The sequence below is a fragment of the Bufo gargarizans genome, chromosome 1 (genome assembly GCF_014858855.1).
Source record: "Bufo gargarizans isolate SCDJY-AF-19 chromosome 1, ASM1485885v1, whole genome shotgun sequence".
Lineage (NCBI taxonomy): Eukaryota > Metazoa > Chordata > Amphibia > Anura > Bufonidae > Bufo > Bufo gargarizans.
In genome coordinates this window covers 352,661,767-352,722,942 of record NC_058080.1, presented here as the reverse complement: position 1 = coordinate 352,722,942, position 61,176 = coordinate 352,661,767, and the positions used below count along the sequence as shown (strand labels likewise).

General features: G+C 43.4%; 1 protein-coding gene across 2 annotated transcripts; it reads right to left on the bottom strand.

Annotated features, from left to right (window-relative positions):
- Positions 1–31,706: 31,706 nt before the first annotated feature.
- On the bottom strand, positions 31,707–56,931 carry HSH2D (hematopoietic SH2 domain containing). Of its 2 annotated transcripts, none has more exons than XM_044282881.1 (6): positions 56,829–56,931; positions 40,972–41,103; positions 37,518–37,607; positions 37,257–37,422; positions 34,563–34,829; positions 31,707–33,736 (listed from the first exon to the last, which is right to left on the bottom strand). In XM_044282881.1, the coding sequence occupies exons 2-6, from the start codon at positions 41,073–41,075 to the stop codon at positions 33,356–33,358; spliced, it is 1,008 nt and encodes a 335-aa protein (XP_044138816.1). In that variant the 5' UTR covers positions 41,076–41,103; positions 56,829–56,931; the 3' UTR covers positions 31,707–33,355. The 2 variants fall into 2 exon arrangements, with proteins under 2 accessions (XP_044138816.1, XP_044138808.1); XM_044282873.1 differs by lacking the exon at positions 56,829–56,931 and adding an exon at positions 50,883–50,939.
- Positions 56,932–61,176: the final 4,245 nt, after the last annotated feature.

Here is a 61,176-nt window from a genome sequence, read left to right as displayed (position 1 = left end):
AATTTGAAATGATTCGAGCTTTGTGACATGGTGCATTATCCTGCTGGAAGTAGCCATCAGAGGATGGGTACATGGTGGTCATGAAGGGATGGACATGGTCATAAACAATGCTCGGGTAGCCCGTGGCATTTAAACGATGGCCAATTGGCACTAAGGGGCCTAAAGTGTGCCCAGGAAACATCCCCCACACCATTACACCACCACCACCAGCCTGCACAGTGGTAACAAGGCATGATGGATACATGTTCTCATTCTGTTTACGCCAAATTCATACCATTTGAATGTCTCAACAGAAATCGAGACTCATCAGACCTGGCAACATTTTTCCAGTCTTCAACAGTCCAATTTTGGTGAGCTTGTGCAAATTGTAGCCTCTTTTTCCTATTTGTAGTGGAAATGATTGGTACCTGGTGGGGTCTTCTGCTGTTGTAGCCCACCTTTCTTTCCCATTCTGACATTCAGTTTGGAGTTCAGGAGATTGTCTTGACCAGGACCACAACCCTACATGCATTGAAGCAACTGCCATGTGATTGGTTGACTAGATAATCGCATTAATGAGAAATAGAACAGGTGTTCCTAATAATTCTTTAGGTGAGTGTATCATCGATATATCTTTGTCAGAGCACCAGGTCCGCCACCAGTCAGGGGGCAATAGTACATGATTAATCACCAAGTATAAAGATTGCACATCTAATGAGCCCATCAACCAGTTGTCTTCAAATTCCATATTCTCTATTATTCTAATGATTTGAGAAGTATCCTTCGTGTAAGAAGGCATTTTTTTAACCCTAGGTTGTAGTAGTACATCAATATACTGGGATAGATTACAAGTCAGAGACTCTATCCCTGATACAATAGGGCAGAGATCAGCAACCTTCGGCACTCCAGCTGTTGTGAAACTACAATTCCCAGCATGCTCCATTCATTTATATGGGAGTTCTGAGAAGAGAAGAGCAAGTATGCATGCTGGGAGTTGTAGTTTCACAACAGCTGGAGTGCCGGAGGTTGCCTACCCCTGCAATTAGGGTGTCCCGGTGGATTATTTATGTCCTTATGTATTTTAGGTAAAGTATAAAACACTGGTATCCGTGGGTATTTACTTAGTATAAAATTAGATTCTTATTGCTTTAAAATGCCGCCTGTTGTCCCTTCTTCGCATAAGTCGACCAATTCTTTATAGAATTGTTGGGTCAGATCCCCTGTCAATTTTCTATAAGTATCTATGTCCGACAGTTGTCTTAAACATTCAGAATTGTATTTTTCCACATCCTGTATTGATCAACCCTTATCAGCAGGGCGGATAATGATACTATTGGCTTTTTGCAGATTTTTCAATGCTGTAGTCTCTTCTTTTGTCAGATTTTGGCGTGAATATCTTGTTTTATCTTTCACCTTGCGTAGATCATTTTCCATGCAATTTTTAAAAGTAGCCATCTCCTCACTCATCTCATTCCTAGGATATTTCTTTGATGGATTTTTTAAATTTGCGTGGGTATATTGTTCTAATTGTACCGTGGGGTTAGTTTCTCTAACTATAGGGTTCTTTAAAAAGTATTTCCTTAGGCAGAGTCGTCGCATGAACTTCTCCACTCCAATAAATGTCTCAAATTTATTCAATTTTACTGTCGGGGCAAATTTTAAACCCTTATTCAATAATTGATTTTCAGTGTCTGATGAAATGAAGGAACTCAAATTTATAATAGAATTATATTGAACCTGGGGTTCAGTTATCTTTGATAATATCTGTCTCTTCCTTCTTCCCCTCCTTGTCTTCCCCTTTCTTTCTCGTATTGTCTCACTCTGAGTGGATATTTCTGATTGTGTTGATCGTGGTATTGATTGTGCTGTCTCCCTATTGGTTGTGTCCTGTATTCCTGTCTTGGGATCTGTGGTCTGTTCCTCAGATTGTAAGAGTGATCTATAGGTGTGTTCAAGTGTGTTGTTGGTGGTCTTCTCAAAGGTGATCTTTGTCTCATGCGAATCCTGTGGTGTCATGGTGTTCGATCAAAAAAATGCTCTCTTTCTTCTAAAGTTTCAAATCTATTGTGAACCGGTACATTAGAGTTCATGTGTTTATGTGTATCTATTTCCCTAGTGCAATTCTCCCTTAAAATACCGCCACCATGCTTCACCGTCTTCACAGTGTACTGTGGCTTGAATTCAGTGTTTGGGTGTCATCTGAAAAACTGTCTCCGGCCACTAGACCCAAAAAGAACAATCTTACTTTCATCAGTCCACAAAATGTCTCTTTAGGCCAGTCAATGTGCTCTTTGGCAAATTTCTTCAGCACGTCTTTTTTTCAACAGTGGGACTTTGCGGGGGCTACTTTCAGATAGCTTGGCTTCACATAGGCGTCTTCTAATTGTAACAGTACTCATAGGAAACTTTAGAACTTCTTTGATCTTTCTGGACCTGATTGTTGGCTGAGTCCTTGCCATTTTGGCTATTCTTCTATCCATTCGAATGGTAGTCTTTCGCTTTCTTCCGCATTTTTCAGGTTTTGGTTGCCATTTTAAAGCGTTTGCGATCATTTTAGCTGAGCAGCCTATCATTTTCTGCACTTCTGTATATGTTTTCCCCTCTCCAATCAACTTTTTAATCAAGGTACACTGTTTTTCTGAACAATGTCTGGAACTACCCATTTTCCTCAGAATTTCAGAGAGAAATGCACTGTAACCAGCATGTACAACATTTGCTGCCTTCCTTCCTTAAATAAGGACAATAATTGACACCTGTTTTTTAAAGAATGAATGACCTCACTAATTGAACTCCACACTGCTATTATTTTGAACATGTCCCTTTCAATTAGTGATTCAATTACACAGAATCAACAGCATTCATTTCATGACTGTTGGATCTGTTGGATTTCTATTACTCTACTACACTTGCTAGTAATTTATTTGCCATGTAGAAATATAATTTCTACCAAAAACAGTGATTGATCAGGTTTGTGATGTCGGACTGCTATTATTTTGAACACAACTGTATGTAGGAAATATTTTAAAATAAGTTGAAAACAGGATTAGGCTAATGGAGGAGAAATGGCACTTATGGTATAAAGTATTATCAGATATATTGGTATTAAAGAGTTGTGTCACTTCAGCAAGTGGCATTTATCATGTAGATAAAGTTAATAGAAGGCACTTCCTAATGTATTACGAGTGCCCATATTTCTTCCTTTGCTGGCTGGATTGATTTTTTTATCACATTACACAGTGCTCGTTTCCATGGTTTTCCACTGCTAATGGATTATGACCATTGAAATTAGCCAGCGCTGTACTCTGCCAGCTTCAGCAACCCCATAGAGAATGGATGGAGAGGCAGGGCATATGCTCTACCTGCCACTCAATCAAGGGGGATCAGTTATCCCTGATCCTGTGAATAGAGGATAACTAGAAAAGTGGACACAGTCCCTTTAACAGGCAAGTTTTTCTATTTTAGTTTGCTGCATATTTTGGGCCAGATTTTTAAGTAAATTTTTTTTTTACACCCACACCCAAAGAAAACATTTAAGGATAGGGAATGTGAAAAGGTCCAACAGCTATGACATGACAGGTGATAAGTGTCTGATTGATGGGGTCTGGCTGCTGGGACCCCCATGATCAAGGAAATGTGGTCTTAAGACCCTTGTGTACATACAGTAGATTGGTGGTAATGTAATTGAATGTGTCAGGACCCCTTTTTTCATGATCAGTGGGTGTTACAGGAGTCAGACCCCAGCAATCTGATATTTATCAATTATCCTGTAGATAGGCGATAGGTCATTATTAGTGTTGATCGAGCATGCTCGGTTGAACACCAGTTCGGCTCGAGCATTTCGATGCTCAGCACATGGTTGTATTTGGCCGAATACTGTATGTGCTCAAGTCTTCTCCCCGCACGTTTGTTGGCTGCTACGCAGCCAATAATTGTGCAGGTAAGTACTCACCATGTTGGTTACTGGCATTGCAGTGATTGGCTGGCCGGAATGCGTCATGTGATGACACGTGTTCGGCTCACTGTTAGTCAGGGAGAGCTGTGCTGAAGAAGGGAAAGATAGTGTAAGGATTGACATTTTCTTTTTTTCATTAGAAAAACTTCTCAGAGACCCAAAAGTCCTTTTATTGTTGTGTGTGGCAGCAGCAATATATATTTTTAGCGCAACCTGCGCTAAATTGCTAAAACTTTACAGACCCTAAAACTCCTTTTAAGGACTGTTGTGTGTGGCAGAAATATCTATTTTTAGCGCATCCTGCGCTAAATAGCGTGCAATAGTTAGGCAGCTGCAGACAGTGACATTATCTGACATCTCCTGTGTAACATGTGCGCATCCCAAAAATATCTGTGACATCCAGTGTACTTTTTCTGTAGGCGGTGTATGCTGTGGACAGTGACATTAGCTGCGCTACAACTCCTGTGTAACGTGTGCACATCCCAAAAATATCTGTGACATCCAGTGTACTTATTCCGTAGACGGTGTCCGCTGCGGACAGTTACATTACCTGGGGTACATCTCCTGTGTAACGTTTACACATCCAAAATACCTGTGACATTCCCTGTAATTTTTATATTAGCCGCTGCTGACACCAGCGTCAGCATCATTATCTGTACTACATCTCCTGTGTAACATGTGCGCACCACAAAAATATCTGTGAGATCCAGTGTACTTTTTCCATAGCCTGTGTCTGCTGCAGACAGTGACATTACCTGGGGCACATCTGAAATACCTGTGACCTTCCGTGTAATTTTATATTAGCCGCTGCTGACATCAGTGACATTATTTCCGGTATTTCTCCTGTGTATTAGTCGCTGCTGACATCAGCAATAGTTAGGCCGCTGCACACAGTGACATTATCTGTGCTACATCTCCTGTGTAACATGTGCGCATCCCAAAAATATCTGTGACATCCAGTGTACTTTTTCCATAGACGGTGTCCGCTGTGGACATTGACATTAGCTGCGCTACATCTCCTGTAACGTGCGCACATCCAAAAAATAGCAGTGACATTTAGTGTACTTTTTCCGTAGACGGTGTCCGCTGCGACCAGTGACATTACCTGGGGTACATCTCCTCTGTAACATTTCCACATCTAAAATACCTGTGACATTCCCTGTAATTTTATATTAGCCTCTGCTGACATAAGCAATAGTTAGATCACTGCCAACAGCGACATTATCTGCGCTACATCTTCTGTGTAACGTGTGCACATCCAAAAAATATCAGTGACATCCAGTGTACTTTTTACATAGACGGTAACAGCTGCGGACAGTGACATTACCTGGGGTACATCTCCTGTGTAACATTTCCACATGCAAAATACCTGTGACATTCCCTGTAATTTTATATTAGCCGCTGCTGACATCAGCGACATTATCTGCGGTATTTCCCCTGTGTAACTTTTCCAAGTCCAAAATACGTGTGACATACTTTCAAGCATATATAACATTTAATATGAAGAAGGCGAGAAGTAAGGGACAGGGAAGTGGCCGTGATGCTGATGGTGCAAGCAGATGTCGTGGCCCTGAGCGTGTTGAAACTGTGACTGCTGCTAGAGCACAAGCAAAATAATCATCTACGATACCTAGCTACATGTCCCAGTTTGCAGGGCGGCGCAGGACAACGCTCTCGGAGTCAGACCAGTGGGACCAGGTAGTCAGTTGGATTGCAGCAGATAATGCTTCCAGTCGGTTAAGCACCACCCTGTCTTCCACCAAGTCCAGTCTCAGTAGCCAAGAGTCTGGTCAACACAATCCTCACCCTGATCCTCCTTCCTCCCACCATGGAGAGTCTTGCCAAACAAGTGATCCCACGCTTGGATATTCCGAGGAGCTATTTTCAGCGCCATTCCTTCATTTGGGCCTCTCGACAAGCCCGTTTGAAGAGGAACATGAGATCCTGTGCCCTGATTCCCAAACTCTTGAGCATCCACAGTCACAAGAAGATGACGGTGGGGAACGGCAATTAGTGTCTCAAGAGGTTGATGATGAGGATGAGACACATTTGTCAGTAACTGAGGTTGTTGTTAGGTCAACAAATCAGGAGGATGAGCAGAGTGAGGAAGTGGAAGAGGAGGTGGTGGACGATGAAGTCACTAACCCAACCGGGGAAGGTGGCAAGCTGAGCGAGGATAGCAGTACAGAGGGGGATGGATCCGCATCACCGCAACAGGCTGGAAAAGGCAGTGGGGTGGCAAAAGGGAGAAGGCGGGCCACACCAAACAGGTTCCCTGGAGCACACCCTTGCGGAAATCTCCCTTGCCAAGGGGTAGGTTTTTTGCAGTCTGGCGCTTTTTTGAGTAAAGTGCGGACGACAAAAGAATTGTAATTTTCAACCTGTGCCATGTACAAAAATGAGCAGGGGCGTGAACACTAGCAGACCTCACCACCACCAGCATAATCCGCCACATGGCATCAAAGCACCGTAATAGGTGGGCCCTGGAAATGTTGCCAGTTGGCTGCCATCACTCGTTACACAATGCACAGCTGCCACTATTTTTCATGGTGTGCCATGCCTGCCTTACACCAGGATGTGTCCTGTAACATCACCCATGCCCTGACCAATGCAGTTACTGGTAAGGATTATATGGGGGAGAAAAAAGAACTGGGTCGCACATCCACAGTGCTTGGCTTTGACCTAAAAAGTGTACAGCCCCCCGTATTGCATGCTGTACAAGAGGCATTAGTGTACATTTTGATCAAAAGGCATAAGCCCACTCACCACGTCAAGGAAGCCTCTATTGAGTGGGACCTACTCTGACAAAAGGGCGCAGCACGGTGCGATGACAAAGCGGTGATGTCCTGGTAGGCGGCGGGACCCAGGAGTCAAAACAGCAACCATGCTGTCTGACAATGCCACCCATGGCACTGGGTCCCACCAACCCACCAGAACAGCACCACAAAAACAAAGGCCACCGCACAGTACTGCACCATGTGAACAGCTGTCTAACACAGCATGTCCATTACTATCAGGAGCTACAGGTCAATGACCACTATATGCAATCCTGTGTGATTAAAACCACCTGTGCCGAATGGGAGGAGTGCTGACGCCAGTAATAAAGAAGAAAGATTCAAATAACAATTATATGGGGGAGAAAAAAGAACTGGGTCGCACATCCACAGTGCTTGGCTTTGACCTAAAAAGTGTACAGCCCCCCGTATTGCATGCTGTACAAGAGGCATTAGTGTACATTTTGATCAAAAGGCATAAGCCCACTCACCACGTCAAGGAAGCCTCTATTGAGTGGGACCACCTTTGTCATCGCACCGTGCTGCGCCCTTTTGTCAGAGTAGGTCCCACTCAATAGAGGCTTCCTTGACGTGGTGAGTGGGCTTATGCCTTTTGATCAAAATGTACACTAATGCCTCTTGTACAGCATGCAATACGGGGGGCTGTACACTTTTTAGGTCAAAGCCAAGCACTGTGGATGTGCGACCCAGTTCTTTTTTCTCCCCCATATAATTGTTATTTGAATCTTTCTTCTTTATTACTGGCGTCAGCACTCCTCCCATTCGGCACAGGTGGTTTTAATCACACAGGATTGCATATAGTGGTCATTGACCTGTAGCTCCTGATAGTAATGGACATGCTGTGTTAGACAGCTGTTCACATGGTGCAGTACTGTGCGGTGGCCTTTGTTTTTGTGGTGCTGTTCTGGTGGGTTGGTGGGACCCAGTGCCATGGGTGGCATTGTCAGACAGCATGGTTGCTGTTTTGACTCCTGGGTCCCGCCGCCTACCAGGACATCACCGCTTTGTCATCGCACCGTGCTGCGCCCTTTTGTCAGAGTAGGTCCCACTCAATAGAGGCTTCCTTGACGTGGTGAGTGGGCTTATGCCTTTTGATCAAAATGTACACTAATGCCTCTTGTACAGCATGCAATACGGGGGGCTGTACACTTTTTAGGTCAAAGCCAAGCACTGTGGATGTGCGACCCAGTTCTTTTTTCTCCCCCATATAATTGTTATTTGAATCTTTCTTCTTTATTACTGGCGTCAGCACTCCTCCCATTCGGCACAGGTGGTTTTAATCACACAGGATTGCATATAGTGGTCATTGACCTGTAGCTCCTGATAGTAATGGACATGCTGTGTTAGACAGCTGTTCACATGGTGCAGTACTGTGCGGTGGCCTTTGTTTTTGTGGTGCTGTTCTGGTGGGTTGGTGGGACCCAGTGCCATGGGTGGCATTGTCAGACAGCATGGTTGCTGTTTTGACTCCTGGGTCCCGCCGCCTACCAGGACATCACCGCTTTGTCATCGCACCGTGCTGCGCCCTTTTGTCAGAGTAGGTCCCACTCAATAGAGGCTTCCTTGACGTGGTGAGTGGGCTTATGCCTTTTGATCAAAATGTACACTAATGCCTCTTGTACAGCATGCAATACGGGGGGCTGTACACTTTTTAGGTCAAAGCCAAGCACTGTGGATGTGCGACCCAGTTCTTTTTTCTCCCCCATATAACAGTTACTGGTAAGGTCCACATAACCACTGACACATGGACAAGTGCTTTCGGCCAGGGATGCTACATTTCCCTGATGGCACACTGGGTGAACATAGTGGAGGCCGGGAGTGAGTCATACCCTGGGATGGCACAGGTGCTACCCACGCCAAGGATTGTGGGCCCTACTTCCATCAGGGTTTCCGCCACCACCTATGTTAGTGGCTCCAACCCCCACTTCTCCTCCTCCGCCTCCTCCTCCACTTACACCTCAGAATTATCCTCTTGCAGCACCAGTCGGGCATCAGTCGGTAGCTGGAAGCAGTGTAACACTACAGTGGGGAAGCGTCAACAGGCCGTGCTTAAGCTGATCTGCTTAGGTGAAAAACAGCACAGCGTTGAGCTGTGGCTCTCGCCACTCAACCTAGAACCAGGCATGGCTGTGTCTGATAATGGCCGTAACTTGGTGGCGGCTTTGGAGCTTGGCAAGCTCACACTTATCCCATGCCTAGCCCACGTCTTCAACTTAGTGGTTCAGCGGTTTCTCAAAACCTACCCCAATTTGCCTGAGCTACTTGTGAAGGTGCGCCGCATGTGTGCCCATTTCTGAAAGTCATCGACAGCTTCCGCTGGTCTGTCAACGCTGCAGCAGCGCTTACAATTGCCAGCTCACCAACTGTTGTGTGACATGAGCACGCGCTGGAACTCGACGTTTCACATGTTGGCCAGGCTTTGTGAGCAGCAGAGGGCAGTAGTGAAATACCAGCTGCAACATGGTCGTCGCCTTTCCAGTCAGCTTCTGCTCTTCACAAGCGAGGAATGGGCATGGATGTCTGAACTCTGTGAGATTTTAAGAAACTTTGAGGAATCAACACAGATGGTGTGTGGCGATAACGCTATTATCAGCGTCACAATCGCACTTCTATGTCTACTCAAATGCTTGCTGCTCACAATTAAGGCCGGCGCTTTGCATGTTGAAGAGGTGAAAAAGGGAGAAGACTTTACACAGGGTGATATTCAGACAACCCTCAGTTCATCTTCTCAGTGCAAATTGGATGATGATGAGGAGGAGGAGGAGCAGGAGACGGTTGCCTCCGCTACAGAGGGTAGTACCTATGGAAGTTTAATTCCATCTCTTCAGCATTGATGGGCAGAAGAGGAGGAAGAGGACGAGGAGATTGAAAGTCATCCTCCTGATGATGACAGCAAAGTCTTGCCTGTTGGTACTCTGGTATATAATCCCATCTTTCTTTTCTCGTCTTCCTCCTCTTCCATCATATCAACATGCTTATTAGTCTGCCCTCGATCCTAATGTTATAGAGGGTCAGCTCACATGCAGGCCCTCGCATATAATGTTTCAGAGGGTCAGCTCACCAGCAGGCCCTCACCTACAATCTTTTAGAGGGTCATCTCACCTGAAGGCCCTCGCATGTAATGTTTTAGAGGGTCAGCTCACCAGAAGGCCCTTACCTACAATCTTTTAGATGGTCAGCTCACATGCAGGCCCTTGCATCTACAAACCGGATTCCAAAAAAGTTGGGACACTATACAAATCGTGAATAAAAACTGAATGCAATGATGTGGAGGTGCCAACTTCTAATATTTTATTCAGAATATAACATAAATCACGGAACAAAAGTTTAAACTGAGAAAATGTACCATGTTAACGGAAAAATATGTTGAATCAGAATTTTATGGTGTCAACAAATCCCCCAAAAGTTGGGACAAGGCCATTTTTACCACTGTGTGGCATCTCCCCTTCTTCTTACAAAACTCAACAGACGTCTGGGGACTGAGGAGACCAGTTTCTCAAGTTTAGAAATAGGAATCCTCTAACTGTTCAATCGTCTTGGGCCTTCTTTGTTGCACCTTCCTCTTTATGATGCGCCAAATGTTCTCTATAGGTAAAAGATCTGGACTGCAGACTGGCCATTTCAGTACCCAGATCCTTCTCCTACGCAGCGATGATGTTGTCATTGATGCAGAATGTGGTCTGGCATTATCTTGTTGAAAAATGCAGGGTCTTCCCTGAAAGAGATGACGTCTGGATGGGAGCATATGTTGTTCTAGAACCTGAATATATTTTTCTGCATTGATAGTGCCTTTCCAGACATGCAAGCTGCCCATGCCACACGCACTCATGCAACCCCATACCATCAGAGATGCAGGCTTCTGAACTGAGCGTTGATAACAACTTGGGTTGTCCTTGCCCTCTTTGGTCCGGATGACATGGCGTCCCAGATTTCCAAAAAGAACTTCGAATCGTGACTCGTCTGAACACAGAACAGTCTTCCATTTTTCCACACTCCATTTTAAATGATCCCTGGCCCAGTGAAAACGCCTGAGCTTGTGGATCTTGCTTAGAAATGGCTTCTTCTTTGCACTGTAGAGTTTCAGCTGGCAACGGCGGATGGCACGGTGGATTGTGTTCACTGACAATGGTTTCTGGAAGTATTCCTGAGCCCATTCTGTGATTTCCTTTACAGTAGCATTCCTGTTTGTGGTGCAGTGTCGTTTAAGGGCCCGGAGATCACGGGCATCCAGTATGGTTTTACGGCCTTGAGCCTTACGCACAGAGATTGTTCCAGATTCTCTGAATCTTCGGATGATGTTATGCACAGTTGATGATGATAGATGCAAAGTCTTTGCAATTTTTCGCTGGGTAACACCATTCTCATATTGCTCCACTATCTTTCTGCGCAACATTGTGGGAATTGGTGCTCCTCTACCCATCTTGGCTTCTGAGAGACACTGCCACTCTGAGAAGCTCTTTTTATACCCAATCATGTTGCCAATTGTCCTAATTAGTGTTAATTGGTCTTCCAGCTCTTCGTTATGCTCAAATTTACTTTTTCCAGCCTCTTTGAAAATTTAAATCAACGTATTTTTCCTTTAAAATGATACATTTACTTGGATTAAACGTTTGATCTGTCATCTACGTTCTATTACAAATAAAATATTGACATTTGCCATCTCCACATCATTGCATTCAGTTTTTATTCACAATTTGTTTAGTGTCCCAACTTTTTTTGGAGCCGGTTTGTAATGTTTTAGAGGGTCAGCTTACCAGCAGGCCCTCACCTGCAATCTTTTAGAGGGCAAGCTCACCTGCAGGCCCTCGCATGTAATGTTTTAGAGGGTCTGCTCACCAGCAGGCCCTCAACCATTATGTTTTACAGGGTCAGCTCACCAGCAGACCCTCACCTACAATCTTTTAAGAGGGCCAGCTCACCTGCAGGCCCTCGCATGTAATGTTTTAGAGGGTCAGCTCACCATCAGGCCCTCACCTACAATCTTTTAGAGGGTCAGCTAACCTGCAGGCCCTCGCACCTAATGTTTTAGAGGGTCAGGTCACCAGCAGGCCCTTGCATGTAATGTTTTAGAGGGTCAGCTCACCAGCAGGCCCTCAACAATAATGTTTTACAGGGTCAGCTCAACAGCAGGCCCTCACCTACAATCTTTTAGAGGGTCAGCTCACCAGCAGGCACTCGCCCATAATTTTTCCGATGCTCAGATCAGCAGCAGGCACTCACCTCTAATGTTTTAGAGAGTCAGCTCTGCAGCAGCCCCTTGCCCGTAATGTTTTTGTCACGAGGGTATCGAGAACCACGCCTGACTCCGTTATACCCGGGGTCAGGAAGTCGCAGCGGTTGGCTGCACGCTCTATTTAAGATAGGGCTGTTTTCCTTATGGTAGCTTTCTGAGTTTGCTTTGCAAACCCTTTTGGCTCACTCAGGGATCCGTAGCTCCTTCTCCTCAGCTGTTCCTTGTCCAGCACTCCCAAACCTCCTTATATTCCCCTCTCACACTTCTCTGGTTGCCAGAGATAGAGCTTCCTGCCTGGACATCTATCCTGACCCACTGGAGCTGTGTTGCTGCGTTCTCTGACTGTTGATTCAGAACGCTACCCTCCGGATCCCTGTTGGACCTTTGTGGACTGCTGTGGTCGTCCACCTGGGTGTTTGTGTTTGTCTGTATTTGTCTGTCCTCTCCCTGGTGTTTCCCTCTTAGTGCAGTGGTGCGGACTAGCGATCCCACCAGCCCGTTCACTACCTAGGGCTCATTTCAGGGAAAGCCAGGGTTTAGGCACGTGATCGCCGCACGGGTGAGGAACCCGTCTAGGGACGTCAGGGCAGTCAGGTGCCAGCCGCAAGGTGAGTTAGGGGTCACCACCTTTCCCTCTCCCTTGGGCAGGGCTTTCCCTGTTTTCCTCCCTGTGCGTGACACCGGTCATTACAGTTTTAGAGGGTCACCAGCATGCCCTTGCTCCTAATGTTTTTGAGGGTCACCAGCAGGCCATCAATCATAATTTTTCAAGTGTGTATGATGCCCTTCTTTATGTGTAATAAAGGGTGTATTGGAGTGCCGGTTCTTTGTAATTTTTGGAAGCTCTTTCACTTAGTGCATAGGCTGAAAAATTGTACCACAATGTGAATGAGGCCCTCCATTATGTGATATACAGGTTGTATCGGAGTGCCTCTTCCTTCAAATTTTTGGCAGCACTTGCACTTTATATACAAGTAAATATACAGGAAAGAATGTTTCCTAACAATTTTTCCTCCATCTAAAATCGATTTTATCTTCGGTTTGGTTTGTATTATTGTCAGTCTGTACAAGTGGTATACTACTCGGACAACATCGTTCCCAGCACTGACCTGGGAGTCCAAGATGCATCCAAGCATCCTCCCCATGCTGTTCCCGAACCATTTCAGTGGTGTTTCCCTCAAGTTCTGACCTTTTCTTATGAACTGGACACCCTCCTCTCTTCAGATCAGGGGGTGCCTGGTTTAATGCTCGGGTTCTTCCATTGACTTTCAATTTGCTCGGGTGCTCAGTAGAGCACCCCGAGCGAGCATCCTGAGGTGTTCAACCCGAGCACTTTGGTGCTCGATCAACACTAGTCATTATGGTAGGACAACCCTTTTAAATATATTGTAGATTATGTGCAATCTGAGGAGGTTAAGATTTGGCAAATTTAATGCTAGACATTTATGCATAAAGGGGTTAAAGGGTTTGTCTCACATCAGTAAATGGCATTTATCATGCAGTTAATAAAAGGTACTTACTAATGTATTGTGATACTCCATATTGCCTCCTTTCCATACATTATACACAACACGTATCCGTGGTTATTACCACCGTGTAATCCAGCAGTGGTGGCCGTGCTTACACACTATAGGGAAAGGCTGGAAGTGCGCATAGTCCAACACCTTTACCTATAGTGTGCAAGCACGGCCACCGCTGCTGGATTGCAGAGTGGTCAAAACCATGGATACGTGCTGTGTATAATCTGATGGAAAAGAGCCAATATGGACAATCGCAGTACATTAGTATGTGCCTTGTATTAACTTTATCTACATGATTAAAGTAATTTGTTGCAGGGAGAGTTGAATAGAGGACATTGGCACTTGATCCTTCCGAGCGGAGGCCGGATGGCAAATGCCTCGATGATTTAGTTCCGCGATAAACCTAGGTACGGTTTAGCTTCGCAGGGACATGCCTCTAGCACGATCGGAGGTTTGAGATTCCGGAACTGAGACAGCTTCCTCGATATCAGAAGCGTGTGACATGAGTGCAACTGTGAAGCAAGAAAAAATTAAGCCTAGCCGTGACCTTGAACTAACCAGAGCCACCCGAAGTGTGCAATGGAGTAGAAGTGAGATGGTTAATGGCTGAGAGCAGACGATAGCGGCCCACAAGACTGCGAGAGTGCGAAACTGAAGGATGTGGAAGTAAGAAATTAAAGCGAGGATAGGGAAGTGACCGGCTGTTGGGTGCACTGTTACCTGAACTGAGATTAGCTGAGACCTGGAAGAAAAACAAAAGAAACACGAATGCAAAACTAGAAGAAATTAATAGCGGGACCTGCGACGACATGTAAAACACGAGTACAGGCAGCAACGTAATGGACAGTGGAACTTGAATGAGGACCTGCCGGGCGGAGGCCCGATTGTAAAACGGGCTATGTCGCGTGGGAGAGGATAATAAGAAGCGTATCCTGGGCAATGTGGCAGGTTGACCCTAAATGAATTGTAGTATGGTCTGAGGAACGTGGCAGGCCCCCCTCCCCCCCCCTTTTTTTTTTTTATATGCGTGAGCTGGCGAGTTGGCTCTGGTCAATTTGAGCTATGTGGCCTGAGTGATGACAGGCGGTAGAGAAATTAACAAACGGAAACCTGGCCGACGCGGCAGGTTGACCCTAAGACAAATTTAGAGTACGTGGCCTGAGCAACGTGGCAGGCGGCAAAATATTAACAAACGTAACCTGGTAGCGTGGCAGGTTGACTCTGAACAATTTGAGATACGTGGCCTGAGTGACATGACAGGCGGTAGAGAAATTAACAAACGTAAACCTGGCCGACGTGGCAGGTTGACCCTAAGATGAATTGATACTACATGGCCTGGGCAACGTGGCAGGCGGCAAAACATTAACAAATGTAACCTGGTAAATACAGAAGGTACAAAAACGCAAATTTGAGCAGAAAAGCAGAGGACAGTACCTTTGACCTGGACAGAAAACAAGAGGCAAGAGAGTGTTTCGTTGAACCTGGTGAGATGACTCAAGGCCGAAACAGCTGAAAGCAATAGGCAAGGCAAAGGATAAATAGACTTTTTTTTCCGCAACTCTCTCTTTGCGGACTCTGCTTGTAGCGAGGAAAGAGAGGGATCAGATACAGCAGAAATTGTAGGTGAAATTACATGTGAGCTCCCAAACTTTTTGCTGTTGCATTGGATGTTAGGGCTCAGTATCGATGTATCTGCTCATATACTTAGACTACACTCATTCCATGACAGTTTACATAACTATTTATAAGAATCTGTGTAGCGTTTGATAGTTAATAATGATAGTATTACAGTTGTTTCTATACTTGTATTTTACTAGGGTTGCAGGAAGCCTAAGGACGCCGGGGTCACGTGGTCGGAGTGTGGGGACACGAACTCCGCTGCCGGGGAACAGGAAGCCCGGGAGGCCAGAATCGGAGCACGCGGCCCACAGGGACATACGCCTTTTTGATCACCTGGTGTTGCACTTTTTGTGATGTAAGGTGACAAAAATTGCTTTTTTGACACAGTTTTTATTTTCTTTTTTTTATGGTGTTTATCGGACGGGGTGGATCATGTGATATATTTATAGAGCCGGTCATTACGGATGCGGAGATACCTAATATGTGTGTTTTTTCTTTTTTTTTTATTATAAAATCGGGAAAAGGAGCGTTTTTTTTTTTTTTTTACCTGAAACATTTTTTATATTAAAAACACTGTATTTTGCTTTTTTTAACTTTATTTTTGACTTTAACTTTTGGGGGTCTGATCCCCTCTGCAATGCATTACAATATATCTGTATTGTAATGCATTGCCTGTTAGTGTATTAAATAGAGTAATACACTAAGGCCCCTTTCACACGGGCGAGTATTCCACGCGGATGCGATGTGTGAGTTGAACGCATTGCACCCGCACTGAATCCCGACCCATTCATTTCTATGGGGCTGTTCACATGAGCGGTGATTTTCACGCATCACTTGTGAGTTGTGTGAAAATCGCAGCATGCTCTATTTTGTGCATTTTTCACGTAACACAGGCCCCATAGAAATGAATGGGGTTGCGTGAAAATCGCAAGCATCCGCAAGCAAGTGCGGATGCAGTGCGATTTTCACGCACGGTTGCTAGGAGACGATCGGGATGGAGACCCAATCATTATTATTTTCCCTTATAACATGGTTATAAGGGAAAATAATAGCATTCTGAATGCTACAGAATGCATAGTAAAATAGCGCTGGAGTGGTTAAAAAAAAATAAAAATTATTTAACTCACCTTAATCCACTTGTTCGCGCAGCCGGCATCTCTTCTGTCTTCTTTCTTTGCTTTGTGCAGGAACAGGACCTGTGGTGACGTCACTCCGGTCATCACATGATCTTTGGTGATGGATCATGTGATGGACCATGTGATGAACGGAGTGACGTCACCACAGGTCCTGTTCCTGCACAAAGAAAGAAGACAGAAGAGATGCCGGCTGCGCGATCAAGTGGATTAAGGTGAGTTTAAAAAAAAATAATTAACCCCTCCAGCGCTTTTTTACTATGCATTCTGTATTCAGAATGCTATTATTTTCCCTTATAACCATGTTATAAGGGAAAATAATACAATCTACAGAACACCGATCCCAGACCCGAACTTCCGCGAAGAAGTTCGGGTTTGGGCATTGTAGGAAGGCGCAAGGGTCCGTCATTGACGGAAGGTACGTGTCACCGACTTTCCTGGCCTCGGTGAGATAAGAACCAGTTATTTTATGTGTCAGCCGCAGCTAGTGCTCACTGACACTGTTTTATTCTTAGTGTGGCTGAAAAGCCGATCCGGGCCGGTTCTTATTGGGAGCAGCCAAAGAGCAGGGTGGGTGGCTGTTCCCCTCGTCCAGGCCAGGTTTTGGGCTGGGGTTTAAAAGCCCAGCCAGAAGCTCAGCTGGGTGTGGTCTGTTCCTCCAAGTGAGAGTGGAGCTGTGAAGGCTCTGGGCTTCTAGGAGCTGCATGAGAGCCGCCAGCTGGAAGCCAAGCGCCCTAAAAGCCTGCTGTGGACATCCAGGTGACTTGTTTGTGTTTGGTGGACTTTGAAAAAACCACGGAGGAATTCCTGCGGTGTGAATTAACACCAGGACTCTGCCAAGTGTTTGTTTTATTTTGTTCCTTGTTGTGTGAATAAACACTGACTTTTGCTTTACAACCTTGTTTTTGCCTCTGTACTGCGTCTGCTTACCCTGCCTACCAGAGCGAATCCCCACAATTGGTGGCTTGGAGCAGGCAAGCGCAGTGAGGCTGGCGTGAACGCCGAAAATATTTTTTTCTCACGGTTGTATGTCATATATCAAACCGGCTAGATTCAAACTGGTGTCAAGAGACGAAATGGAGGCTGTTATGAAGGCCCTCGTGGAAGCTAACCTGCAGCAACGCGAGGCTAATAAGCAGCAGCAGCAGGAGACCAACCAGTTGCTGCTACAACATGTAATGGCGTTACAGTCAGCAGGAGCAACCCCAAGCTTACACGATGCCCGGAAAGCAGTACGTGCAGCGATCCCTAAAATGACCCCCGCAGACGATGTCGAGACCTACCTGGCGATGTATGAAAAAGTGGCCACCAGGGAGAAGCTGCCCCAAGACCAGTGGGCTGAGATTGTCGCTCCGTTTCTGACATCAGAGTCCCAGCGGGTGTTTTTTGACTTGCCTGACGCTCAAGCGGCCGACTACCCAAAGGTAAAGGGGGAGATCTTGGCAAGACTGGGGGTGAATGTGCTGGTCCGGGCCCAGCGGGTGCATCAGTGGGGGTTCAATCCGGCGGAGCCCGTGAGGCCCCAGTATTATGACTTGCATAACCTGTTACAAAAGTGGCTACAACCTGACGTGTTGAGCCCCACTGCTATGTTGGACCGGTTATTAGCAGACAGGTTCTGGAGGGCTCTGCCACCCCCTCTCCAGCAATGGATTGGCCAGGTCTCCCCAGGGAATGCGCTGGAGATGGTCGACCTGGTGGAGCGCTATGAGGCTACCCGGAACTTACAGGGGGGTTCTGTTGGGAGGGGGGCAGTCAGATCCCGTAACTCTCCACCCCGGACCCAACAACTGGTGCCCACCAAACCTGCCCGGGATATAGCCCCTGTGGACCCCGCTCCAATAATCTGCTGGCGGTGTCGGGAGCCAGGTCATGTTCGAGCGGACTGTCCACGTCAGGGGGAACCCATGGACACGAACTGTGGCTTCCGTCAATCATTATATGCCAGGAAACTGTGTGCAGTGGGTGCTTCGGAGTCTCTGAACCACCTATGCCAGGTTGAGGTGGGAGACACTCCAGCGGAGGCTCTGTTGGACTCAGGAAGTCTGGTGACCCTGGTAAGGGCTTCCCTGGTACGCTCCGCTGAGTACACCGGCCGTAAAGTTGGAGTCATGTGTATCCATGGGGACTTAAAAGACTATCCTACTGCTATGGTGTCTCTGTCTACGGTTTCCGGCAGGTGGATCCACGAGGTGGCTGTTGCAACCCACCTCCACTATGAACTTATAGTAGGGAGAGACTTCCCGGGTTTCACGGCACTGTGGCCGGTTCCGAGAGTGACTGATATGCATGATACAGGTGTAACCCTAGCAGAATGGCCTGGCTCAGGGGGGAGACCAGAACCCTGGGAACCTGAGTCTAAAGGTCCCGCAGTAGGGGTGACCGCCACTTTGGTGGAAGGAGGAGACAACCCCGTTGAGTGTAATGGTGGGAGACATGGAGGACTTGCCGCCGGGGCCTGAGCTGGCAGACCTCAATGTCTCCGGGGATAATTTTGGTACCGCGCAACACCGGGATCCAACCTTGTCCCGAGCCTGGGAAAATGTGCTAATAATAGATGGTGAACCACAACAACCAGGGGCAGAGTCGGTGTTCCCCCGTTTTGTGGTCCATCAGGATATGTTGTATCGGGTTAATCAGCTGCGAGGTGAATCCGTTGAACAGTTGGTGGTGCCTCAGGCTTATCGCAAACTCGTGTTAGAGTTAGCACACCAGCATGTTCTCGGGCGTCATCTGGGAATGCAGAAAACTCAGGACCGGATACTACAACGGTTTTACTGGCCCAGTGTGTTTAAAGAGGTGGATGAGTTCTGTAAGTCTTGCCCGACCTGCCAGGCAACTAGCCCCCAGCACCTTTTTCGCAGTCCCTTGGTACCCCTCCCGATCATTGAGGTACCGTTTGAGCGAATCGCTATGGACCTGGTAGGTCCTGTACCAAAGTCCGCCCGGGGACACCAGCACATCTTGGTTGTCCTTGATTACGCTACTCGGTACCCGGAGGCAGTGCCACTGCGACATACTTCTGCGAAACTTATAGCTAAAGAGCTAATGGAGATGTTCTCCCGAGTGGGGCTACCTAAAGAGGTCCTGACTGACCAGGGGACCCCTTTTATGTCCAAGGTCATGAGGGAACTCTGCAAGTTGCTGCGTATAAAACAGTTACGGACGTCCGTGTACCATCCACAAACGGATGGACTGGTGGAAAGGTTTAATAAAACTCTAAAAACCATGTTAAAAAGGGTGGTGACCAAAGATGGAAAGGATTGGGACCTTCTTCTGCCCTATCTCATGTTCGCAGTGCGAGAGGTGCCCCAGGCCTCTACTGGGTTCTCGCCCTTCGAATTGCTATATGGCAGACATCCTCGTGGCTTGTTGGACGTAGCCAAGGAGGCATGGGAACAACAACCCACTCCACATAAAAGCGTCCTGGAATATGTTACCAAGATGCAATAGCGGATAGAGACCGTTTTGCCTCTTGTCAGGGAACATATGGAGGCCGCTCAGCGAGCCCAGAGTCGGATCTATAATCGGCAGGCTCGGGTCCGGAACTTTAACCCGGGTGATCGGGTTTTGGTTCTGGTGCCGACAGTGGACAGTAAGTTCCTAGCCAGGTGGCAGGGGCCCTACGAGGTACGTGAAAAAATAGGAGAGGTAAATTACAAGGTACACCAGCCGGGGAGGCGGAAACCGGAGCAGGTTTACCATGTTAATTTGCTAAAACCTTGGAAGGATAGGGAAACCTGTACGGAAGACAGCCCGCGACCGGGCTTTCTTGGACAAGAGGTTCCGGCTCCTAAGTCTGATGCAAGGGAAGCGGTTGCCACAATAAAAATTGCTGACAGCCTCTCCCCTAAACAGGCTCAGGAAACCAGGGAGTTTGTTAGTCGGAACACGGATGTGTTCTCAGACCTCCCTGGACGCACTTCCGTAATCCAACATGATATTGTCACCGAGCCTCAGGCAAAAATCCGGTTAAAAGCATACCGAGTACCCGAGGCTCGGCGAAAAGCCATCTCGGAGGAAGTGCAACTTATGTTGCGGTTGGATGTTATCGAGGAGTCTAAAAGTGAGTGGGCCAGTCCGATAGTATTAATACCCAAGCCAGACGGGACATTGAGGTTCTGTAATGACTTCCGCAAACTTAATGAGGTGTCCAAATTTGACGCGTATCCCATGCCCCGAGTGGATGAGCTTATTGAAAAGTTGGGCCAATCCCGATATTTTTCTGTGTTGGACCTCACCAAAGGCTACTGGCAGGTACCCTTGACAGAGGCTGCCAAAGAAAAAACGGCTTTTGTCACGCCAGAGGGGCTGTATCAGTACAAGGTATTACCCTTTGGTCTACATGGTGCTCCCGCCACGTTTCAAAGGCTAATGGATATTGTACTCCGTCCACATCGTCGATACGCTTCGGCGTACCTGGACGATATCGTTGTCCATAGCACCGACTGGGAAAGTCACCTTCCTAAAGTACAGGCTGTAGTGGACTCCCTTCGAAAAGCGGGACTAACAGCTAACCCAAAGAAATGTGCAATAGGGTTAGAGGAGGCTAAATACCTTGGGTATGTCATTGGACGTGGAGTCCTTAAGCCCCAAGTGAGCAAAATAGAAGCGATACGGAATTGGCCCCGACCTGCCACCTCTAGACAAGTAAGGTCATTCCTGGGAATAGTGGGCTATTACATGAGGTTCGTTCCCCATTTTGCCACTTTAGCGGCTCCGTTGACAGGGCTTTTAAAAGGGACGGAAGTCCGTGATAGTCCGCTGGAATGACCAGGCGGAAGAGGCTTTCTCCGCTTTGAAGTCGGCCCTGTGTGGGTCCCCGGTTTTGGTGACGCCCGACTTCAAGAGGGAATTTGTGGTCCAGACTGATGCCTCCGAAGTAGGCCTCGGTGCGGTACTGTCTCAGGAAGTCAACGGGGAGGAGCATCCCGTTGTCTTCCTCAGCCGTAAGCTCACTCCAGCGGAGACCCGGTACAGTATAGTGGAGAGAGAGTGCCTGGCCATCAAGTGGGCACTCGAGTCTCTCCGCTATTATCTGTTGGGGAGGAAATTCCGTCTGGTGACCGATCACTCCCCTCTCAAGTGGATGAGCCAGGCCAAAGAGAGGAATGCTCGGGTCACCAGGTGGTTCTTGTCGCTGCAAAACTTCAAGTTCACAGTAGAACACAGGGCAGGCCGGTTACAGGGAAACGCGGATGCCCTGTCCCGAGTACACTGTCTGGCGTGTGTTCACCCCCTCAGGGTTGAACAAAGGGGGGAGGTATGTAGGAAGGCGCAAGGGTCCGTCATTGACGGAAGGTACGTGTCACCGAGGTTCCTGGCCTCGGTGAGATAAGAACCAGTTATTTTATGTGTCAGCCGCAGCTAGTGCTCACTGACACTGTTTTATTCTTAGTGTGGCTGAAAAGCCGATCCGGGCCGGTTCTTATTGGGAGCAGCCAAAGAGCAGGGTGGGTGGCTGTTCCCCTCGTCCAGGCCAGGTTTTGGGCTGGGGTTTAAAAGCCCAGCCAGAAGCTCAGCTGGGTGTGGTCTGTTCCTCCAAGTGAGAGTGGAGCTGTGAAGGCTCTGGGCTTCTAGGAGCTGCATGAGAGCCGCCAGCTGGAAGCCAAGCGCCCTAAAAGCCTGCTGTGGACATCCAGGTGACTTGTTTGTTTGAGTTTGGTGGAATTTGAAAAAACCACGGAGGAATTCCTGCGGTGTGAATTAACACCAGGACTCTGCCAAGTGTTTGTTTTATTTTGTTCCTTGTTGTGTGAATAAACACTGACTTTTGCTTTACAACCTTGTTTTTGCCTCTGTACTGCGTCCGCTTACCCTGCCTACCAGAGCGAATCCCCACAGCATCAAGCAAGCCGATTTTTCTCACGCGAGTGCAAAACGCATTACAATGTTTTTCACTTGCGCGGAAAAATCGTGCATGTTCCCGCAACGCACCCGCACCTTTTCCCTTTTAAAAGAGACCTAACAGGTTGCCTAGATGACCCAGCCTGAGGCTAAATCTTCTGGGCACCCGTAGAAGGCAGGTCCCGATGCCGTGCAAGGCATTGGGCAGCCTCTGCATGGCATCGAGCTGCCTTCTCACCCATCAGGTCCCCGCCACAGCGCAGCTCCTGCACCCGCCCGATCAGCGGGCTGTAATAGTACGGCGGTGGGCGGCAAATCACGTTCCACTGCGCTGATTGGGAAGGGGTTAAGCACCTGTTATGCTCAGTTACGCACATTTTGCATCCTTTTTTAGCCATTTCCGTCTGATGTAAAAAAAAAAAAAAAAAAGTTCTGCGCAAAGTATTTTTTTCCTTACCTTCTAAAATAATGTATCTCAGACGGAAATGGAGAAAAAAAGAAGCATAATGTGCACAAATGACCATAACGGATGCTTAAAATACAGGATCTATTTTACAGCTTTTTTCTTTTTTCCTTCTGACAGATCAGAAGAACGAAACATGAACAGTAATGTGAACGCAGGCTTGGACGGTAGTGCTATATAGTACATTATACCTTCTAATGTCACCCCTTGTGTACATGTTGTTTCATAAGCACCTCCCAGATTATCAAAAACAGTAGTAATGTGTAATGTAGATCCAATGTACCTACAGTTCATGGGTGAGGGAGGGGAGGGGCTGGGCTAGAAGATTGGAGGGACCAGGGATGGGTAGTCAGCAAAGGACCATGGGGGCCCAATTCAGATTCCTGCTATGGTGCCCAATAAATTCTGTGTACGCTCCTGCTTGTCTGTAATGCCGATAATAATAGGACAGGTTCTATAATTTTGCGGAACGGACATGTGGACATACAGACATGGAGTCATTTCTGTTATTTTAGCGGCCCCATTGAAGTTAATGGTTTCACATACAGGCCCCAATTTTTTTTTTTATGGTTCAGACACGGAAAGAAATAAGTTCTTGTGCAGGAACCCTAAGGTGGGCCCCTAGAATCGGTTACACTGGTGGGCCCTAAGTACCCCAGTCCGACATTGGCCACAGGTGTCCTCTTGAATTAAACTGTATTGCCATCCTCTGGAGGGGGCGGCAGTATTTTGTGCTGCAATATGGTATTTGGTTATGCTAGGGCAGTATTTTGCACCTACCGTTGTCCCTGCGTATGTGTGTTGCCCCGCCTTCTGTCACTTTGGACCCACCTACAACATGGGGTCACTTTTAGTTTTTTTTTCAGGGCTACATTAAGTTCCCAGTCCGCCTCTGTATTCTTCCACGTTTATTGTACACTATAAGGGCTAGTCCACATGACAGTGTGAAGCCCGTGCTTGTATTGCGGACCGCATTTGCGGATCCGCAATACACAGGTCCCTTTTCCGTGGCCATTCCGTATCACGGATGTGGACCCATTCATTTCAATGGGTCCGCATATCCGGAGATGCAGAACGGTGCAGAACGGAACCATGGAACAGAAAACTACGGAAGCACTACGGAGTGCTTTCTGAGGTTCCGTTCCGTGCTTCCGCACCGCAAAAAGATAGAGCAAATTGCGGTCCACTAAGCATAGGCACCTGCCGTGTGGCAGCCGCATAGGGATCATGGACCCATTCACTTGAATGGGTCCGCGATCCCACCATTCTGCAAAAAGATAGAGCAAGCTCAATCTGTTTGCGATGTAGAAGCACGGAACGGTCCCGTTCTGCACCTCCGGATTTGCGGACCCATTGAAATGAATGGGTCCGCATCAGTGATCCGGAATGGCCACGGGACGAGACCCGTGTATTGCGGATCCGCAAATGTGGTCCGCAATACGGGCACAGGCTTCACACAGTCGTGGGAATGAGCCCTTACTGATAATACAACCATCTGCATCTGTTATGAACGGATCCGGTTGTATTATCTTTAAAGGCAGTCTGTCACCTGTTTTTCACCAATATAACTAAGATCACTGTCCCATAGAATCTTGCATACACATCGCAAACATACCTGTGTGCACCATGTGTCTGTATTCCATGTCCAGGAAAAGCACTTCTATTCTGCTAGAAAACCAAGTGCCCAGCTCTGCTGCTGCAAGTGCCCAAAGCAAACCAGCCCGAAGAGGGGAGGACTGCTTTAGTTGCTCATATCTTGGGATTGGTAGCACTGCAGCTAGAAATATGGGCCTAGAAATTCCAACCTTTCAAACAATACCAGAATCACAGCATTATATCCACTATATCAGAAGATACAGCCCTTAGAAGTCAGGAGTAAAAGCTGTTTTTACTTTCACTTTCAGCTGGGCACTTGGGAGCGGTTTTCCAGCAGAATAGAAGTGCTTTTCCTGGACATGGAATACAGACACATGGTGCACACAGGTATGCTACGGATGTGTATGCAAAATTCTATGGGGCAGTGATCTTAGTTATATTGGTGAAAAACAGGAGACAGACTCCCTTTAACATTGCCACAACGGATCCGTCATGAACTCCATAGAAACTCAATGGGGGACGGATCCATTTTCTATTCTGTCAGAGAAAACTGATCCGTCCCTATTTACTTGCATTGTGGGTCATGACGGATCCGTTTTGCTCCACTTTTTAGAGCATTCCGTTCTGTTCAGTTACGTTTTGTCCCCATTGACAATGAATGGGGACAAAATGAAAGGGTTTTTCTCCGGTATTGAGATCCTGTCTCAATACCGGAAAATAGAAACTCTAGTGTGAAACTAGCCTAAGACAACATATGGTGCGATATTATAATTTATAACTACCGCTAGGGTCCATCAGTTAGTTTTGATTCCTGGCATTAGATATTTAATAATAATTTAATGGCACATATTTTATGTTTTTTAATTAAGTTATGTATGATTACTGTAACATCCATTTTCTTGTGAGTCAAATTTTACGTGGATTATTAGTCTGTTCATTTGGGGTATATTAAATTTATATCTTTGATCGTGCGTCCATGTCAGCAGATCTTTCATTCATTAGCTTAGAAGCTACAGCACTTGTGATCCTCATTGTTCTTCAACTATATTTATTATCATGCCTGCCAATATCTTTCATCATCTCAAGGATATTATTGCATTTATGTAGCTTTCCTGCACAGGCTCTTGTTTGATGGACCTTGTGGGATGTTAGTTAATATCATTTATATTATGAAGCTGGTAAAGAGGGGCCTCATACAGAAATCAAAGGAAGTCATTTGCCAAGACTTTCTATTTATCATACACTGACTTTGTAAAGTTGCAGCAGGAAGGGACTGGAGTGTTTTGGCAACTTTTTAAAGTGATAAATAAGGTCATAAACCAATGTAACTGCCTGACATATCACCTAAACATCTGGTAACAGGTAACTGGCCAATTAACTTAAAGCGGTTGTCCCACGAAAAATATTCTACAGTTTCAAACCAGCACCTGGATTTGAATACTTTTGTAATTCCGTGTAATAAAAAATTGAATACAGCCACCGATTCATTCAATAAAATGTATCTGTATGGCGCCACCTTCTGTTAGTTTTTTCTTATTTCTTTGACCTGCTCACTGAAATGGTCGCACATGCTCAGTCTCACCCTTCAACTGCCTCCTGAGCTGTGAAAGGCAGAGCTGAGACACGCCCCCTTATCTGCAGCAAAAATGACACTCCCCTTGAGCTGCCAGCTTGATATAAATCTAGCATAGTAATGAATGGGGAGATCTCTGGATCCATGTGAAGTGCGGGGCGGGTTATAGCTTTGTTAGTAAGAGATTGTCATGTATGAACATAGAAACATAGAATGTGTCGGCAGATAAGAACCATTTGGCCCATCTAGTCTGCCCAATATACTGAATACTATGAATATTCCCTGGCCCTATCTTATATGAAGGATAGCCTTATGCCTATCCCATGCATGCTTGAACTCCTTCACTGTATTTGCAGCTACCACTTCTGCACGAAGGCTATGCCATGCATCCACTACTCTCTCAGTAAAGTAATACTTCCTTATATTACTTTTAAACCTTTGCCCCTCTAATTTAAAACTATGTCCTCTTGTAGCAGTTTTTCTTCTTTAAAATATTCTCTCCTCTTTTACCTTGTTGATTCCCTTTATGTATTTAAAAGTTTCTATCATATCCCTTCTGTCTCGTCTTTCTTCAAAGCTACACATGTTAAGGTCCTTTCATCTTTCCTGGTAAGTTTTATCCTGCAATCCGAGTACTAGTTTAGTAGCTCTTCTCTGAACTCTCTCCAAAGTATCAATATCCTTCTGGAGATATGGTCTCCAGTACTGAGCACAATACTCCAAATGAGGTCTCACTAGTGCTCTGTAGAGCGGCATGAGCACCTCCCTCTTTCTACTGGTAATGCCTCTCCCTATACACACAAGCATTCTGCTAGCATTTCCTGCTGCTCTATGACATTGTCTGCCTACCTTTAAGTCTTCTGAAATAATGACCCCTAAATCCCTCTCCTCAGATACTGAGGTTAGGACTGTATCACTGATTTTATATTCTGCTATTGGGTTTTTATGCCCCAGGTGCATTATCTTGCACTTATCAACATTAAATTTTAGTTGCCAGATTTTTGACCATTCCTCTAGTTTTCCTAAATCCTTTTCCATTTGGTGTATCCCTCCAGGAACATCAACCCTGTTACAAATCTTTGTGTCATCAGCAAACAGACACACCTTACCATCGAGGCCTTCTGCAATTTCACTGATAAAGATATTAAACAATATGGGTCCCAGAACAGATCCCTGAGGTACCCCACTGGTAACAAGACCATGGTCTGAATATACTCCATTGACTACGACCCTCTGTTGTCTGTCCCTCAGCCACTGCCTAATCCATTTAACAATATGGGAGTCCAAGCTCAAAGACTGCAATGTATTGATAAGCCTTCTATGTGGGACAGTATCAAAAGACTTACTAAAGTCTAGATAAGAGATGTCTACTGCACCTCCGCTATCTATTATTTTAGTCACCCAATCAAAAAAATCAATAAGATTAGTTTGACATGATCTCCCTGAAGTAAACCCATGCTGTTTTTCATCTTTCAATCCATGGGATTTTAGATGTTCCACAATCCTTTCCTCAAGTATGGTTTCTATTAATTTCCCCACTATTGATGTCAGACTTACTGGCCTATAGTTGCCTGATTCCTCCCTACTACCTTTCTTGTGAATGGGCACAACAATTGCTAGTTCACCGCTAAGCTCTTTTAATAGCTTTGGGTGTATCCCATCAGGCCCCTGTGACTTATTTGCATTAATTTTAGACAGCTAACTTAGAACCTCTTCCTCTGTAAAGACACATGCATCAAAAGATTCATTAGTCTTTCTTCCTAACTGAGGTCCTTTTCCTTTGTAAAAACTGAACAGAAGTATTCATTGAGGCAATCAGCTAGTTCTTTATCTTCTTCCATATACCTTCCTTCTTTTGTTTTTAATTTGGCAATTCCTTGTTTTAGTTTCCTTTTTTCATTTATGTATCTGAAGAATGTCTTATTGTCTTTTTTCACTGAGCTAATTTCTCTTCTGCCTGTGCTTTAGAAGCTCTTATAACTTGTTTGGCCTCTCTCTGCCTAATCTTATAAATTTGCCTGTCATCCTCATTTTATTTTATTTTTATAATTACTAAATGCTATCTTTTTGTTTTTAATGATTTTGGCCACTTCTGCTGAGTACCACAGTGGTCTCTTCCTTTTTTTGCTTTTACTGACAAGCCTAATGCAATTATCTGTTGCCTTCAATAGTGCCACTTTTAAGTAGTCCCATTTCTCCTGGACTCCATTGAAACTGTTCCAATCTGATAGGGACTCATATACCACTAATCAAATTTTAGAAAAGTCAGTTTTTCTAAAATCTAGAACTTCTTTTTTTGTGTGGTATGACTCAGTCACTGTACTTATAGTAAGGGTCCATTCACGCGTCCGTAACATGTTTTGCAGATCCACGGATCCACAAAACACGGACACAGCAATTTGCATTCTGCATTTTGCAGACCGCACATTGCCGGCACTAATAGAATATGCCTATTCTTGTCCACAATTGCGGGAACGGAAATGTGGATCTGGAAGTGCGGGTCCGCATTTCCAGAGCCGGGCCGCACATTATGCGGCCCCTTAGAAATTAATGGGTCCGCAATTCCGTTCCGCAAAATGCGGAACGAAATTGTGGACATGTGAATGGGGCCTTAACCACACTGACTGGTGATCACTAGATCCCAAGCTTTTCCCTACAGTAATATCAGATACCAAATTCCCATTTATGAATAGTAAATCTAAAATGGTTTTCTTCCGGCTTGGCTCCTCTACTACTTGCTGTAGAGATAATCCCAGGAGGGAATTTTGAATATCGGTACTCCTGGCAGAACTAGCTATTTTGGTTGTCCAGTTTACATCAGGAAGATTAAAGTCTCCCATAATGATAACTTCCCCCTTCAATGTCATTTTAGCTATTTCCTCAACTAGTAGATCATCTAATTCTTTGACTTGGCTAGGTGGTTTATATATCACACGAGTTACCTTACGATTATCAAGCTGCAACATAACCCAAACTGACTCTAAATTGGTCTCGCTAACTAGTATTAAATTAGATTTTATGCTATCTTTAACATACAGGGTCACCCTTCCCCCTTTCTTGCCTTCTCGGTCTTTCCTAAATAGAGAGAACCCTGGTATTGTTATATCCCAGTCATTACTTCCATTGAACCATGTCTCAGTAACAGCCACTAAATCTATATTCTCAGATGCCATTATAGACTCAAGTTCATTGATCTTAATCCCTAAACTGCGAACATTTGTAGACAAAGACTCTGAGATTTTCGTTTCTTAACCTATGTGCTACTGGCATCTTTTGGCATTGTTCCGGGGAGCAGTCGGACTGCTGGATTATCACTCTTTTGCCCCCTTTCCTAGTTTAAATGCTCCTTAGCAAATACTTTGAACTGTCCAATGAGGATATTCGTTCCCTTGAGAGAAAGATGTAAACCATCTTTCTTGTACAGTTCTTTTCCATTCTAACGAGAGCTAACATGAGACACAAAGCCAAAACCTTGGTTCAGACACCATTCACTAAGCCATACATTAAATAGTTTAATGCGCATTTTCCTGTCATGCTGAAGGTTATGCACAGGCAAAACTTCAGAGAATGAAACAGTCGATGCAACCTCCCGTATATCATTACCAAGTGTGTGAAAAGCTTCCTTCACCTTTGAAACCTCATTGCAAGCCAGATCAAATGTCCCAAGATGGACAATAACATCCACCTCCCTTTTCTGCTTTGTACTATATGAGGTCTGATTTACATTTTTTACATTCGTCATGGGATAACCCCTTTAAGACAAAAAGTAGGGCAAGCACAAAAACTTCATAAATAGAATCGATGTGTCAAAGTCAATATTTAAGTAAAAAAATTAAACAAATCTACTTTGATAAATCAGGGCCACAGTTTCTGCTCAGTACAAATCCAAGAAGACACTGGAAAAAACACTGGGCATATTTGTATTGCTGGGCTCACACAATGCATTTTGTTCAAACGTGTACCTTGTTTTTCTCACAGACTGTTTTCTCACAGCCTCTGTGTTTTCCAAATGCAGAGGAAAATGCATTTTAAAAACCACAAGTGATTTACCAAGGAGTTACAGTGCATGAGCTCCCAGCTATGTCTATGTGGCAGATTGGCCACAATAGAAAACTGATCCGCCCCCCCATTGGCTTTCAATGGAGTTCATGACGGATCCGTCTTGGGTATGTTACACATAATACAACCGGATCCGTTCATAACGGATGCATTTTTGCGGAAACCTGCTGGATCCAGCAAAGACGGTAATTTGAAAGTAGCCTTAGACACACTGTAGGTATTTTAGATAAAACTTCATTAATAACAGTACAAATGGTATAAGATTCAACTTATACTTTATTCAAAATTAAGTTAAACTACAGCAATACCAAAAGAAGGACAAAACCCCTGAGAAAGCAGCTGATGCATTATGGATGGTTGTCTGTCCTTAGTGAGACATAATAAAAGTTATGTTCTCTATTAGTCCTGTATATGTTATGTGACCACAATACAGTTAGAACCATAATGGGGAGATGGGATCACAGCAGTAGAAATACATCACATATGTTTAGACCACAGCTGCAGTACCGCATGTATATAAAATAGAAACCTATTTTGATATATGACTAATACAATATGTATTGATATTGAATAATGATACAAAGTTATATAAGTTACATAAATTAAAATTAAAGACTTCTTGTGGAAAAGGGTTGGGGGCCATGAACTGAAACACCTCTCGCTACAGAACCTATAGAATCAACATAGTGCTACAATAATATATGAAATGTGTGCAGAGGAAAGGCGAGAACTTCAAGCTAATGCCTCCATCAAATTACAAAATTCAACCTTCAGCAGTATTCTGCTTTATTGCAGCAGAGATAGTGGGAACATCTAAATTGAGACTTAATCCATAATTTGGGAAGGATGAATACAAAAAATTAACAAAGGGAGAAATTTACATATTTTATATGCAGAGTGATCCAACATATTCGCGATTGTGCTAATTGTCAATTAATAATGCACATTTTTTGGCGCAATACGTGAAACTCCACATTTTAGCAGGTCTGACTACATATTACTGATTGGTGCACTATGTCTTGTTGTGACATCACAGCACTATGTCTGTACCATCAGGGCCAGCATTAGGGGGGCAAGCTGGGCAATCCTCTAAGGGGCCCCCTGCTTCAGTCCCTATTGCAGAAGGTTGACAGTTGGGACTCCAGAGTGGGGAATTTACCAGCTTAGGAGTCCCTGCTCTAACTCCATATATGCATATATCCATATATGGAGTCAGTGTTATAAACATGAAAGGGGTATTCCCAAGCATTGTCATTATGCTTAGGGATACCCTGTGTATATACATCTAATTTAGACTATTTTTAAAATGTCTCTGTGGGGATTTGAACTCACAACCTTCCCCATTAAGGGCAAGAATCTTAGCATTGAGCTCTATAGCGCAGTGGTTAAGTCAGTGCTGAAAAACCTCATAGAAGTTTCTGTTGTATAATACAAGAGAAACTTCTATGCTGTTTTTAACAGAACAGAAACCTCTATGATGTTTTTCAGCACTGACATAGCATTGAGAACTATTGACCAGTGGTTATGGTTTTGCCTTTAATGTAGAAGGTTGTGAGTTTAAATCCCTACAAAAACTTTTTTTTTTAAATAGAGGCTAAATAAAACTTAAATATACAGGGTGTTCGCAACAGTGAAAATTTTTATTTTATTGAGAAAAAAAGAAGGCGCCTGAAGAGGAATCCCACGCCTCTGTTTTTTAACACTCAGATGCCATAAGGGGAACTCATTGCTGTGAGGGGAGAGGGCATGTGGCATATACTGGGGCCATGAGGGTGAAGAACTGTGTGAGGAGCTTTACGAAGTGTAAATCTGTGAGGGAGTACATTATTACCAGATTTGGGGCCCCACTTTTGATTTTGTCCCGGGGCCAAATCTTGTCTAAAACCGGCCCTGTGTAGCATGTATGTATCTATGGACAGCAGAACCTAGAGAGGAGGTTACTGATGAAAAATAAATCTTGAATATTCGAAAATACGAATTCTAAATATTCGCAAATTCTTGAAGTGCCGATATTCGCAATTAATATTCACTATTCGAATATTCGCGCCCAACACTAGTGCCTACACATGGCATAAATGGGTGTAAGAGTTCCCTGGCAGAGCAACTATAGTTCCCAGATGGCTAAACAGTTGAGAAGCACTGTATGAAAGGAAATACGTTCTCTATGGTCTATAGATTGTCTGCATTTTGGGCGTTTAGAAAAAAATGGGAACCTGTATAATATTGAGAAAAAACATACAATATGAGTACCGTCGGAATCTCTGCCTCTGGGTACTGATGTCCCTCTGGCAGGATGAGTAGTCCATATTGACTCATGTGGTCCTGTCACTATAGACAAAACATAATGGCAGCCTAGTTACCCTGAGCAGCAGGGGACTGAAAACTAATTCAGAAATGGGGCAGACTGGCCATAGACCCTGAAGTATTCATGCTGTCTAATCAGCACCTTGATATACCACACCTGTGAGGTGGGATGGATTATCTCGGCAAAGGAGAAGTGCTCACTAACACAGATTTAGACAGAATTGTGAACAATATTTGAGAGTAATGGGTCTTTTGTGTATGTAGAAAATGTTTAAGATATTTTAGCTCAGCTCATGCAAAATGGGAGCAAAACCGAAAGTGATGCGTTTATATGTTTGCTCAGTGTAATTGAACTATCCTTACACAGCCAGCTTCCAGTAAACTATAGTCATTTAGTTGTGTTTTTTCATGGCGTATTCAGCAAGTTCCCAATGTTATTCTAATAAGAGGTTCCATAATGAAGCACTGCTTTTGTAGGTTTGTGTGGGCTATCCTTACGTCTTATAGCAGAGGTTGCAGGGTTTTATCACTGTGTTACGGTACAGCCACAATGGAATTACAGGTAGATGATCTGCAGCATTCACAGTAGCAGCAACCAGAGGTGATTTTAAAAATGCTCATCCACACCTGCAGGAAAAATCTCTGCAACTGAATCCACAAATAACCTGGTTTGTGGTATGTATTTTAAATCTGAAGCATGTCAGTTTATGCCACGGATTTCCACAGAAAATGTCATGCTTTGAAATGCATAAGGTGAAATCTGCTGCAAATCTACAGTCAAATCTGTGTCAAAATCTCCATGGGCATTTTGCTGTGGATTTGTTGCAGAATTTCCAAACTAAAATATGTCACATGTGAACATACCCTTATAGCCTTTTATGGACAAGTTTATGCAGTACCCATAGTCTGCTAGGGGCACAAATGTTATGGCCAATTGCTTCTGATTTTATGTGGCAGCGAAGGGTTTTTATTTATTTTTCCCTCACAAAGGAATCCACAAGACAGAAAATTGTGCCACGTTTCAATGCATGCATTATTACAGAGGTAATCATTGTTTCTAGATGACAGTACGCTGTCTCATGGAGGCTATATACACAATGATACACAAACTGCCTACAACTCTGAGATATGGACACACAGTGACATCTAGTGCTGAAGTACAGGGTGCAAATGCAAGGTTCTTCAGGGTTGCGCATGAGCCCTTACGTATTAGAAAATGCATGATACCCACATTTATATTATATTAATGTGCATAGTAGGTTTTTCTGTCCACTTTCTTGTTTAGGAAAATCCTGGTGCAAAAGGTGGAGGTGCTGTATATTCTTCTGGGACTCTTGGTTGATGGTATCTCTGGTGTGGTGTCGGAGGTGGGCTCTTCTGTCCTGTTTGTCCAAAGCGTCCAAAACTGTCCATGACATTTTTCATGTGTGTTACCATAGTATTTTCCATTTTCTTAAAATCCTGAGCTAGTTCTCCGTCTTTAATGAAATACACTGCTTTATCCATTGCAGTTTTACAAGCTTTCAAGGGTTTCTTTGATGAATTACCCAGTTTCTCCTCATTCTTATTGGGCCAGTTTGAGTTGTGAGCTGCATTTGGGCATGGTAAATCTAAGCTTTGAGATTTTATTATATGTCTCTGCTCATTTGGAACCACTGGGACCTGTAAACAGAATGTCAATTCAAATATTAAATCCCTTTGCACAATCAATTTTGAGGAACATATCATTTCAAATTATGTGGCCCAGACAACAGTCCTGTGCAGATAAACCAGCATTCTCTCCTCTCCCTTTATCCTCTTACAGGGTTTGTGTCATGAGAAATAACGTTATGTAGCTGACTCACATTAGCGATGTACTAATGTCAGCAGTACATAACAGTATGCTTTATAACTCCCTGCCTGCTGCCGTTCTCTTAAAATAAAGACTTTTAAGATATGCTAATGAGCCTCTAGGTGCTATTAGGGCGTTGCTTCAGCACCTAGAGGCTTGGTTTACGCACCCTTTGGCACGCCCAGGTCCAGTTGATCGACTTTCAAATTCTCCTCAGTGTCCCATAAATCCTGCGCCGTCTCGTTTAGTATTCGGCGCAGTGAGTGAAGGACGCGCTCCTGCTGTCGGCTTCCTTTCTTTGGTGCAGGCGCAGTGAGGAAGCCGGCAGCAGGAACGCGTCCTTCACTCACTGCGCCGAATACTAAACGGGACGGCGCAGGCGCGGGATTAACTGGATGATGAGAAGAACTCGAAAGCTAATCAACTGGACCTGGGCGTGCTAAAGGGTGTGTAGACGAGCCTCTAGGGGCCCTAATAGCACCTAGAGACTCATTAGCATAAGTATTTATTTTAAGAGAACTCCGGCAGGCAGGGAGTTATAAAGCATACTGTTATGTACTGCTGATATTAGTACATCGCTAGTGTCAGTCAGCTACATAACGTTATTTCTCATGACAGAAACCCAAGAAGAAAAATTACTCCAAAGCATTTACTTACATTGTTGCTTGGCATCTGCATTTCTGTGGGAAGTAATGGGTATAGTCTGTTTACTGTGGCAGGATTGCATGGTGGTGTCGTTATTTGAGAATTGCAGGACATGGAAGACTGCAATCTCCTTGGTGGCAAAGGCGGGATGTGTGTATCCACAGACTGTGGGGGAGGCATGGCGATGCCTATAAAAGGTTGCTTTGGACTGTGAAATGGTGTTGGCAGTGTTGATCCGTTTTTAAATAATTCTTCATAATCATTACCAGATGATGTTTTCTGTAACAGATCAGATGATTCAAGTTGGCATTAAGTTAGCGTGATCACAATGCTGCTATGCCATCGTTTACTAATTTAGAAAATACATTTCTAGAAAATAAAACCAATCCCCAATAAAATAATATTACAGCTACGTGATCAAAGCCTCACTATGCTATGCTACGACATACAGTTTCACTGTTTTATTAAAAACTTTGTGAAGAGTACCTGGTCTTCATTTGATTTAGAGTTATAGGCTATATCTTCAGGACATTTATTTTTTACTTAAATGCTTGAAAATCAGGCTGAAGCAATTTTGCCATATGGTTTTATTAGAAAATATTGCACTATTTATACAGACGTGGACAAAATTGTTGGTACCCTTTGGTCAATGAAAGAAAAAGTCACAATGGTCACAGAAATAACTTTAATCTGACAAAAGTAATAATAAATTAAAATTCTATAAATGTTAACCAATGAAAGTCAGACATTGTTTTTCAACCATGCTTCAACAGAATTATGTAAAAAAATAAACTCATGAAACAGGCATGGACAAAAATGATGGTACCCCTAACTTAATATTTTGTTGCGCAACCTTTTGAGGCAATCACTGCAATCAAACGCTTCCTGTAACTGTCAATGAGACATCTGCACCTCTCAGCAGGTATTTTGGCCCACTCCTCATGAGCAAACTGCTCCAGTTGTGTCCGGTTTGAAGGGTGCCTTTTCCAGACTGCATGTTTCAGCTCCTTCCAAAGATGCTCAATAGGATTGAGGTCAGGGCTCATAGAAGGCCACTTTAGAATAGTCCAATTTTTTCCTCTTAGCCATTCTTGGGTGTTTTTAGCGGTGTGTTTTGGGTCATTGTCCTGTTGCAAGACCCATGACCTGCGACTGAGACCAAGCTTTCTGACACTGGCTAGTACATTTCTCTCTAGAATTCCTTGATAGTCTTGAGATTTCATTGTACCCTGCACAGATTCAAGACACCCTGTGCCAGACGCAGCAAAGCAGCCCCAGAACATAACAGAGCCTCCTCCATGTTTCACAGTAGGGACAGTGTTCTTTTCTTGATATGCTTCATTTTTTCGTCTGTGAACATACAGCTGATGTGCCTTGGCAAAAACTTCGATTTTTGTCTCATCTGTCCACAGGACATTCTCCCAGAAGCTTTGTGGCTTGTCAACATGTAGTTTGGCATATTCCAGTCTTGCTTTTTTATGATTCGTTTTCAACAATGGTGTCCTCCTTGGTCGTCTCCCATGTAGTCCACTTTGGCTCAAACAACGACGGATGGTGCGATCTGACACTGATGTTCCTTGAGCATGAAGTTCACCTTGAATCTCTTTAGAAGTCTTTCTAGGCTCTTTTGTTACCATTCGGATTATCCGTCTCTTAGATTTGTCATCAATTTTCCTCCTGCGGCCACGTCCAGGGAGGTTGGCTACAGTCCCATGGATCTTAAACTTATGAATAATATGTGCAACTGTACTCACAGGAACATCTAGTTGCTTGGAGATGGTCTTATAGCCTTTACCTTTAACATGCTTGTCTATAATTTTCTTTCTGATCTCTTGAGACAGCTCTTTCCTTTGCTTCCTCTGGTCCATGTCGAGTGTGGTACACACCATATCACCAAACAACACAGTGATTACCTGGAGCCATATATATAGGCCCAATGGCTGATTACAAGGTTGTAGACACCTGTGATGCTAATTAGTGGACACACCTTGAATTAACATGTCCCTTTGGTCACATTATGTTCTGTGTTTTCTAGGGGTACCATCATTTTTGTCCATGCCTGTTTCATGAGTTTATTTTTTTACATAATTCTGTTGAAGCATGGTTGAAAAACAATGTCTGACTTTCATTGGTTAACATTTATAGAATTTTAATTTATTATTACTTTTGTCAGATTAAAGTTATTTCTGTGACCATTGTGACTTTTTCTTTCATTGACCAAAGGGTACCAACAATTTTGTCCACGTCTGTATATCACAGAACATAGTAGGATGCAGAATGCAATTCACTGTGAAATCTGTCCGATGACTCGGTTTCCTGCCCCTCTCCTGAATAATAATCTAGGCGGATTTTTGACCATACCAAATCTGAGCTTTGATTTGGTCATAAATCAGCTTAGAGGATCATCACACCTTTTGGAACCCTAACTCACTCAAAAGAACAGAGGTTCTATGACCCAAAATCGCCCTTTTCCCATAGAACGCAAAAGGTTAGTGGTTGTGCCCGGCTGTCTATATTAAAGTCTATGAAGATTACAGAGCACAAGGACTAAGCATGCAGCTAATAGTCACTTTGAATGTGGTTAAACATCTCCATAAACTCCTATGGAAGCCATTCACTCTACAATATAACACCAGCAGTTAGTACAGTACTTGTGGATTGAATGGCTAGTCATATGACTGTTTTCATGTAAAAGTTGCCACATACCTGTCCACATGGTTGTGTTAAAAGTTCATTATAAGGGTACAGAGGATGCTGCTTGTAAAAGCTTACTAGGTCCTCTAATGTATTGTGGGTTCTTGTGTCTCCAGAAAGGATGCATTGATGATCTTTCAAAACATCAATCATGAAATGTCTGTAGCGGTCCGGGGTCCTATAAGTAAGGTAATAAGATAATCAGCAGATCTGGTACATTATCTTCTTTTTATAGAAAATTAGATGATTTAATGTTTTATTCTTTTAAATTACCTGTAGGACAAGCTGTACCCAATTCTGCTTTCACTAACTCTGATTAGAAAACATCCTGCTGTCTTGTCCTTCAGTAAATCTTCTGCGTCCCTATAATAAGACAAGTTTTTGTAGGATTAAATAAAGGAAAAGTCACATTTTACATAATTTTCTTCAAACTGGCGTTTCCCCTCATTGATTTCCATAGGAATAGTCATGGTATGGTGTCATTCTTGCTGCACAGTGAACACTATAAAAACAATGGCACAAATGCTTTTTTTTCTGGTTCCACCTCATTAATGCTTTTTTTTTTTTTCCAGCTACCAATACGTCATATGGAATATTAAATGGTGCCATTATAAAGTACGTGTCCCACAAAAACACAAGCCCTCATAAGGCCATGTGAACAGAGATATAGAAAAGTTATGGCTTTTGGAAAGTAGGGAGTAAAATAAATGAAAGAACAAAAATGAAACATGGCTGCACCGGGAACAGGGTAATGAAAAATGCCGAAAAACCAGTTCTGAACAAGTCACGTCATTTTAAAGTATAATTATTCTACCTCTGTACATGATTTTACAGTTTACACGTAGATATATTGTAATATATGTGAAAGTTGAGTAACCTTCCAGATATTTCTTTTGTGCTGATTCTGAATTACAGCCTTTATTATAGTTAGATATTTGGGGGAGGCACTGGGCAGCGTTACTGGCTGAGTTATGGTGCACCCGAGATTAGTCCTTGTATATTATGTAACCTGGTATTACGTGACTTCACATAATTCACTTATGGTCTTCATTGTAAAACTGATTGCATCACAAATCAGTGCAATTTTTGGAACTTTCTGTCCAGTGTCCAACAGATGGAATCTAAGTATCATTGCAGTGATCCTACAAATATGGTTCGGGAATTATGATAAAGTCTCATTGACACGTCAGTGTTTGGTCAGTGATTTCCATCAGTGATTGTGAGCCAAAACCAGCATTGGAGCATCCACAGAGATAAAGTATAAGGGAAAGATCTGCACCTGTTCTGTGTTTAGAGCCGCACCTAGTTTTGGCTCAAAATCACTGATGGAGAACACTGACGTGTGAATGAGGCCTAGGGGGTGTTTTACACGGGCGGATGCCGTGCGTGACATTCGCTCCGTGAATGACAGCCAAGACCCGATGCAGACTGCAGAGGCACGGAGCATTAACATGACTGATAATGCTCCGTGCCTCTCCGTGATCTCTTTACTACGAAATCAGTGACCACTTTATCCCACTGTGATTTCGTAGTAAAGAGATCACAGAGAGGCACGGAGCATTATCAGTCATGTTACTGCTCCGTGCCTCTGCAGTCTGCATCGGGTCTTGGCACTCTTTCACGGAGCGGATGTCACGCACGGCATCCGCTCGTGTGAAACAGCCCTAAGGGTTGAACCTTTACATGTTCCACAAGCATGATAAAGGTAAGATTGTGCCTTGAGACATATGACACAGTCAATAGTTATGCGATTAGTCATATCCACAATGCACAGGGACATACTAGAGAGACTACACAGAATAGTTGATTGACCATAATAGAAATAAAAAACAGTCATGAAAATCTATTTGTCCGTTATTGTTAAGTGTAGGGTGCGGCCACACGTTCCATATACAGTATGCTCTGAACTTCCCACAGTAAATCTGCACATGGAAAATCTGCAGCGTTTACAGTAACAGCAAACAACCAAATATGCACCGAACTTTGACATGTGGTGTGTTCTGCTGCGGTTTTCCCTCTTTGCAATGCTTCACATGAAATCTATGTCACACCTGAAGAATCTTTACAAGGATTTCAGCAACAAAATTCAGGCTATTCAGTAAAAAAATAATTAGTGGCGGACCCAGAAAAGTCAATGAGGTCTTCTCTGGCTTATATAGCGCCTACGTATTCTGCAGCGCTTTACAGACATTGTCATCACTCACTGTCCCCAGTGGGGCTCAAAATCTAGATTCACTATGTCTTTAGTGTGTGGGAAGATACCCACAGAGACAGCGTACAGACTCCATCCAGATGTTGAACCTAGGACCCCACTACTAACCACTGAACCACCATCCTGCCTTGACATACTTTATGCCTAGTGGCCATGTGAAAACTGCAAGATTTTAGGTTTTTAGTATCTTAATAATATAGATAGGGACATGGAAATAAAAAAAAAAATATATAAAAAAAATATATATCACAAAAAAAAGTTAATCCTTTATTTTTTGGAATATACATCCCCTTTAAAGTCCCAAATTATTAAGAGGTACAGAAGAGAACTAATAGAATTCTATTATTCTTCATTCCAGTAGTCAAAACGTGAAGCAGGGATCTGAACACTTATGTCCATGTAAAAATTCCTAAAGCTGCGTTTTCACTTTTTCATCATAAGGTACTGAGTGCAGAATGATGAAAGAAAAGTAGATTTTTTTTTAATTTTATTTTAGCACAAGGCTGCAGCATAGCAAAATGTAAAAAGAAAAGGAGTGTGAAGACCTTCTGAATGCATTTACCGTAATGTTTATGTACATGCGATTAAACAAAACTAAAATATCGGTGATCCATATACCAGTAAATATTCACATTTTTAGTGTATTTGTGTGTACGTCTCTGCTTGCATTTTTAGATTTTTAGTTGGAAATGAATCTTTTTTTTTTTTTAGTTTCCTGTTTGTCACAAAGTTAGGCCTCATGCACACGACCGTTGTTGTGTTCCGTTCCGCAAAATGGGGTTTCATTGTTCCGTGATCCGTTTCCGTTTTTGTTTCTGTGTGTCTTCCTTTATTTTTGGAGGATCACCAGACATAAAGGAATGTAAAAAAAAAGTCTAAGACAGGTTTGCCATGCAAATGATAGGAATAAAACGGACAGGGATGACAATCTTGTGTGCCTCCACGTTTTTTAGTGGTCTCATTGACTTGAATGGGTCCGCGAACCGTTTTCCGCGGAAATAATAGGACAGGTTATATTTTTTTGACGGACTGGAACCACGGATCACGGACGCGGATAGCAAACGGTGCGCTATCTGCATTTTCAACGGCTCCATAGAAATGAATGGGTCCGCACCTGAAACGCTAAAATCGTCGGAACGGACGCGGAAGCAAACAACGGTCGTGTGCATGAGGCCTTACTCGAAGGTGGATATGGCTGTCAACACTGTCACCATGTTTTAAATCCCCTTTCTGCCCTTCTGGCGATTGTATTAAGGTATGTGCCTGTAGACACAGGCACAAGTGGCATTTGTGAATTCTGCACATATTGAACTTTTCTTTTCTTTTTGTACATCTAATTTTCTGCATGGATCAAACTTCTGGCCATAAATATTAAATATGACTTTTATCTTACAGTTTAGCTTTTATTTCTAGGTCTTACAAGGTTACATCAATGGCATATTACTGGGTTACTCAGACACTAAACCAATATGAAAAGATTTTGAATACCTTCAAACATATAGTTAAGACACTTACTTTCTTGTGATGACACCATGAAACCATTCAGGAATGCCATTCTGTAAAAACCATTCTGATTGTGTTTCAGTGAACCATTTTACAGATGGTTGGTTTTCTTCCATTTCTTCTTCAAAGGGTTTGAAGTGCCAGCTAGAAAAAATAATCATCATCAATAAAGGATACTCATGTGTTTTCTGTAGTTAGAACTATCTACATTAGCCATATATCTGTCTCATATATTTACCCACACTTCAGCCACTGGAAGACAGCTCAGTGGATCGAATATGCCATATCATTCTGTGGGACATGACTACTGATGCCTGGCATTGTCCGCTTCGGCAGAAACCAGCTCCAGTAGGTGCTTCTCATAACTATCTGGATACCAGTCTCTGACATTAGAGAATTACGGTATTTTTTGGGCTATACAATGTTTGAGGAGATTCTTCCATGCACATCCTGTTTAAAACCTTTCTTCAACATTTCAATGGGTACAAATCCAAGCTTTGCCATGGCGATTCAGGAACAATCCATTTTTATCAGCCACTTCTTTGCAGATTTACTGGCATGTTTAGTGTCTATTCACACAGTACAGTAATATATTGCAACTTATGATTTGACTGTAGTTCGTCAATACAGGTTTTCAACTGAGCTTTAGGGCTCATGCACACAAACGTATTTTCTTTCCGTGCCCGTTCCGTTTTTTTTTTGCGGACCCTATGTGGAACCATTCATTTCAATGGGTCCGCAAAAAAACTGAAGTTACTCTGTATGCATTCAGTTTCCATATGTCCGTATTCCCGTTCCGCATTACGGACACTGTTCTATTAGGGTCCAGCTGTTCCGTTCCACAAAAATACGGAACACACGCGGACGTCATCCTTATTTTTTGTCAATCCATTTTTTGCGGAACACAAAATACATACAGTCGTGTGCATGAGCCCTTAATCTTTTAACAGATTGTATCACATTATCCTTAAAGCAGTTGTCCAAGATTTTGATGGCTTATCCTCAGGATAGATCATCAATATCAGATCGTCGGGGGTCCGACTCCCTGCATTTCCCGCCTATCAGTTGCTACCATGTAGCTCTAACAACAGAATTACACAGCTCCATTTACTGTATAATGGGCAGAGCTGGTTACTGTAGTGCTGCTCCCATTCACTTCAATTTAATATTGATGGCCTCTCATGAGGATAGATATCCCAGAAAACCTCAGCTACACAGGCTAATCATTTCCAAGTAAGCCCAAAAAGTCTCAGAGCCCTATGTTGAAGCTTTTTGAAAACAGAATTCTGAAGTGCATGACCTGATATCGCCCCCTCCTGATGTTTACCTATGTGTTCATGGGCAAACAAATCCAGCTAGCAAAGGCTTCCTCCTGGCATATGTGGACCTAAATTATGCAGTTCTTTATAAAGGTAGGCTCTCTTTAAAGGGGTTGTGAAACTAATATAAATGTATCCCACCCAATAGACATCACTTTCCCCAAATATCCATTTATCCAAACTGCATTATTCTTTATTAGCCTAGCACTGCATCCTGTGGCAAATAGGTTTTCCTATTCAGTTGCTGTAGGTTACATCCTGCATTGGAGCCTTGTAATGTAAGATGTAGGAAGTAAGAACAAAGGGCGCGGTGTCAGGACACATCTCACTGCCTTAGGCCTCATGCACACAACAGTATTTTTTTGCGGTCCGCAAAAAGGGGTTCCGTTGTTCCATGTCCGTTTTTGTTTCCGTGTGTTTTCCATTATTTTTGGAGGATCTCCAGGCATGAAGTAAAGTTAAAAAAATCTGTCAAGTTTGCCATGCAAATGATAGGGAAAAAACGGACGCGGATGACAATCTTGTGTGCCTCCATGATTTTTCACAGACCCATTGACTTGAATAGGTCCGCAAACCATTGTCCGTGAAAAAAATATGACAGGTCATATTTTTTTCACAAACTGGAAACACGGATCACGGACGCGGATGACAAACAGTCCATTAACCAAGTTTTCCACGGATCCATTGAAAGTCAATGGGTCCGTAGAAAATCGCGGAAAACGGAACAACGGACACGGGACACAACAACGGTCATGTGCATGAGGCCTTAAAGGCATGATGGAACAGCAGATACATGACAAACCAGGAAGCAGGATTCAAGCATTGGGGGATAAGAGAAAACAATCCATAGAGGATTCAAGCATGGGGGATAAGAGAAAACAATCCATAGAGGATTCAAGCATGGGGGATAAGAGAAAACAATCCATAGAGGATTCAAGCATGGGGGATAAGAGAAAACAATCCATGGAGGATAAGAGAAAACAATCCATGGAGGAATAGGAGCTAGAGTAATTGATGAAAATATACTTTAGAGTGAAAAGTAGTTTATGGCACAACCTCTTTAACTTTGATTATAACAAGAGTAGGTCCTTGTAGGTGCTGTATTCAATTCTGAGACTGCTGTGTAAAGGTGTATTTACAGCTCCCGAGGAGTAGAAGATTGTCATCGCTTGTCCTCAAACAGCTGCACAATCTGCTGCCCAGAAACCTCTGGGAACCACACCTACATTGAGAATGGACCCCTGAAGATTGTGGAGGGCGCACTGCGCATGTGCAGCCACCCTCCATTCATTTCTATGGCACCGCCGAAAATAACCGAGTGCTGGCTTGGCTATTTCCGTCGGCCCCATAGAAACTAATGGGAGTGGGGCTCTCCCATTGAATCCTATGGGAAGAGCGCTTGGCAGTGGCTGGACCCATGAAAACTCGGGACCTCCGACCAACGCCTTCCCAGCTCTGTTCTCACTGTAGCGATATGCCCCAATTGTCTGTGATGGTTTCTAGTGGCCGGGCAGGGCTGGAACCACCCTTTCTCTCTCTAGGAAGAAATAGAAGTCAGTCTAGTATTGGTTGTCGACAAATGCACAGCTAAAAGGTATTTAGGAGCAGAGTTTGACAGGGAGATTCAATTCCCCTGAGGATTACAAAAGCTAACGGGGCACTATTTGTGCCAGCCCTTGAGGGAAAGGGATATTGGATCTTACAGAATGTTTAGTGACCACAAAAGGAGGATTACAGAGCATTTGTCAGAAAAAAAGTAAATGCCTTTATATAGTGGCTATAGCCTTCTCTTATATGGTGGGAGCAAATAGGCCTCAGGCTTCCCACTATACCCAAAGGACAGAAAGGGCCCTCTGTTCAGAGACTGTATTCCACAGAGGATACTACAAAGCTAGAATATAGCCAGAATGAGTAATATATATCGCACACCTTGGTCAAGTTGAAAAGATTGTGCAGACTATTAAAAAGGAGCCTCAGCCCTTTATCCTCCATATACAGTCTTGGAGAATTGCATATGTCAAATGTAAAGACTGCATCTAATATGAACAGGGTCTGTGTGAACCACAACTGCTTCAGTAAAGTACAGTGGATTTGTTGCATGAAACCTGGCTTTCATTGACTCAAGTTTCAGGAACCCTGCCTTGCATCTCACGGCATTTACTAACACTAAGGACAACCATAGACACCATCATGCAGGAGAATGCTAGAATGCTGACGTCAGGAAATGCCCCGAAGGGAAGAGCAGGTGCTCCTTTCCTACCGCTGCATGGAACAGGGAGCAATAGAACTATGAATACTACTACTCCCATCCAGCCACACTCACACACGTCCCTGTGGCATGCTGAATTTGTCCAACTAAACCCGGGATGAACATCTCGTTTCTGTGCCACAGCTCCAGCACCACCCCTAACCCAACTAGTTACATAGACACTCCACTGATTTGACACCCCCATGGACATATCATCACAGGAAATAAGAAAGAGCTGCATGGACATGGTCATGTGAACACAGCTTGGAACGGAAAATAAGAGCAATAAAAGGTAAAATAAATACATTACAAAATTACAGCTACACTCATAAATCATGATTTTAAAGGATGCTGACGAAAACCAGAAAACCCTTTTAAGAATCATATGGTCATGCAAAGAGAGTAGAACCGTCCACATAACTCCTAAACATAATGTATAAATCACAAGTTAATACTATTTATCTGCTCAGCTCCTTCTGCTCTATAACATGCTGCCTGCAGATTGCACTACTTTTCATGATGATAGGTTCCCTTTAAAATTATATATATTTTTTGACTGAAAGGCAACTGTACCCATTATCTAGAAGGCTTAGAGGCGACCAATCACTGCTCCTGACATATCTTTTTTACTCAGTTTATTTGTGATGCAATCACTAATTTGGAGCGTCTTTTCGTATAATTTTATGTCAGTTATCATTACTAGAAGTTTATAAATGAATCTGCAGCTGGGTGTTACAAGGGAGGAAAGTGTCCATGCGCTGTGTGAGACAGTTCTGCCTGTTTGAGTCTGTACAGTGACAACCTGAACCTTCACTGGTGACACCCAGTTGCAGGTTCATTAATACATTTCTATAAGAGAATGCAATTCGTTACTAAAATTGACATATCAGAAGAGGTGACAGGTCCTATTTAAGATAGGGTACCATAGCTAATATTACATATTAAAAGCAGTGTATTAAGGAAATTAAATCAGTATTGTAGTAAGGGTTGTCCACAGAAGGAAATGGCATGTCTGTGTTTGTTTTTTTAAATAGATTATTTACACAAGTCATCTTGTTACTATTAATACAAATGTTGCATCATTGCCAAACCAAAAATCTGTCTCATGGTGGCTCAGCAGTAACCCTATTGTTAACCCCTTCTTACTAAGTGATGTGCTATTATGTCACAGTCTATTCCACAATCGTACTAGACTGCAATGGCATGGGCTCAGGAGCAGGGCTTGTACCATTGCTTTCATCTATCAGCTATATTATACAACTGGAACTCAGCTCTGGGATCGGAGATAACTCCAGTGCCAGCAGTTTAACTCCGTGGATGACGTAATCAATAGTGACCGCAGTATCTAAAACGTTAGACAGAGAGGCCCCCAAGTCTGCCATATCCTGTCTGCCTTTACATACTGCTTCTGGAAGGATACAACAGATTGCCTGTTAGAATAACTATGCCCTGTAATACAGGAGTATTACAGTGTATAGTATAAGCAATAAAAAAAGATCACAGGTTAAAGTCCAATATGTAATATAAAAAAAAGTAAATATATATTTTTTTAAATGTTAGAAAAGCAAAAAAAATATTATATATATATATTTCTATATATTGTGACACAGTGAGAGGTTTGGTCTGGGTTTTGGCAGCACCTGGCTGTCCTTAAATAGGCAGCTGGGCTCAAAAGCCAGGTCTCTGTGTTGGGATCTGGGAGCCTTGTGTCTGGATGAAGGTTTGCTACCTGTTTGGCGTAAAAACAGGTTGGCGCTGCTATGGTCAAGGACGCTTTGAGGCAGAATTGCCACATGGTGTGAATTACCACCAAGACCGCAAGGTGACTTTTTATATGACTGTTTGTTTTGTCACTTGCCTAAAGTGTGAAAAAAATACTGAACTGTTTGATCCAAAGAACTTGTTGTTGCCTCTATACTGCGTCCGCTAATCCTGTCTACGAGAGCGAGTCCCCCATATATATAATATTTTTTATCACTTTACACGCACCTGATAAGACACACCTAGGTTTTACAGGAGAAAAGTAAGAAAAAAATTTTTTTTATCAGACCACAGATCAGATACCAATATCAGGTCCCCATATCAGACCCCCATTTGAGATCAGACCTCCATCTGAGCTAAATAAATAAATTACGGTAACTTACCTCTCCTGCGCCCCTGCTACTCTCCAGGTCCAGCGTTCTCTCCTGCAGTCGCGCTCCGTGGTCTTTCTTCAGGCCTGCACTGCACCGTGGCCTGACCATGTGTACGCAATCAGGATAGTGCAGCATGGGCCCAGAGAGGACAAGGGAGAGTCGAGTACAGCCAGCACTAGCAATGCTTCACTCATTAGTGTAGTGCTGTGTGTATGTATATATATATATATATATATATATATACAGTGGGATGCGAAAGTTTGGGCAACCTTGTTAATAGTCATGATTTTCCTGTATAAATCGTTGGTTGTTACGATAAAAAATGTCAGTTAAATATATCATATAGGAGACACACACAGTGATATTTGAGAAGTGAAATGAAGTTTATTGGATTTACAGAAAGTGTGCTATAATTGTTTAAACAAAATTAGGCAGGTGCATAAATTTGGGCACTGTTGTCATTTTATTGATTTCAAAACCTTTAGAACTAATTATTGGAACTCAAATTGGCTTGGTAAGCTCAGTTACCCCTGACCTACATACACAGGTGAATCCAATTATAAGAAAGAGTATTTAAGGGGGTCAATTGTAAGTTTCCCTCCTCTTTTAATTTTCTTTGAAGAGTAGCAACATGGGGGTCTCAAAACAACTCTCAAATGACCTGAAGACAAAGATTGTTCACCATCATGGTTTAGGGGAAGGATACAGAAAGCTGTCTCATAGATTTCAGCTGTCTACTTCCACAGTTAGGAACATATTGAGGAAATGGAAGACCACAGGCTCAGTTCAAGTTAAGGCTCGAAGTGGCAGACCAAGAAAAATCTCGGATAGACAGAAGCGACGAATGGTGAGAACAGTCAGAGTCAACCCACAGACCAGCACCAAAGACCTACAACATCATCTTGCTGCAGATGGAGTCACTGTGCATCGTTCAACCATTCGGCGCACTTTACACAAGGAGATGCTGTATGCGAGAGTGATGCAGAGGAACCCTTTTCTCCTCCCACAGCACAAAAAGTGCCGCTTGAGGTGGGCTAAAGAACATTTGGACAAGCCAGCTTCATTTTGGAATAAGGTGCTGTGGACTGATGAAACTAAAATTGAGTTATTTGGCCATAACAAGGGGCGTTATGCATGGAGGAAAAAGAACACAGCATTCCAAGAAAAACACCTGCTACCTACAGTAAAATATGGTGGTGGTTCCATCATGCTGTGGGGCTGTGTGGCCAGTGCAGGGACTGGGAATCTTGTCAAAGTTGAGGGACACATGGATTCCACTCAGTATCAGCAGATTCTGGAGACCAATGTCCAGGAATCAGTGACAAAGCTGAAGCTGCGCCGGGGCTGGATCTTTCAACAAGACAATGACCCTAAACACTGTTCCAAATCCACTAAGACATTTATGCAGAAGAACAAGTACAACGTTTTGGAATGGCCATCTCAGTCCCCAGACCTGAATATAATTGAAAATTTGTGGTGTGACTTAAAGAGAGCTGTCCATGCTCGGAAGCCATCAAACCTGAATGAACTAAAAGATGTTTTGTAAAGAGGAATGGTCCAAAATACCTTCAACCAGAATCCAGACTCTCATTGGAACCTACAGGAAGTGTTTAAAGGCTGTAATTTCTGCAAAAGGAGGATCTATTAAATATTGATTAGATTTCTTTTTTGTGGTTCCCAAATTTATTCACCTGCCTAAATTTGTTTAAACAACTATAGCACGCTTTCTGTAAATCCAATAAACTTCATTTCACTTCTCAAATATCACTGTGTGTGTCTCCTATATGATATATTTAACTGACATTTTTTATCATAACAACCAACGATTTATACAGGAAAATCATGACGATTAACAAGGTTGCCCAAACTTTCGCATCCTACTGTATATACAGTACAGACCAAAAGTTTGGACACACCTTCTCATTCAAAGAGTTTTCTTTATTTTCAGGACTATGAAAATTGTAGATTCACACTGATGGCATCAAAACTATGAAATAACACATGTGGAATTATATACATAACAAAAAAGTGTGAAACAACTGAAAATATGTCATATTATAGGTTCTTCAAAGTAGCCACCATTTGCTTTGATTACTGCTTTGCACACTCTTGGCATTCTCTTGATGAGCTTCAAGAGGTAGTCACCTGAAATGTTTTTTTACTTCACAGGTGTGCCCTGTCAGGTTTAATAAGTGTGATTTCTTGCCTTATAAATGGGGTTGGGACCATCAGTTGTGTTGTGGAGAAGTCAGGTGGATAACACAGCTGATAGTCCTACTGAATAGACTGTTAGAATTTGTATTATGGCAAGAAAAAAGCAGCTAAGTAAAGAAAAACGAGTGGCCATCATTACTTTAAGAAATGAAGGTCAGTCAGTCCGAAAAATTGGGAAAACTTTGAAAGTGCTACAAAGAAACTGGCTCACATGTGGACCGCCCCAGGAAAGGAAGACCAAGAGTCACCTCTGCTGCGGAGGATAAGTTCATCCGAGTCACCAGCCTCAGAAATCGCAGGTTAACAGCAGCTCAGATTAGAGACCAGGTCAATGCCACACAGAGTTCTAGCAGCAGACACATCTCTAGAACAACTGTTAAGGGGAGACTGTGTGAATCAGTCCTTCATGGTAGAATATCTGCTAGGAAACCACTGCTAAGGACAGGCAACAAGCAGAAGAGACTTGTTTGGGCTAAAGAACACAAGGAATGGACATTAGACCAGTGGAAATCTGTGCTTTGGTCTGATGAGTCCAAATTTGAGATCTTTGGTTCCAACCACCGTGTCTTTTTGCGACGCAGAAAAGGTGAACGGATGGACTCTACATGCCTGGTTCCCACCGTGAAGCATGGAGGTGGAGGTGTGATGGTGTGGGGGTGCTTTGCTGGTGACACTGTTGGGGATTTATTCAAAATTGAAGTCATACTGAACCAGCATGGCTACCAAAGCATCATGCAGCGGCATGCTATTCCATCTGGTTTGCGTTTAGTTGGACCATCATTTATTTTTCAACAGGACAATGACCCCAAACACACCTCCAGGCTGTGTAAGGGCTATTTGACCATGAAGGAGAGTGATAGGGTGCTGCGCCAGATGACCTGCCCTCCACAGTCACCGGACCTGAACCCAATTGAGATGGTTTGGGGTGAGCTGGACCGCAGAGTGAAGGCAAAAGGGCCAACAAGTGCTAAGCATCTCTGGGAACTCCTTCAAGACTGTTGGAAGACCATTTCAGGTGACTACCTCTTGAACCTCATCAAGAGAATGCCAAGAGTGTGCAAAGCAGTAATCAAAGCAAAAGGTGGCTACTTTGAAGAACCTAGAATATGACATATTTTCAGTTGTTTCACACTTTTTTGTTATGTATATAATTCCACATGTGTTAATTCATAGTTTTGATGCCTTCAGTATGAATCTACAATTTTCATAGTCATAAAAATAAAGAAAACTCTTTGAATGAGAAGGTGTGTCCAAACTTTTGGTCTGTACTGTATATATATATATATATTTTTTTTATTTTTTTTAAGCAATGAAAATATGAGCCCTCATACATCTAAGTAGGCAGAACATTAAACAAGTTAAAGGTCAGAATATGGTGACACAAAGCAATCTTTTTTTAATAAGCTTTTATAAAAATAGTAAAACATAATTAATAATCACATATACTTGGTATCTCTATAATCGATCTGACCTGAAGTTAATATATCATTTATACCGCACAGTAAACACTGTACAAGTGAAACTCACTATGGTGGAATTGCATCATTTTTTTCACACTGTTGTCCCAAATTTTTCTTTGTAAAGTTAAAAAATACAGTCGGGGTAACCAAAATGGTGGCAATAAAAAATACATCTTAGCCTGCAAAAAACAAGCCCTCATATAGCAATGTCGATGGAAAATGTAAAAAAAGCTATGGATTTTTGAAATGCAGAGACCAAACAGCAAAGAAATCACCTAATTACCAAACTAGACTGTGTTTTGGGGTTAAACCCACAAAACCATCTATAAATGCAGTAACACCCTGGGTACTAAGCTGCCAGAGTTGAGCAAGGTCTTAACAGAAAAAAATCATCCAACCATGGTGAAAACTAAATATCTTAGAAGTGCCATATAAAACATACTACTGGTTACCGAGAAACCACACGCATGAAATACATATTAGTGGATAAAGAGACTGAAAGAAAGCTCAATGTGCTGCAATACACAGGAATGGACAGAACACTCACTGAATCATCATGTGTGGCAGTAGCTGGCATCCTTTCGGTCAGAAATCAATAATGCTAGTCACTGAGAATTCATAGCACCCCAGGCTGGCGATGCTCCACATGCAATAAGCAGAAGTGAAACACTGTGACGTCACAAAGCAGTGAACAGAGGTAAAGCTCAAAAGACTGTCCCGAGTGCTAGTCTCTGTGCCAGCAATTTTATACTATGTGTGTGTTGTCCATAAGGTTGCTGGCTGAGAAGAAGATATACATTGCCAACTGTATACAGTATTCCATGTATCTCACCTATAGAGTGACAACTATTCTGCATTGGTGTTGTTAAAAGAGCATATGACTGTAGTTATACAAATAGCTATTGCACAAAGGAAAAAGACAGAAGTCCAGTCCTTAAAGGGCATCTGTCTACAGATTTGCACCTATGAAACTGGCTGACCAATTACATGTGCACTTGGCAGCTGAAGGCATCTCTGTTGGCCACATACTCATATGTGCCCACATTGCTGGGGGGAAAAAATAGCAATAAAAAAAAATAATATTTGTTGAATTTGACCAAACTTTAAAGTGGTTTTCTGAGATTTATATACTGATGACCTATTCTCTGGATAGATCATCAGTATCTGATCGGTGGGGGTCCTGATCAGATGTTTGAGAAGGCAGCAGTACTCGCAGTAGCTCCGCAGCCTTCTCTCAGCTTTCCCTAGGCCGAGTGACATCACGTTTATCATTCTCGTGGCCTAGGCACAGCCTAGCTGCATTGAAGTGAATGGGGCTGAGCACGATACCAAGCACAGACTCTATACACTGTATGGCGCTGTGCTTGGTGAGCACGGAGAGGACAGCAGTGCTCACAGGAGGGCCGGTGCCTTCTCAAACAGCTGATCGGCGGGTGTCCCTGGTGTCAGACCCCCACCGATCAGATACTGATGACTTGTCCTGAGGGTATGTCATCTGTAGAAAACACTCGGAAAACCCTTTTAACAACATAAAGTACATTGTGTCACAAGAAAACATTCTCAGAATGGTTTGGATAAATAAAAGCATTCCAGAGTTATTACCACATAACGTGACATGTCAAGTTTGAAAAATGGAGGTGTGCCCTGAAGGGCAAAATAGGTTGAGTACTGGAGGGGTTAATAAATTATTGTCTGCTCTACACTCACAAATCATTATGGAAGGACTATATGTTCTGTTCATGTGTGTACACAGGTGGTTGAGTCATTGTCTCCTCCTTGAGCCACCTGTATATAAACATTGGTAAGGGTAATAAATGGGGTGGGCAAATCAACCTAACAAAGAGAAAAACTATACCTCTTATACCAGAAATGGGATTTCTCTTGCTGAGGACTAATGTCTTCCATTTTGCCTTCTCTCTTGTGTAGAGCGATAATCAGCCTCTCTTTTAATGTAAAGTTAACTGTTTAATCTTCAGAAGTTACAAGCGTACTCCAAAATAAGGGTCATTTTATAGACTGATGTAGGCAATAATCGGGAAGAGGAATGTTCATTCCTGAATCCTGATCATTGCCCACTCAATATACACCCATGATTGCTTCTGTTTGGGTATGAATGGTCATTACTACACTCACTGGTCTCCACTCAATTTGCACATTGTCAGCAGCACATCTATGTTTATACTGTGTGTTGGGCTGCAAACAAGTGGGGATTTTGTTGGGTCAATTATCACAAGGGCCAAATCGCGGGAATGACATTGAGAAACTCTTCCAACACCTACAAAGAGTCTTCATAGCTGCCAAGACTGCTACATGAATATCCAAACACCTACTACAATAATTATTGTGTGTTTAAAGGGGTTGTCTCATTAGGGTTAAAGGGTCCAATACATAGGGCAATGATCGGGAATGAGCCATTTGTTCCCAATCATTGCCTGCTCATTTAAGCTGCATTTACAGGCAGCAGATCATCTTTTCTGTATGAGGATGAATGATCGTTAATATCATTCTTCATCCCCATACAGTTTAATTCCTTGTCAGCAGCGCATTACTTTTTAGTCTGGGCAAAATGCTGCCGATTTTCTGACAAATGATTATTTCCTGGTTTGTTGGGAGATCAGAGGCATCTTTAGGGCTCAGGCACACGACTGTTGTAGTTTTGCGGTCCGTTTTTCACGGATCTGTTGTTCCGTATCTGAGTTTTTTTTTTTCTCTAATTTAAGTCCTCTTCCGTTCCATTATTCCACAAAACATATTTGTATGGTTTCCATATGCGATCCGCTTTTTACGGATCTGAAACGGAAACAGGAACTTAGTAATCATCAAACACATGAGCAGTATTGATTGACTCGGACCGTGATTTGCGGACAATAATAGAACATGCACTACTTTTTTGCAGAACGGAAATACGGAAACGGAATGCACATGGAGTACCTGGAGTTTCCTGGTGCAATTCCAGGAAACGAGCATTTATACGATTCATTTAATTTATGTTCATTGCGGAAACCACTCAATAGCACAATTTTTGTGTTTTATCTATAGTTTTGCATGCTGAATTCTTGTGGGGATGCTGTAATCATACTGACCCAGAGAGCAAAGTTGTTATGTTATTTATGCCGCAAAATGAACGCAGCAGAAGTTATAAGATAAAACCCAGAGGTAGTATTTCTGTTTTTCCCAATTCCCCCAGAAAGAGTTAAGAAAAGTTAGTAAGTTATGTGTACCCCAAAATGGTGCCATTAAAAACTACAACTTGCTCTACAAAAAACAAGTACTCATATGGCTGCATCAATGTAAAAATATATTTTTTTAAATATTTGCTTGATCACTAAGCCTTAAAATGCATGCAGGGGGAAAGGGTTAAACGCATTTATATTTTCTCTGAATTTTAAAGGGGTTTTCCGAGATGTTAATACTGATTACCAATCCTCAGGATAGGTCAAAAACATCTGATCGGTTGGGGTCCGACACCGCCGATCGGCTATTCAAGAAGGCAGCTGCACTCGCAGTAGTGACGACACGTTCATTGGTCACGTGGCATAGGCGAAGCTCTGCCCATAGAATTGAATGGCGATGTGCTTGGTGAGCAGGGAGAAGGACGTGTTGCTCAAAGGAGCGCTGGTGCCTTCTCAAACAGCTGATTTGCAGGGGTCCTGGGTGTCGAACCCCCACCGTTCAGATACTGATGACCTATCCTGAGGATACGTCATCCGTTATAAACTCTCAGAAAATACTTTAAAAATCATGTGTCTGTTAAAAGCTATGGGTGATAGAAATTAAATAAAGAAGTACTAATAGGACCACCTTCTTCACGTAAAAAATTATTGCCCCAATAATCTCTTTTCCGATTAAAGCCAGTGTGTCAATCAGGTGATCGACATGGGTTCAGGCTGTTGGAAGATGCCATGGCTAGCAAGGCATTGTATGTGCGAAATATAGTATTTCATGGCAGACATCCGGCTAAGGGATCATGCACATGAGTGCCTGTGCTGTGGATGGACCGCAAATTGCGGTCTGCAATGCCCAGGCACAGTCTGTGTGCACGCCGTTTACAGATACGAACCCATTCACATGATCCATAAGAGGTGGTCCGCATTGCCAAAAAAATAGGACCTGTTCTATTTTGTAGCGGTGCTGGGGCACAGACCAAAATCCCACAGAAGCGCTTTGTAGTGCTTCCGTGGGCACCCAATCTGTGCCTCCACATATCTTGTGGATTGCGGACCCATTCAAGTCAATGAGTCAGCATCCGTGATACGGAGTGAACAGGCCCTGTGTTCATATATTGCGGACCCGCTATATATACGGGCCGCAATGCAGGCATGGGGCACACACGCTAACACTGCATTTTGCTCAGATTCATTTGTAGTAACTGGTTGAGAGATTGTCAGTGGCTAGCCTGGCATACTACCATGCTTACTCATTGACAAACTTTCAGGTGGTGACTGGCTTTTAGCTTAGCCAATGAGAACATTGGAATAAAATGCAAGTTAAGAGGTAGCATGTGAATTACTGACAACGAAACATCATTTTCTAGTAAACATGGTGATAACAAAGCCACCCTGAAACAAGGGACACATTTTAGAGCTGTTCTGTTGTGTTAGCATCAGAATAGTTAAACCAGTCAGGGTTGTACTGGTTGAACATGCAAAGTGGTTAACATTTCCATGTCAGCGCTTAATACGTACCAGCATCACATGCTTAGCAAAGATAACAAGCAGTCACATATCTCAGGTTAATGCTGCATTGATGCCGAATGTAATATTCATGCCATAGAGCGTGGATGTTTTTATATGCATCAGCCGACCCCGACGGATGGACGACAAGTAAACTGTAAATTATAAAATACTTCCATGCTAAAATGGGAAATTCTCTGCTTTGAGAATTTTCGTTGTGGAATGTTTGCTACATGCGTCACCATCAACAGTAGTGGTCAGAAAATTACAAAAACATTTCCCTGTGGCACTTGAAATAATGACTTGGTAGGTCACTTATTAAGACCGGCGCTGGCCTCTACATACCTAAATATACGCCAGCTTCATTGATGTAGATTTAGAACATTTTCTACTCCTAAAACAAGCATGGAAAATGATAAATGAGGCCTGCTGGCCTCCCCCCTTCTTCGCCCACACGCGTGCCCCTTTTTTAGACCTGACATAAGCAGGGAAAAGTCACAGATTGCTCTGAAAACTGGTGTATATCAGTTTGTCGTAAATGACCCCCTTGATACCTGGAAAGAGATCTGTACGAATATGTACGATTCCAGATCTATCAGGCACAGTACTTGCCTATTGTAAGCACTGTTTTACACTGGCAGATGTGCCTTATGATTGTTGGCTTGATCATCAGTAGAGGCGATCACTGTATTTACATGCAGCCATCTCCTCCACAGTATGGCAAGGAGCGCTTGCTAATGCTATCACTTGTCCCCATGCAGAATCATTATTTACCGGCAGCAGAGCGCGATTAGATGGCACATTGGTGGCACTTTACACAGGCAGAACATCGCTTGTTAGCGATTATCTGGCCAACCCTAGACCAGTGTAAGGGAGACTTCACATCACCGTTAATTTTCAAGATCTTGTAATGTCAGTCCAGACTCCAGGTTTAAGATGAGGTCCACTTTCTGATGGTGATTAAGGTGATTGCGTTTTAACATCCATTTATAACAATATTGTATTGTGATCTAATCTTGGTTCAGTAGTGATACAGATAATAATATGTGGCCACTATATGGCTGTCTGAAGCCAGACTATAAATGCATTTACAAACTGCGACTGTCCCTTGCTTTTTTTATATGGTTAATTACCATCAAAAACAGTGACTCATAAACGTGTCATGGTATGTGACTGCCATCTACTATAGAAAGAGTGGAGGGCTTTCATGAAAACAGAAAAAACTCATTGTTGTCCATAGTAGCCAATCACAGCACAGATTTCATGTGTCAAGTGCAATTAAATGAAAACCGCGCTGTGATTAGTTACATGAATCTCCTTTAGTATAAACACTATGTAATACTGGTACAGTTTTCTGCTACCCCACTCCTGTCACATAAAGACAGCCTAAATAAAGCCACTTTTGTCCGTTTTTGGTCAGTATTTTTCATCAGTATTTGTAAGCCCAAACCCGAAGTAGAACCTACAGAGAAAAAGTATAATGGAAAGATGTGCCTCTTCTCCTGGTTTTGGTACAAATACAGATGATAAATACTGACAAAATGCCGACCATGTGAAAGTGGCCTAAGTGTCAAGACTAAGACTCCATTGCCATTCCATATATATCCAGCCGATATACTGACTCTTTACTGATGTAATATTGCTGTGTCTTCCACCCTGATACAAATACTATACACACATGTACAGCCGCCATCGTAACACTACAACCAAGAACACCCAATAAACAGCGAATGTGACAAAGCCACTAATCTATATACAACTCTGCATCAGAAATCTTTTCATATGCTGCTTTCAGTCGACTTAAAACTGAGATATCTTACCTTGAAAGACGTGTGAGCGGTTAAACCGGTCAAGGTCTCTGCTAGGTGATTGAATAGTTTCTATTCTTGTTTCTGAAATGAGAGAAGTAGGCACCTCCTTGAGTGATGATGCACTGAACTAACAGGCGTGTCTGGGGAAAAGGTAATATTTACTGAGCTGAAAATCAGGAGGAGGGTTATAGTCAAGAGGAAGTCCACATGACTTATGTAAAGAAATACCAATGGACTGATTGTGAGCACTTGCTGCAACGTGCCAATGATGACAGTTCCTTGACTAACAAAACATTATAAGTACATTACAGGCTTGTAATGTACTTCACTGTAAAGACAAGAATGTGAGCTAGGTCATGTATATGAAGGCCTCCGAGGTGGTAGATTTCGGAAAAGAAGGACTGGGTTTGTAGGATTGCAGAGGGGCCTGCCACCAGTTATTTTTATCTTTGCCCAATGAAATGAACACGCATGCTCAGCTAGTCTGTGGTCAAGTACGTTAAAAACACTTTATTTTGTTATATTAAAAATATTGTCTCCACATTAATAGGCTGATAGGGTGAACTGGAACTGTAACAGACCAATTATATGCTGGTTCCTGGGTGCACCCTACCACTAGAACTCCTTTAGTATGCAGGAGTATGAAATCTGAGGGGTGTCTCCTATTGTGATCCTAATAGAAAATTTCTGCACTAGACTTACAGGGCTGTAGACCCCTTGGCCAGTGCTATATAGGATCTAACACTAAAAGGATTATTCCCTATTGGGGCTCAATAAAAGGACAAGAGTCAGTCTGCATGTATGCTGTACTGCAGTCTAATGCTCAACGTGTTTCCCTTCCGACTATTGTTGGTAATTCATCAGGAGCATTGATCCGAATGTTTGGCAGGCACCACTTAGATCTACTGACTAGACGCTGCGCGCCCCTGATAGCGTGCGTGCAGCAGAACAACGAGCCTCCCGGCACTGTAGTGGCCGTAACGCGCGCGAAGTGGGCGCTGATTAAATGGAGATGCCTCCTCCCCTTTCCCTGCCAGGCCTCTAACAGGTAACCAATGGGCGTACGATCGCTAACCGGCCACACCTCCTACTGTCGTCATCTCCGGCTATTGACAGACAGCCTATCCATGCACGGCCGTTCTCGTCGACTCCGCCTCCTCCCGTCTTCATTCGACGCTGCGACAGTGGGGAGTGTATTACTCGTGACGTATGCTTAAGTCACCATCTGGGAACATGAAAACCGTAAGATATCTTCAGGTTTAGGTAAACCCAGTATCTAAAGAATCGGAACTGATTATGGCAGTGTTCGTTTCAAATAGTTGCCAAACAAGAGGTGTGTAAGCAGAGAATGTCGACCACTGGCATTCCCACTTAAGATATGAGGGAGAGTCATCAGGGGGAACAGGATATCTATTCAAATGGAAAATAGAGGAAAAATCACATACACTCACCAAAAAAGGAAAAAAAGGAGGAGGGGTACTGTTCTTCATTCAATAAAACATGCTAATGAAATAGCATCATTAAGGCCCTTTAGTTTAACAGTGTTTAATGTAAAAATCCACTGTGCCTCCATTCTGAGGAGCAGTGTATGAATGTCTCCTCCCCTGGGCGGTGGGCTCACATGTTCAATACCCTGAAATTTAAAACAATCTGTTGTCCTGGGGTGATGAGTTGCCACATGTTGCGCAATAGGGGTATCACCAAGGCTTCTGAGCTTCAATAGGTGCTCCCCTATGCGCCTCCTGAATCCACGCTTGGTTTTTCCTACATATTGTGATCCGCAAATGCAGGTCGCGAGATACACGACCCCTACTGTCTTACAGTTAATAAAGGACTTGATGTTGTATTTGTGCCCTGTGGTTGAGCTGGTGAAGTATGCACCCTTCAAAATAACTTTGCAGGCTATGCAATTTCCACATTTATATGTGCCATTTGGTATGCTAGCCCCTAACCAGGTCTCATTAGTAGGAGAAGTGAAGGCACTGTGGACCACCTTATCCTTTATGTTCCCCGCACGACGGTATGTGATCATAGGATACCCACCCACTAGATGCCCAACATCCGGGTCAGTTTTTAAAATATCCCAGTGCTCAGTCAATAATGCACCTATCGCCTTGTGCGCCGTGTCAAAGGTTCCTATGATACGTAACTGAGCATCCTCAGACATCCTGTTTTTGGGATGCAGGAGATTTTCCCTATCGCATGCAGCCGCATGCTGGTAGGCATGGTTTTAGGGTATCCCTTCTCAACAAACCGTTTCTCTAGGTCATCCGCTGATGCCTTAAAATCAGAGCACTGGTAACAGTTCTGTCTCATTCTAAGGTACTGCCCCTTAGGGATGCCCCTCTTGAGTGGGTGTGGATGACCACTTTCTCACCTCAAGAGGGCATTAGTGGCCGTGGGTTTGCGGAACAGTTTTGTTTTAAGACATCCAGAGGGGTCAATCTCAATCGAGAGGTCCAGAAAAGTGAGATGTTTTTTTTATCGATTACAGATGTGAAGTAGAGGCCCAGGTTATTTACAATTAGCCTCGATACAAAGTCAAATAATTTTTTCTTTATACCTTTCCATAGGATGAATATATCATCAATGAGGTCCATTCCTCCATCTCGTCGTTAAACACCGTCTCTCTTTCCCACCAGCCCACTATTTTTCTGGCATACAAAAGTTGGAGAATTTTTTCGTTTTTACCCACTTTCACGACTTTCTTTAATAATGGGTGAAGCTTAATGGAAGGCAGCCAAACACATTCATTATAATTTAAGTTTATAAATACATTTTCAGTTTGTGGAACTTGGCAAAATAATACCTTTTTCTCTAGAAACCATAGCTTTTTTTTAATACAGTCAGTGAGACAGATTTTCTAATCCTGATTAAAAAGTAGACAGTATAGGGGCAGAGACGGGCTGCTGAGGAAGATGGCTGCTTAGTCCTCAGCTCTCCCAGCCACAGATAATATACAGCAGCTCATAGCATAAGAAGCCGGCGCAAAGCACCTCAAAGCGGGACTTTACTTCATCCTAAGCCAGAGGACATCTTTGAAGATGCTTCTTGTATCGAGAGCACACTGGAGGCAGCGTGTCCACATCAACACACGCAAATAGTCGGCTCAACAAGCAAAGGTGATCCGGAGCTGCACTGCTCGAGGTGAGGAGGAAGGCGCATCATTAAGCAGTGGGATCCGTCGCTGACACTATCGCTTCCTAACAACTGCAGGAGTGGTTCTCCAGCACGCACTACCGCGGGCAAGCCAGGAGTATCAGCCCCTGCCACAGCGGACAGCTTGGCCACGTGCAGCACCTCAGCTCCCTGGAGGCAGCGCTCCCACATCAGCGCACGCAATCAGAAGGCTCATCGAGCAGAGGAGACATGGAGCAGCGTGGTTCGAGGTGAGGAGGAAAGCACAGCATTAAGCAGCAGCACCCGCCGCTGTTAATCCCGCTCCTTTGTAACTGCAGGAGCGGTTCTCTAGCACAGTGGTATCGCGGGCAAGCAAAGAATAACAATCCCCCGCCTTAGCGGCCATCTTGGCATCTCGGATATAGCTAAGGATTATAGTATCAGGCCAGCGGAGCCGCATTTCACCCCTCTGCCATCTTCATAGAAACATAGAATGTGTCGGCAGATAAGAACCATTTGGCCCATCTAGGCTGCCCAATATACTGAATACTATAAATTCAGGGCTTTCCAACAAACTTGGGGGCTGTAAAAATGAATACAGGGTCTAAAATCGACCAAAAAAAGGCAAAAGCCTCTGCTCCAAGGAAGCTAACAGACTTCTTTGATTCTGCAGATCCTTCCAGGGTAGAACAAAATGAGTTAGCACCACCCTTGCCGCGCCCCATGAGCCCCACTTTATTAAACACAGACCCCCCCAGGAGATGACTCGTTCCCCTCTCTGACACAGGAAAATAGCCTCACCAAGAGGGGAGCGGGTGAAGAAAAAGGGAAAAGGAAATCCGCAACTTTGCCCTCTTCATCTCCTAACAGCAAAACCTCAATCTATAAAAAGAGCTATGTGCAAGATGATGGATGAGGAAACAATCTCTACAGTATTGCCTCAATATGATATCTCTCAATTTTCAGCATCCTCAGCTTCAGTAACAGTGGACACTTTAAAAGATATGCTCATTCTATTGCAAAACGGAATTAATAAATCAGTTTCGTCCCTCATTTCGAGCCCCATCTCAAAAAATACCACTGAGGAAGAAACCAGTATAGTTTTTGAAACGCGTATGGTGACATTGTACAAGTACCACAACTGCAGAACAGTTTTTTGCATATAAGACTGCCATATCAGGATTTTAAGCAGCTGCTTGAGCTCCGCAGCAGCTATGAAATAGGGACCGTGACTATC

Coding starts and splice junctions, on each gene's coding strand:
- HSH2D (XM_044282873.1), bottom strand. Junction 37,423..37,517: donor GGGTACAGCTTGTCCTACAG/GTAATTTAAAAG, acceptor CCTTACTTATAG/GACCCCGGACCGCTACAGAC. Junction 34,830..37,256: donor TAACACAACCATGTGGACAG/GTATGTGGCAAC, acceptor GATCTGTTACAG/AAAACATCATCTGGTAATGA.